Source organism: Mesoplodon mirus (genome assembly GCF_964341445.2).
Source record: "Mesoplodon mirus genome assembly, chromosome: 19".
Taxonomy (NCBI): Eukaryota; Metazoa; Chordata; class Mammalia; order Artiodactyla; family Ziphiidae; genus Mesoplodon; species Mesoplodon mirus.
In genome coordinates this window covers 290,089-350,614 of record NC_138995.1, presented here as the reverse complement: position 1 = coordinate 350,614, position 60,526 = coordinate 290,089, and the positions used below count along the sequence as shown (strand labels likewise).

Genomic DNA, 60,526 nt, shown 5'->3' with positions numbered 1-60,526 from the left:
AGAGCTCCATATATTAACCCAAGAGCCACTTTCTACTGGGATAAACCCCATGCTTACTTTTTGTGTGTGTGTGTGGCCCCGCCCACGGCATGCAGGATCTTAGTTCCCTGACCAGGGATTGAACCCATGCCCCCTGCATTGGGAGTGCAGAGTCTTAACCAGTGGACGGCCAGGGAAGTCCCCCTATTCCCATTTTAACCAGGCATCGTCTGCTCTCCCTCAGTGTGTGGAGCCCAGACAGCTGTCAATTTACCCACACCAGTTCCTTATGGTAGAGCCCTCAGTCTGATTTAAAATATTGACTAGGCTTTTTTTTTTTTTTTTTGCGGTACGCGGGCCTCTCACCGTTGTGGCCTCTCCCATTGCAGAGCACAGGCTCCGGACGCGCAGGCTCAGCGGCCATGGCTCACGGGCCCAGCCGCTCCACGGCATGGGGGATCTTCCCGGACCGGGGCATGAACCCGTGTCCCCTGCATCGGCAGGCAGACTCTCAACCACTGCGCCACCAGGGAAGCCCTGACTAGGCTTTATAAGGTATGGCTGTGCTTGGTACTCCACCCCAGGAAGGAAGTGATTACCTTGACTCTGACTTGTGACCAATGGGTGGAACTTGGCACTATAACCAGAGCTTCTAGCAATCAGATCAGAGCGTGCTGCATCTGGTCACTCGAGTCATGGGCCCCTTTGATCAGTTTTGGTTTGGTGAATTCACTTCCTTTCCCTTTACTGACTTAGATGCCACTCTCGGGCTCCCAACCTAAGAGCTTGAAACCCCTCTCACTGCCACCACCACCTGCAGGCTGCTACTTCTCACCTTATGTCCATTTCTAGATCTCATCTGGAACTTTTCTGGGAGATGTATGAATAAATGACCTGATAGGGAAAAACGATATGGTTTCTAGGAGCATCTAGAGAGCCGACTGATGCTTCTGCTTCATTATTTGCTTGTGGCTAGAGGGACAAACCTTCAGATACCAAGAGATACGGAAGTAGAAACTACCTAACTTAAAATTTTTTTTTTAGTAAAACCCCAGTGTTCTAAATCTTGCTGGCTGAAGTGCACAGGGATCCCTGAAAAAACAATTAATGCCAGATCTGAAAGGGTATCATACGTTACACAGGTGACCTCAGGGCCCCTGCATCAGGCAGGTGCGAGTCATCACTATGCCATCTACAAATTGGCACCTGCCATCTACCTCTCCGAGGATTAAATCATGAGGTGCTTCAGCTGCTAAACTTCAACATCCCTTGAAAGGAGTTCGGGGTGGAAATCAGGAAAGAGGCCCTCTGGGCACTGGGAAAAACTGGCACCACAGTCCTTCAGATAGCCAGATATTTTCAGAAGATTTTATGAGCCCAATTCTTGCATCTCCTCGTATCTAGAAAAGCACTAAAATCATTAATGGTGACATCTGCTCCTCGTGACCTGCAGCAAATCTCTGCAAAAACTGGGCTTGGGGCTTCCCTGGTGGCGCAGTGGTTGAGAGTCCGCCTGCCGATGCAGGGGACACGGGTTCGTGCCCCGGTCTGGGAGGATCCCACATGCCGCGGAGCGGCTGGGCCCGTGAGCCATGGCCACTGAGCCTGCGCGTCCGGAGCCTGTGCTCCGCAACGGGAGAGGCCACAACGGTGAGAGGCCAGCGTACCGCAAAAAAAAAAAAAGTAAAAATTCCAGATGGGGTTATCTGACAGTAAGGAATTCCCAGGGAACGTTCAAGTTCGAAGTTCCACCTCAGACCTGCAAATATCGCCAGCATGGAGAAATGTCCAGGAATCTGCACGACATCTGCTCCCCAGGGGGTCCAGGGTCGGACCCTTGCCTTCTTGCCTCTTATTTCCCAGGGCCGTTTGGCCGTGTTATTCTGACCTGGTACAACCAGGGCTGAATAGGCCTCGGCTGAGCCTGTGAGCCGGTGCCGCCTCCCACGCACGGGGGAGAGACCAGCCGGGGACGAAGCGCTGCTCCATCGCCGGTGAACTGCGCCTCTGCTCAGGTTCCACGAAGACACCGACACCGGGGCTCTTAACGCTGCCGCGTGTCCTCGCTGGAAAGGGACGCCTATTAAGTGCTTCTACTCAGGTCTTTCTGCCTCTCATCACCCTGAGCGGTGACTCTTGAGGTCACTCTGCCAGCCGGCTCTGCGGCACCGTCTGCTCCTCCTGCAGTCACGGGCCTCCCGGCTCTGCCGCAGCCCAGAGTCCAACGTGCCGGGGCCCCACTATTACCGCGGTGGGTCTTGGGCTGGATGCTGGCCTGGCACGCGTGTGAGAGCACGGCGTGGGTTCGCGGGCAGGGCGAGGAGAACCGCGCCTCCCTCCGAGCGTCCCTCTGCGGGTCCCGGCTCTGCACCCTCCTCCCCGGTCCCTTCCACCTTCCTCACCGCGCCCCCTCCCCCGGACCCACCCCCCAGCAACCGGATCCCGGCTTCTCCACCCCCTCCTCTGGCCCAGCTCCGCGCCCCCTCCCACCTGCCTCACCCCCTCCACGGGCCTCCCCCCGCCCCTCCCTCCCGCCCCTCCCCCTCCTCCTCCCCTTCCCTCCCCCTCCTCCTCCTCTCCCAGGCCTCACCTGCGGCCGCTCGCGCTGGGCGGGGCCCGACGATGACAAAGCAGCGGCTGGCGGCGTGGGATCCGCCCCCCGCGCTTCTCGGGCGCGTCGGCCCTGGCGCGGCTGTTATGGAAACGGGCTGGGCGCGCAGGCGGCGATGATGGGGCGGCCATGGCCCGGGCCGGCAGCTCCAGCGGCAACGCGGCCGCGGGCGAGCGGGCCGGGGGCGCTGGGCGGCCAGAACCGTGGGAGCTGTCCCTGGAGGAGGTGCTGAAGGCGTACGAGCAGCCCATCAACGAGGAGCAGGCGTGGGCCGTGTGCTTCCAGTGCTGCCGCGGGCTGCGGGGCGCGCCGGGCGGCCGGCGGCGCATACGGGACACAGCGGACATCCTCCTGCGCAGGGACGGCTCGGTTAGCGCGCAGCGGGAGCCCGGCGCGGCTGGTGAGGCCGGTGGCGGGGGTGCGGGGGTGCGGCAGGGCGGGGGGCGGTGTCCGCCCGGGGGGAGGGGCTGAGACCCTCCCTCCCTCTGCTGGACCAGGACCCGGACCCGGACCCGGACCCGGCGCCCCGCTTCCGGCGCCTTCCCTCTCTGGACCCGCCGACCTCTCCTATTTCCGCGCCCGCCCTCTGCCGCACTGGGGGCCCCTCCTCCGCCTTCTCTCTCTACGAGACTGGAAGGCCCTCCTCCCTCCTCTCCCCTTTCTGGATTGGGATCCCCCAGCAACTCCTCTGGGACGCGGACCTCCGTCCCTTGCCCCTGCTTTCCTCTCTCCCTCTGCTAGACATGAAAGTCACTCTCCCGACCTGGGACCCTCACCACCCCCCTTTCCTGGATTCCCCCCCACCTGAAACCCATCTTAACATCAGGGCCAGCTGCTGGCTGGAGAGGAGGGAGGGGGCTTTGGCTCCTTGCCTGAGGCCCTTCAGCAGGGAGACTGGCCTCTGCCCCTCCTACCGCGGTTCTCCCCACCTGGGCTGCTTCCTTTTTCCTCTGGGGGTCTGCAGCCCTCACACCTTCCCACCCAGTGACTGGTAGTGTGGATCCTTGTTGGACTGGTAGGTTCAGGACAGGCGCTTAGGCACGAAAGGAAACACATGGTTTCCTCGGGCTCGTTTTCCGTGGGTATGAGGATTTAACAGAGAATGTGTAAAATTTGGGGAACAACTTGCTTAGTGTTCTGCTCTGAACCATGAACGGGAACCAACAATGAAGCCCTTGAAAGATACTTGGAGTCTATGGTGAATGATGAGTTTAAGTGATTTGTAGCCTCTTTAAGAAAGAAGTTTTCTTCCTGGAGAAGCAGAGTGCTGGGACGGAGCATATGATGATGTTACCCCCAAAAGTGATACCCTTGGAGGAGCACACAGGCCAGCTGTGTGTGCTGGAGGGGGTGGGTTTGGGCAAACTCATGGAGGTCTGGGAAGGACCAGGGCAAAGCTAGCCAGAGGCGACGGCTCCTTCGGTAACGGGGAGGGGTCCGCTGAACCTCTCCCACCCCCTAGGACCATCACTATTTCTCCACAAGCTCCTTCTCATCTCTGAACCCTGCTCCCACCTCCCTTAACAGCTGTGTGACACTTGAGAGTTGCTCTGTTTTGCACAAAAACACTTACTTGACAGGAGAAAATAATAAGAGCTGGACTCAAACAGTACTGTTCCCATTTTACAGTCGGGTAAACTGAGGCTCGGGCTTACCCATAGTCACACAGGAAGCGGCAGGATTTGGATTCAGCCCTGATGCTCTCAATGCCTGTGTCCACCGCCTTCAAAGGCTGGGCTGAGAGCACGATCCAGGGTGGCCTCTCCGCATCGGTGGGGCCCTGGAGTCTGCATATTCACCAAGAGCTTTTCTCTTAAAGCTGTATGTCCTCCTTAAAAGACCTTCCCTGTGCCCCTCCTCATCCCTGAAGACAAACAGTGTAACCCAGGGGGTGGCTTCTGGTACTGCAGAGCAGTACAGGACTCTAACGGGCCTGCCTGGTCTGACCCTCTGATTTTAAACACGGGGAAGCTGAGGCACAGAGTGGTAAGTGGTTTGCCACCAGTCAGATGCAGAGTGGAGGGGTCCCTGCATCTCTGACTGTGGGGTCAGTACTCTCCACAGCGGACCACCAGGGCCACCCTCGGGGGCAGCAGTCATCTGGTTTTGTCCACCTCTCCAGCCCCGGGGGTGTGTCAGCCCCTTCTTCCTGGTCCCTGCAGGCCCAGCGGTACTTGTGCTGCCTTCATACTCACAGGTCGACTGGAAATCCAAGGCTGCGCTTCAAAGCTCACGTGTGGCCACTCTCCACTGACCTGTATGGGGACGTCCCAGCCCACGACACACAGGAGCCCAATTTCATTTTCCCTTAGACATGATCTTTGGTTTCTGTCCATAAACACGTCTTGTAAAGGTGGATGAGGTTTGTGACTTGCTGCCTCTTTAAAGATTAAGAAAAATAGATGACCCTGAACTTTCTCCTCTGTCCCTGTTGAGCTTTTGTGAATCAGCTGAAACTTTAGACCAGCTGTCTCCCTAAGGTAGCTAGCCCAGAGTTTCTCTGGGACTTGAGTGATTACTGGATTCACTGAAAGATGCGTGTTTATCTCGTACTGTAATCGCAGTTGAGAAGGAGGTTCCCATCCTCCCTCAGGAAGTTCTGGTAAATGTAGGCATTAAGTCAACGTTTAAAATAACCTTAAAGAAATCAACAACCAGGGACTTCCCTGGCGGTCCAGAGGTTGAGACTCCGTGCTTCCACTGCAGGGGGAGCAGGTTTGACCCCTGGCCAGGGAGGTAAGATCCCACATGCCGTGTGGCCAAAAAGAAGAAAAAAGAAAAGAAATCAACAACCAAACTAAACCTGACTTGCGGCGGGGGGCAGGGGGTGTGGAGGAGTACTGTTACTTTAGCATACTGCGGGGGGGGCAGGGGGTGTGGAGGAGTACTATTACTTTAGCGTACGAGTGGGACTACTTCCCACTTCCAGCTAAGCAGGGGAAGCTTACTCGAGTAAACTTCCTAGTCGGGAAGTCTGAAGACTTCTTCATAACTGCTTGGAAGCCCCCTTTTTCAAGTGGGAAAATAGAAAAACATGTTAACAGTGAAGTTATCTTTAAGAGGCCATTATTAAAACCTCCTGATGGGGAAGGGTGTTTTGTTTTGTTTTTAAATGGAGGCAAGAAAGTCCATCAGGCATCTCTGCAGTGCGTGTGCTGACCGTTCTCTGAGGCAAAGCCCATTCATGCAGCGTGGCCAGTGGTCAGTGGTCCTGGGACGCTTTCAGTGGCATTTGTCCGCCTGATGCCTCCGGGGCAGGCCCGCCAGGACACTGCCTGCTCCAAAGCAGCGCTCGGCTGTCACCTTGCCTGAGACCTCCCATCCTCCCAGCCGACATCTGCGGGGAAACATAACGTTCTTTTCTCCGGGCACCAGGCTCTCCACCATGAAAACCCCCTTGGGCAGGTGGAGGGTGGGTGCAGGGTGTTGATGGGGCTCCTTTCACCTCCGACCTTCTCCATTCTGCTTACACTAATTTACACACTGCCCTGCTTTTCTGGGTTTTTTTCTTGTCAGTTTTGATGCTGGAATTTTTCACAGGCCCCTCTCTTCACGCTTGGGTGCTCATGTGACCTGTCCGCCAGGTCACACCTGCCCCTGCACCCCTCCTCCCACTCTGTCCTTTTCTGCCTGTAGTTCTGAGGCCACTGGCCCTTCCAGGCCCACCCCCCCCACCAAGCACCGGGCCCTGTCTCCAGGGTCAAGCTTCCCCCTTGCAGCCCACCGCTGCCTAGAGGCAAGGCCTTCCCAGTTCACCTCGTTTGCAGCCCTGAGTTCCAAACACAGAGACCATTTAGTTTGTCCTGCGTTGGACCTTGGCATCCCTGTGTCATGAGCTTCACGGGGCCCAGTTCTCTATCTACCTCTTTACCTCCAGCCCAGTAGGTGGAGAAATAGCAGTGCTGGGGCCCCCCCTCCTCCTGCATAAACTGGGCTGAGAGTGGCACATGCCCAGGCAGTGGGGAGGACTCATGAGGGGACATCAGTGTGGAGCCACATCACCTTGGGCCCAGGGACCTGTGCACACAGACACAGAGACACACGTGCCGCTGTCACTGTGTGTGTACGTGGGGCCGTCTGTGCTCACTGGAGATGCCCCTTCCCATGTCTCCTGGCCCGGCACGTCCCTTCCCAGGAGCTGAAGTGGGACCCCTGGTGTTCCAGGCAAGCCTGCGTGTGCTGTGGGCTCTGGGCCCTCAAGGTGGACTTGCTGGGCCTCATTGGGAGATCGCCTCCTGAGTGACCAGGGACTGTCTCTGTAGCTTGCCTATATCTTTTTTAAAAATTGTATTTATTTTTGGCTGCGTTGGGTCTTCGTTGCTGCGCGCGGGCTTTCTCCGGTTGCGGCGAGCTGGGGCTATTCTTCGTTGCGGTGCGCGGACTTCTCACTGCGGTGGCTTCTCTTGTTGCGGAGCATGGGCTGTAGGCATGCAGGCTTCAGTAGTTGTGGCACATGGGCTCAGCAGTTGTGGCTCGTGGGCTCTAGAGCGCAGGCTCAGTAGTTGTGGCACACGGGCTTAGCTGCTCCGCAGCATGTGGGATCTTCCCGGACCAGGGCTCAAACCCATGTCCCCTGCATTGGCAGACAGGTTCTTAACCACGGCACCACCAGGGAAGTCCCACCTGTGTCTTTTTAAATGGCTCTCCACACAGATGGACATACAGGTGAGAGCTGAGTGTCCAGCAGTGAGAGGAGAGTAGGGGCTGGCTGGGAAGATGAAATCCTGCTTCCGAGGAGAGCATACTTCCCTGAATCTCCTCCTGGCAGCCAGAGTATTTCTGGTTGAAACATTTTCTTTGAACCAGGTCCTTCCCGTATGGCTTTTGTGTCCTGCTTCTTGACCCCCCACCAAAGCTACCATGCACCCTTGCTGTCACGCAGGGGTCCTCCCGGGCCCTTTGCTCCTGTGAGGTCACACAGTCAAGATATGGTCTGGGGATGCAGCGGCTCCACCTTGCCATCCTGGGAGATGGAGAGTGAGGGAAGCACTGCTGTGAGCCCATCCTACAGACGAGAAAACCGAGGTTCAGGAAGCAAAGCAGCCATGCAGTCACCCTCCGGGAGAGGTGGGGACAGCGCTGGCAAGGAGACTCAGCCTTAGCTCGCGCCCACCCCTGCCTGACCTTGGGAAGTTACGTAGGCCTCTGGGTGCCTCCGTTTCATTTTCTGTGCAGTGGGGGTTTGTTAGCAACTGCCCCAGAGGCCATGTGGTTGTTTGGGGAGCCTTGGGACATACCTGGCCCCGGAGGCACTGGCTTGTGGGCTGTGATCCTGGTCCCCTGTGCACCTCCCCAGACACAGCTGGGGAAGCAGCTCCCGCAGGTTCACGTGACGGGCCCAGAGCAGGACTGCGGGAGTCAGGGGCCTGGGCGCTGCTCCACTGCACAGTTCTTGATGGGAAACATCCTCCGCTGCAGAGAGCACCAAGCACCCCCTTCAGAAAATGGGGGCGAGGGCTGAAGGCACTGCATGGGGCAGGTGGGCGCGTGCATGCCGGAAGGGTGTGACTGTGTGAGCTGGTGTGCTTGTAGATAGCATTGAGATTTAGTCTCACCTCTGAGCAAGGATTGCCTCACAGGAAGGTAATCCCTCGACAAGCTGTGTTCCCTGCTGGGACACCTGTGAGATGCCTGTGCCTGGGGTCACACGATAAATGACCCCACGGTAAGCTCTGCCCACCCGGCCCTTTGCCAGTTCTGCCCCGTGCTTCTAGAAGAGGCTTCAGGTCTTTGGGGTCCCTGGGGGACCCGTGTGCCCTGGAGACTTGGCTCATGGGGATGCAGCCCAGCCTCTCTGCCACTGTAGGGCCCCACTCCTGCTACCCAGGTCTTCACACAGAAGGGGTCCTTGGTCCCCGGGACAGCATCAACGGTTCAGTGCCAGGGCCACGCTGTGGGGACCGAGGTATTTGCGTGGCTCCCACAAAGGGAGCACTGGGCACTGGTTGCTCTGGTCCCAGGACGTGGCCGTCTAAGCAGATACGCCAGTGAGTGTCAGATGCTAGGGTTTCGCTGTGATCCTGTTAGACTCCTGGGAGGGAGTTTGGCCTCCGGGTGCGGCCCACTCAAGGAGGAGGTGGCCTGGAGTTGGCACCCCTGTAACTGGGCAGATGAGCCTGTGCTGAGCCCAGGGCGCCTGAGCACAGGTTGCCCACCACTGTGTCAGCTCCACCTGGAAGCCCCAGCTCCACCATTTGTTAGCTGTGTGGTCTTGGTAAATCTCTGTATCTCTCTGAGCTTCAGTTTCCTCCTCTGTAAAGAGGGAGCCATGGCGCCAGCCTCCATGAGGAGTCTGTGCCAGCTGAAGCCACGGTAAGTCATTTGCTAGCTCTGCAGCAAAGCGCCGGGCACGGAACCACTGTGGGGCCCGCCAGTCCTTGCGACTTAAAATACAACTGGGTTGGTGAACACTCACCTTCCAGACCGTGCTGGGTTGTGATGGGCGCTGAGGGCTGGCTGCCCCCTGCCCCCTTGAAATCAGGGAAACTCGGGGCCTGGCACCTCCGGGAAGCACCTTTGTCAAGTGTGATCCCTTGCACCTTCCATGGCCCCCATTCACAGCTACAGGCTTTTACTGGCCATCGAACACCTGTATACGCCCAGCTGCTCACTGGGAGTTAATGCTCACTGTTGCATTAACTCCACTGATGCTGGGGTGCAGTGTCTTCCATTATTTAATGGATCAGCGCGACACAAACGCCCTTTATCTTTGGCAATCTTCCTGTCTCTTGATGGCATTTTGAAAATATTTGCAGAGTTAGCAGGTTCACTTAGCAGAGAATTTCACGGTTTGTGTGGTTTTTGTTTTTGTTTTTTTTTGCGGTATGCGGGCCTCTCACTGTTGTGGCCTCTCCCGTTGCGGAGCACAGGCTCCAGATGCGCAGGCTCAGCGGCCATGGCTCACGGGCCTAGCTGCTCCGCGGCATGTGGGATCTTCCCGGACCAGGGCACGAACCCGTGTCCCCTGCCTCGGCAGGCGGACTCTCAAGCACTGCGCCACCAGGGAAGCCCAACGATGTGTGTTTTTTTTCCACCTCAATTTAAGGCAGCTAAACTTCATACCCTAACACAGTCCTGCGTGCCTTATTCAAGGAAGGTGGTGGAAGGAGGTGGGTTTTCTGAGTCTCGTCCAGCCTGGCCTCTTGGGAGGCCCGGGGGTGGCTCAGGGAGTGACTGGAGCATAGATTCTGGGGTCCCCCAGCCTGGCCACAGCTGGCACCACCACTTACTAGCTGTGACACCTTGGGGCAAACGAGCTCACTCCCTTGGGCCTCTGTTTCCTCATCTGTGAAATGGGTACGAGAACCATCTACCTCCTGGGCTGTACACCAGTTACACGACTGAGTACTTGTAAACATGCCAGCTCAGTGCCATGTTTAATAATAAACATAATAAAATACCTAGAGCCCAGTTCAACACCGGGGACTCTGAGTCTCTGGCAGAGACAGTGTGGGGAGAAATCCCCAAATCCAGAGGTGGTGGCCAGACGCCAGCTGACCCAGCGCAGCTGTCGGGAATTCTGGAGCAAGACCTGCCCTTTCCACTGTGTCTGGGTTTCTCATCTAGCTCTGATTTGGGGGTGTGCGGCTTCCGACCGTGAGGGCTTTCCCTGGGCCTGGCTGACTCGAGCTGGCCCCTGGCTACTTCCTCTCTCCCCTTTCACTCGTGCCCCCAACCTTGCTTCCCGAGGGGCCGGGATGGACTCCGTGGCCCTGTTGGCTGCTCTGCTCTGAGTGGTCGCTGTGCAGGGTGAGCAGGGGCTGTCTTTGCCAGCCGACCCTCCGCCCCTGGGGCAGGGCTGCACGGCTCGCCTGGTGTCCAGCCCGGAGCTGGGCCTTGTCGGTGTCCATCCAGTGACTGATGACTCAGCTTTCTGGTTTCTGATGGAGACCTTGGGCGATGCACTGTGTGCTCCTGGTGGGGGGACAGTGGGGGGCGGGCGCCGGCCCCGTGTGTCGGGTCCCGGGGCCGCTGAAGCTGGTCCTGACTGCCTCTTCTCTCCCCTTGCAGAGTCCACGGCGATGGTGTCACCGGCCAGCTCGGAAGCCCAGGTACTTTAAAAGCAAACTTTACACGTTAAAAGTTAGGTGTCTTGTATAACGCACATAAAGTTATACAGTTGTTCCCGTGAGGCAGGATGCAGATAAATGCTCAGTGGCTTAGCGGAAGGGCCTGATGGGGAGATTGAAGCCAGAGGGCAGGCGGTGGTGGGGGAGCCCGCCAGGGTGGTGTGGACTCGGTGGGCCCCAAATTCAGGGGAAGTGATGCACCTCCCTCCCTCTCCCCTGCGACCCCCGGGCTCCTGGATGGGCGTCCCACTGACCCGAGGGAGGAGGGGGCAAAGGTGATGTGGTCTCCGGGGCTCCGTGGTCACAGAGTGTTGGACAGGAATCGGGTCTGGGGGACAAACAGGAAAAGCAGCCCACAACCAGTGTCCTGGAGCCCCCATCCAACCCGGAACGCAAACCTCACCTGGCAGGACCTCTTCCTGTGTCTCCCGTCCCATCCGCCCACCCCCAGGTAATTGAATTTGATGTTTATCATTCTCCTGCCTTACAAAAAACAGTTCTGTGCAAATACGTATTTATATATTAAACACAGTGTTAGAGCAAGGGTGTGGGCACAGGCCAAACAAACGAGGCTGTATGGTTTGCTGTGTAGAATTTAGAAACAATAATAAAACCATCCCCACGTTTTTGGACTTTTTCTCATTGCCACGGGCTGACAGTTCTTAATAATGTCAGTGATAAGATGCCCCCTCTGGCTGGGGTGGGTGCCCTGCTGTTTACACGACATGGATTTCCCGTAGGAGTGCTGTGCACTCTGTGCTATACAGGTTTCTGGAATTTGAGGGGGAAAAACCCAGCCACGTGTTTTCAAGAACCGATTTCACCGCTTACCGGCTCCTGCTGCCCACAGGCCTTGAGTAGACTTGTGTTCACGACCTCCCGCTCCAAAGGAGGCCTCTCGTTATCAGTTTTGAAAATATTTACAAGGAACTTTGTATGTAGGGGTCCAGTCTGCACCCTTCTGCCTGGAGCCTCATAAATCAACCTGAGAGCCCCACCCGGGGAGGTGGGGCAGGGCAGTCCCCTGTGCTGTTTGCCTAGATTCTCACACTGGCCCTTCAGTTACTCGGGCCGGTCCCTGGGGCTGGCGCACTGGGCCTGCGGGTGCCTGGTTCCCATGCTGCCCGGGCAGGCGGGGTTCAGGGTTCTGAGACTCTTGGCCGGCTGCCCAGATTTTTCCTTACAGGGAAGCTGGTGGCCTTTGCCTTTGGGAAGCTTTTAAGGAGCAGCTATAAGAGACTGCAGTGGAGTTAACCCTTTCACTGATGTGATGCCCACACGGGCCTGGGACCAGGAGCACCGGGGGAGGCTGGGCAGGCGGCAGGCTGTGCTGCGCTGGAGCAGGGGAGCTTTGCCGCCTGCCCCACCCCATGGGGCACAGTGGCCTCCTTCGGAGAGACTGGGTCAGGGCCACCCCTGTGGTTGGCAGGGGCTGTGAGGTCCCCCTGGGGGGGGCGGGAGTGGAGTTCACTCCCCCCCACCATCTCCTTCCTGGCCCCCACCTCTGAGCCAAGAAAGGACCGCTGGAAATTTGTGTTAAGCGAGGCCCTCGCCCACCCAGTGGTCCTGAGGGGCGTCCAGGCGCTTTCTGGAGATCCCACTGCTGCAGGGACTCCACCAGCCACGGCCTGGCCCTTCGGTCGCCTGTCAGACGTGACCGGCCTTCGGCCTTTGGGCCTCTGACTCATGGTTCTAGGGTGCGACTTGGAGCCAGGTCTGACCCTCGCCTCCTGAGGCAGAGATAAGACGTCTCCAGGCTGGGAGCGTTGTTGACTTTTGCTGGAACTTTACTCCCACTGGGGCTTGCTCTTCCCATGCATCCGGTGTCCCGAGCCAGGCTGACGCCCCTACGCCCTCTCCAGGCTCAGGGTGTCTTCTGAGGCGTCTCTGCAGGACAGGGGAGGCCTGTTCCCTGCACAGCACTGACACTCACACCTGTCCTTCAACTCTGCTCCAGCCCACTCCCTCGGGGCCCGGGGCGGTGGCATCGCAGGAGAGAAGAGGGGAAGCCAGAAGGGCCCCGGAGGCCAGGTGGCCCGCGTGTGCCTGGTGAGGGCGCAGCTCCGTCCGTGGCACGAGGTCGGGGCACAGGCTGCAGGCCAACCCGACCCCCGGGCCAGTGCGGCCATTCTGTGCCATTCTGTGTCTCTGCCCCACCTGAGAAGCCAGAGGTTACCTCAAGGCTCGTGGCAAAGAGCTGCTGTCAGTTTGTCGTGTGTGTATCTTGTGCATCGTCGTCCTCAAGGGAAACCACGAAAGCAGTTTCAAATACAAAAACAAAGTGCCGTCCACACTGGATGCAGCTTCCTTATTCTTTTTTTTTTTTTTCTTTTTTTAAAGATTTATTTATTTATTTTTGGCTGCATTGGGTCTTCGTTGCTGCGCGCGGGCTTTCTCTAGTTGTGGCGAGCGGGGGCTACTCTTCATTGCAGTGCGCGGGCTTCTCATTGCGGCGGCTTCTCGCTGTGGAGCACAGGCTCTAGGCACACGGACTTCAGTAGTTGTGGCATGCGGGCTCAGTAGTTGTGGCTCACGGGCTTAGTTGCTCCGCGGCATGTGGGATCTTCCCGGACCAGGGCTTGAACCCCTGTCCCCCTGCATTGGCAGGCGGATTCTTAACCACTGCGCCACCAGGGAAGTCCAGCTTCCTTATTCTTATTTCTTATGCTCAGTCGAGCCACTGGCTGGCATGGAACTGCTTTCCCCTTGGTTCCTCCGCCTCCCTGTCAAGCAGACCCGCGTCCCAGGGCCGCTGTGTGAGCAGGGACTGTCGGGTGCACACGGCACTGGGACAGATGACTGTCTTCCACAGAACCTGGATTCCTAGGTGCTAATGGCCGTCTGTGAAAACAGGGTTCCCCGCCAAGTAAAACTGAAAGCAGAGTGAAGAGGTCTCTCTACCGCAGGACTCATATTTCTAATGTGCTAATCCACTTTTTAAAAAACTTATTATGGGACTTCCCTGGTGGCACAGTGGTTAGGAATCCGCCTGCCAATGCAGGGGACACAGGTTCGTGCCCTGGTCTGGGAAGATACCACGTGCTGTGGAGCAACGGAGCCCATGCGCCACAACTACTGAGCCTGCGCTCTAGAACCCGTGAGCCACAACTACTGAGCCCACGTGCCACAACTACTGACGCCCGCGTGCCTAGAGCCCGTGCTCCGCAACTAGAGAAGCCGCCACAGTGAGAAGCCCGCACACCGTTACTAAGAGTAGCCCCCACTCGCCGCAACTAGAGAAAGCCCGCGCGCAGCAACGAGGACCCAATGCAGCCAAAAATAAGTTAATTAATAAATTAAAAAAAAACTTATTATGGAGAAAGAATTTCAAGCATATACAAAGCCAGCAGAATAGCATGGTGGGCCCCACAGCTAAGGACACACCTGCCCCCTGGTGACCCCGCCCTGCTCCCCATACTGAGGTACAATTATTTTTTAGGTTTTTCTTTTCCAGGTTAAATTTACATACATTGAAATTTACATGCAGCTTAAAATACTTAAGGGAGGGGATCTTGCTTTTTGTGAGTTCCAGTGTCAAACTTTATCGAATAAGCTAGTCTTTCTCTTCTGATTTAAAATATACTGTTATAGCATATGAAAAGCTAATGTTTCATTAGATGGCCTCTCTGTCTTGTTTTCAACAAAGTTGTTGGGGTAAGCTTTACATTTGGTGAGTTCTGACCAATGTATACCATGTAAGCAACACCGTACTCAAGAATACAGACCTTTTCCAACGTCCCCAAAGTTCCTGTGCTGCTCCAACCTCCACCCCCCATGCCGGCTGGGAGCCATGGGCCTGCCCTTGGTGACTGTAGATTCGATTTGTCTTGCTTAGAGCTCCGTGTACGCGGAGCCCAGCAGCCTGGAGTTCTGGCTCCGGGATGTGCACGGGGGTCAGGGCTCCACACGGCTGCCCAGCTCACGACTTGTGTGGGTACACGTTTTTCCTCTCTCTTGGTTCAATTCCCCAGAGAGGAGCTGCAGTCCCGTGGCAAAAGCGTGTTGGATTACAAGAACTTGCCACACAGTTTTCCACAGTGGCTGTGCTGCTCGGGGAGCACCCTGTTCCCTGTTTGGGTGACCCTGGGCGCATCCCCAGGGAGGACAGCTGCTGTTCCATTTCACCATTAGAAGCCGCGCGGTGGTGACCTTCTCCTGCGGCGGCTGGGACCCAGGCCCGCCGCCGGCCCCCTCCCGGCACCCCTCCCGTGCGTGTGTGCCCTCCCTAACTGTTTGTGACTGCGGGCCCCTGTCCCGCAGGTGGTTCAGTCGCTGGGCTTCGCCATCTACCGCGCGCTGGACTGGGGGCTGGCGGAGCACGTGGAGCGCGAGCTCAGCCCACAGCTGGAGCGGCTCATCGACCTCATGGCCAACAGCGACTGTGACGACGATGGCGGTGGCGGGGCAGCCGACGAGGGCTACGGGGCCCCCGAGGAGGAGGAGGAGGCCGAGGGCGGCCCCCGCGCCGTGCGCACCTTCACACAGGCCATGCGCCTGTGCGCCGCGCGCCTGACCGAGCCCCGGGGCGCTCAGACCCACTACCAGGCCGTGTGCCGCGCGCTCTTCGTGGAGACGCTGGAGCTGCGTGCCTTCCTCGCCAGGGTCCGAGAGGCCAAGGAGGTGAGTGGAGACTGGGGGACGCCCAGGCCGTAGGGACCAAGGACATGGGGGCGTCTGGGAGGGGCTTAGGGCGGGGCAGACGGAGCACGTGGGGGCGGGTGGAGCAAGGGGTGGGGCCATGAAGGCGCCTCCACCCGCAGAGGCGGGGCCAGGTGGGCGGGGCCAGGCTGTCCCTCCCCGTCCCTGCCTCCTTTCCTGTGTCCCTCTGTCGGTCCACAGGGGGTTGCACCCTGGCCCATTATGGGCATGTGTCTCTCGTTTCCTCTGACCAGGAAGCGTTCCTGCACAGCTTCCCTGGCCCTGAGCTTGAGCAGGCTCTCAGGGTTGTTTTGATCGGTGGGCCTGGGGCCCAGCGCAGGACAATTCAGATGCTGCTTGAGCCACCTGGCCCTCATCTGCAGCCCAATCCTAGCCCAGTGGGGGTGGCCCCTCTGCACAGCCTGTGCCTCCGAAGCCGCACCCGCCTTCTTCCCTCCCCACGCTTCCCCGGCATCTCAGAGATGTCCTTCCAGTGCTCTCACTGTGGATGGTCCTCCTGCTTTCCTGTCACCTGTCCTGTTGCTGAGGTCAATTCCTTACCCAGGCAATAAAAGCTCTTTGTTTTAGGAGCGAACAGCTCTAGACTTCACGCAGTTGACCCAAGAGAAGTCTGGGAAATTGGAGGAGGCGGTGAGAGGGAGGCTGTTGGTTGGCATTTGGGGCAGAAACAGCCTACTCAGGGGGCAGGTAGAGATACTCCAGGAACGACAGGAGACCCACCTTCATGCCCTTTGCGGAGACCGCCAGGTCACACGCAGGTCTGCTTTTAGAATCACACAGCTTGTTCTTCTCAGAGACTTGGCAGAGTTTTCTAGAGCGTCCCAAAGCAGTTTGGCAAGTGGCTTGGGGTGAAAGCCAGGGTAACCGGTTCTGTGTGATTTGGGGGATGGGGAGGCCGAGGCTGTGCGCTAAAGGCAGCTGCTCCTCCAGGGAGGAAGATTGGTGAGAGCAGAGACCCAGCTGCTGCCAAGATCCAGGGCAACGAACCTAGCAGCTTCTTCCCAAATTCTCAGCATAGAACAGCTACCTAACATTCCCCAACATCCGTCTTGGGCCCTCACCATGATGGCAGAATTTTTCCCAGTTCGTGAAATACATCCCTATGACTGTTGGCCTTGACCAGCTGAGTAACTCACCCTCTCGGCTGTCCACCCACCCATCCAACTACCCATTTATTGATTCATTTATTCATTCAACCAATGTTTAAGACCTAGCATGTGTCACACGGTGCTGGGAGCCAGAAACACTAAGATAAAAAAATAAAAGCAAAAACAGAAAACGTGGTTCTGGCCTCATGGAGCCAGCCATTCAGACAGCAATCAAAGCAGCAGATAAACGTACAACTGCAGATGGGATCGTGTGCAGAGAAGCGGCCGAGGGTGTCCCATGAGGGTGGGTGTGCGTGGGGCCCGGGGGCCCTGTGAGCTGAGGTCTCAAGCCCTCAGTGAGGGGGATCAGTGAGGGAAGGGGCCAGATTCTCCTGCAGCCAGGAGGTACCGTGTGGGTGCTCTGTGGAGGTTGTGCTTTCTCCCCTGCCCTTGCCTGGGAGATGCGGCCACAGATAGCCAGTGGGGCGCAAGTGTTCCCGTGGGGCTCCAAGGCTGATGACTTGGTTCCCGCAGATGTCTTTCTGAGCCCCAAAGCCTTGTCCAAAATGCCCACTTGTCCCTTTTTTAGCTGGTGGACTAGTAGCCCATGTGGTACACAAGCGTCCCCGGGGGGACAGACCAGCAGGGCCCACATCCCCACAGCTGCTGTTCTCCCATTTCTCCTGGACTTACAGATGCTGCAGAAGCTTCGGGAGGATGAGCCGCAGTCAGAGAAGCCCCTGATGGAGCTCGACAGCCTGGGGCGCACGGACTGGGTAAGACGTGGCCCCCGCTGGCCCGGGGCACAGCCCGGGAGCCCTGCCCGGGGCTAAGGGCCATTTTCATCTTCTCGGGGGCCCAGGCCCGACTCTGGGTCCAGCTCATGCGGGAGCTGCGCCATGGAGTGAAGCTGAAGAAGGTGCAGGAGCAGGAGTTCAACTCCCTGCCCACAGAGTTCCAGCTCACCCCCTTCGAGATGCTGATGCAGGACATCCGCGCCAGGAACTACAAGCTGCGCAAGGTCATGGTGCGCCCCTCAAGGTCACGGTGGGCCCCTCAAGGTCATGGTGGGCCTCTCTAGGTCATGGTGCGCCCCTCAAGGTCATGGTGGGCCCCTCAAGGTCACGGTGGGCCCCTCGAGGTCATGGTGCGCCCCTCAAGGTCATGGTGGGCCCCTCAAGGTCATGGTGGGCCTCTCTAGGTCATGGTGCGCCCCTCAAGGTCATGGTGGGCCTCTCTAGGTCATGGTGGGCCCCTCAAGGTCATGGTGCACCTCTCTAGGTCATGGTGGGCCTCTCTAGGTCATGGTGGGCCCCTCAAGGTCACGGTGGGCCCCTCGAGGTCATGGTGGGCCCGTCAAGGTCATGGTGGGCCTCTCTAGGTCATGGTGGGCCCCTCAAGGTCATGGTGGGCCTCTCTAGGTCATGGTGGGCCTCTCTAGGTCATGGTGGGCCCCTCAAGGTCATGGTGCGCCTCTCTAAGTCATGGTAAGCCGTGTTGAAGGGGGTCCACGTTCAGCCCCCCTCTGCTCGCTGGAGCCGCTGCTTGGTGTGCTGGCCACTGAACTGGGGCAGATGTGGCCTGGAGTCACATGGCGCACGGTCCTTTCAGGGACACAGTGTGACAAGGGCAGGGACAAGGGGACCAGGGGCAGCAGCTGAGGCTGCAGGATTGTCCCATTTAACGCTCACATAGCCCCTGCTGTGTGCCAGCATCGCTGAGAATCTTAGACGTGCGAGTTAATTTCATTGTTATGACAACCCTATGAGGTGGTGCCACTGACCCCCGTTTCCACATGAATAATCTGAGATGCAGGGAAAGCCTGTGGTCAGGCCTTGAAGGCCATGGCCGCACAGCCACTGCGAGGGAGGCTGGAGTGAGGCCCAGGCGCTGCCCATGGCTGCATGAGCCCCTGTCAAGGCCGCAGCCCTGGCAGATGGGCCCTTAGCCTTGCTGCCCTCACCCCACATACAGGTCAACGGGGACATCCCTCCCAGGGTGAAGAAGGATGCCCACGAACTTATCCTGGACTTCATCCGCTCCCGGCCTCCGCTGAAGCAGGTACCGGCTTCCTTGGGGCGTTTGGAAGGTTGGTTCTGGGGCAGTCACTGCCCCTGGAGCACGCAGGGCCCCCACATCCGCCCCTGTGATGCCGTGGGCTCCGGATTCCTCATGCAGGGTTCCTCCCCAGCTTGGGAGTCGGCCCCCACCTGGCACTGCCACACCCCCTGCAGGTCTCAGAGAGAAGGCTTCGCCCCTTACCCCAGAAACAGAGAACGCTGCATGAGAAGATCCTGGAGGAGATCAAGCAGGAGCGCAGGCTGCGCCCCGTGGAGGGCAGGCCCTGGGACGGGCGGGGTGAGCGGGGTGAGCACGGGACACCCCCTCCCCTGCCCCTTGCCTCCCCTCCGCCCCCCAACCCGTCCTGTCCTGTCCTGTCCTGCCTCACCTGCTGCCTGCCCCAGGGTTCGGCTCTCTGCCCTGCATCCTCAACGCCTGCTCTGGGGATGTCAAGTCCACTTCCTGCATCAACCTGTCCATCATGGATTCCGGGAGCACTGCCCAGCGCCCGCGGCCCCGGGTCCTGCTCAAGGCGCCCACATTGGCTGAGATGGAGGAGATGAACACATCTGAGGTCAGAGCCCACGGGTTCCTGAAGAGAGACTGAGGAGGAGGGGGGAGGGGGAGGGGGCAAGGACACAGCCAGCGTCCGTCCGGCGTCCAGCTCTGGGGCGCGCCCTGCTTTGAAGCTGGTGTCCTGCTGTGGGGCTGGGTCTGCCCTGGGGGCAAGCATGGCCGGGCTCAGGACCCTTTCCCATCTTGGTGGCCCAGAAGGGTCACTGGGACGGTGGCCTCGAGCCACTGTGGCCTCTGCACAAAAAGGTCTAAAGCAGAGCGCTCCGTCTTCCTGGGGCTGGGAAGCTGGGCAGCCCCCCTCGGAGGTGAAAAGCCAGCATGTCCCAGCGGGGCTCTGCAGCCTGGCTGCTGCCCTCTGAGCCCGGAGACCAGGCTGGTGGCCATGTCCACGGGCCCCACCTGCCCCAGACCTGCCCTCCCAGGACTTTCCAGGGGCCGCAGACCGGGGTGTGGTTTTCGAGGCACCCACCTCCCCCTGGCCTGGGCAGTGTGTAGCGGAGGCCCCTGTGCCCGACACCTCGGCCCAAGGACCAGCAGGAGGCACTGGCGTGCAGAGAGGTCAGGGAGGTGATGGCTGGCGTGTTCGCAGGAGGAAGAGTCGCCGTGTGGGGAGGTGACACTGAGGCGAGACCGCTCTTTCTCGGAGCATGACCTGGCCCAGCTCCGGAGCGAGGTGACCTCTGGCCTACAGCCCCCTGGAGGCCTGGAGCGGGCTCGGCCGCGTACGGGCAGCATGCAGTGCTGGATGCCCAGCGCCCAGGAGCCGGGTGGGTGCTGCCCTCCCTTCCCTGGGCACCCTCCTGCGGGCGCCCTTTGCCCCTGCCCGGTCCCAGCGGCTTCAGAGGGTACAGGGAGCTCACACCTGCAGGAAGGGTATTTATCACCCCAGGCAGCCATCCTCCACCTTTTAAAAGTTTATTGAATTAGTAATACATATTCATTGTAAAACTTAAAAAAAAAGTTCCCATGATTCTATTACCTAGGGATAATTGCCATTGACATATTGGTGTATAGAAAGAAAGCTGGATGGATGGACGATTGACAGATCCTTCTAGTCTTTCTGTCAATGGAGACGTGCCCACAGAGTAGCACACACCACTCTGGAGCCTGACCAGTGCCCTGGGTTTTGTCACGAGCCCCGCCCTTTCCCCGTCGGTCAGCACGCAGGACGGTACGGTTCTGCTGGCCACGCAGCGTTAGTTGGTCCCCTCCGTGGTGAAGGCTGGGCCCCACCAAGTGCCCCGGGTCACAGGGTTGCCACCCCGCCCTGTGCTTCCCACTAGGCGTGGCCAGGCCCCCTTCTCTCCCCTCAAGGTTACCTTGAGCCCCCGTGTTGCTTTCTGGCCCCTCTCGGGATGGTCTCATTTAGTGGCTATGACTCCTGGTGTGAAGAGGTCCAGGCCAGGCGTTCCGTACCTCACTGTCCCCCCATGGTGGAGCTGGACCCTCTCTTCCCCCTCCGACCCTCTCTGCCCCTCTGGGTCTCCAGGCAAAGTGTGGTGAGGGGCACTGACCAAGGCTGCCGCGGCCCCATCATGGGGCTCAGATGCAGGCCCCTCTGGCCTGCCGCACTGCACAGGCCCTCAATGTGGGTGACGTGTCCTCTTCTAGACCCCTCACCCCCAGGAAACCAACGCACCATCACCTCCTGCTGCCTGGAGGGTCATCTCCCCCTTCCCTGGGCACAGCTGTCCAACGCCAGGACACCTGCAGGTTGTCCTGACAGCCCCTGGCTCTTCTACCAGGTTCTGTCAGCGTCCAGTCCCGGCCTGACCCCCGCTCCCCGCCACGCAGTGACCTGGGCTCAGTCGAGGACGGGCCTGGGGCCTCCGAGGCCCCAGACACCAATCACCGGTGGCTGGTGAGTGTCGGAGGCGCTGTCGTCCAGGGTGGCTGTGATGGGCTGGTGTGCCGGCTGGGCTCAGGAGGGGTGAGGGCTCCCCTCAGTGGTGTGCAGGGTCCTGCCCATCTGGGCAGGTTGGGCTTTGCTGCCGCCCCCTGGACCTTCTGGGCACTGCGGCCCCCCGGGGCTGAGAAGGGCCTTGCTAAGGGGACGACAGCCCAGTTCCATCTCTGGGGGGTCAGGACAGGTGAGACGCCCAGCGCCCTGTGCCTGGAAGGCAGCGTGGTGACACCGGAGAGCACTCTCAGGTCTCGACTCTGTGCCGTTCCCTCTCTGCGCCTCAGTTTCATTGGCTGTGAATTTTGTCTGACTTTTCATCGTGAAGAGCTAACAGTTGCTGATGTTTTGAGGTCCCCACTTGGACCTGAACCGTGGTGCATGATTTTATCAAATGGGATGAGAACACTGAAGTGCCTGGGGGGCCACAGGGCACCTTGCTGGCGTGGGGAGGAACGTCCAGAGTGTGGTTGTCCTAATCGCTTCCTTGAAGTTTTACCAAGAGCCTCAAGTGAGAACAGATGTTCAAAGGCTTTGAAAAGTTAAGGTCGTGTTACTGTTAATACTCCCCAACTGAAGGGCATGCTTTCACCTCCGAGTCCTGTATTAGGTATCTGTTGCCGTGTAAAAAATCACCCCAAACTTAGCAGCTACAACAACACGTTTATTATCTCACAGTTTCTGTGGGTCCCGAACCCAGAAGTGGCTCGGCCCGGTGGCCCTGGCTCCGACTCGAGTGAGGCTGCAGCTGGAGTGTCGGCAGGGCTCCCGTTTCACCTGGAGGCTCCACCCGCCTCCAAGGAGGCCCCTCCCCCGGCTGTGGGCAGGAGGCCTCAGCTCCTCCCGTGCGGCCTCTCCCCGGGGCTCCCCCTGGGGTGAGCGATCCGAGAGCCAGGAGGAAGCCGGTGTCTTTATGACCCAGTCTCGGAGGGGACACGCTGTCACTTCCGCCTTATCCGTTCAGTACGAATGAGTTACCGAGTCTTACTCAGGGGGCCACTTCTGGACCAAAGGGATGTCAAGGATTTGGGGGACGTGTTTGAATAGCACGTCCCAGGAGTGTTTCTCTTCTGAGCGGCTTGGCTCTCGAAGCCGGGAACTTGCGTGGCCTTGCCTCTGCCCTGAGTGTGTGCACTGCCCAGCCTGCCGAGCACCCAGCTTGAGATCCCTTGGCAGGGTGTGCAGTTAGTGTGACACCTGTAAGGCTTAGAGGGGAAGTGTTCAAACATACACAGCACCACCAGGCTACTAGAAACAGAAACCAGAATCCAGAGGACCTGGGCGCTTCGGGCCAGAGAAGAACACGGGGCCCCAGACTCACCCGATGCCGCACAGTAGCAGCTGACCAACAAGCCTGAATAGGACGATCCTGAAAGTCTGACCCATAAACACTGTCCAACTCCCACCAGCCTCCAGTGCCTCCCATGCCGCCTCGTCTTGGTAGCTAGCGTTTCGATTCCAGGCGCCAGGCACTGCGTCCTCTCAGTGGAGCTGAAATGCCCCGCTTGTAGAAGAGGAACTGATGCTTTGAGAGATGGAGTTCTGCGCTAAGAACACAGGACTGTTCCCCCGGGGGCTAGGACAGGGTGTACTCGCCATGGTGGCCCAAAGGGCCGGGCGGTTATGACGAGGTGGACAGGTGCAACCACCTGACTGGCAGACCCGGAGTCGCAGTGGATGGTTGGCGCTGGGAGGGAGGTGGCAGTGGGGGAGGGTTCCAGGAGGAGGGACAGTAGGCCTGGGGACTCTGGCTGCCTTTGACTGGCCTGGTGTTGGCAGGTGGGGAGCAAGGCTGGAGGCAGATGCTTCAGGTCTGGGAGCACTGCGAACGAAGGTGGGACGGGCTGAAGGGTTACATGTGCAGCGAGGCCGTCGATGGGCTGGGGGCTGGCCGGTGGGGTGGGCGGGGCCAGGTCAAAGAAGCCTTGCCTGTAGCCATGCACAGAGAAGTCCCAGGGAGCAGTAGGGCTCCCTGGCGTGGCCGAGCCGAGGAGCGGGGCGTTTTATGGGGCTGCTGGGCTTGGTGGACCAAGGCCAGGGAGGTGCCAGGGTCCTCAGGGAAGAGGGGAACTTATGGAGACGCCCTGAGAGCCTGAGACTGGCCCCTCGGGCCTCCTGCCACAGGAGTTCAGCCACCCCGTGGAGAGCCTGGCTCTGACGGTGGAGGAGGTGATGGACGTGCGCCGTGTGCTGGTGAAGGCCGAGATGGAGAAGTTCCTGCAGAATAAGGAGCTCTTCAGCAGTCTGAAGAGGGGGAAGGTGAGGGGCCCGGGGTTGGGGCAGGTGAGGGCAGGACTGGGCCTGGCGAGTTCTGGACAAAACTGGGCTCTAACCAGGCCTTTCCGTACAGATTTGCTGCTGCTGCCGGACCAAGTTCCCACTGTTCTCCTGGCCGCCCACCTGTCTCTTTTGCAAGAGGTGAGTGAGCCTTTTCAATGCACCTTGGCTGTGAATTAACATGAGAAGGAGGGGTAAGAAGCCTCTAGGCTTCTGTCCAGTAGAGCTTCCTGCGATTCTGAGGATGATCTATCAGGCACTGTGAGTCGTGCAAGGAAGGGATAGAATTTTTAATTTAATCGTAACAGCTGAGCAGCCCCCACTTTCAGCCAAGGTGGGGTAACAGGAAGCAGGACAGCCAAAAAGAAAGAAAGAAAAAAAACCCTCCAAGAGATGAAACACTGGTTCTCAAGACATCAGGTATCAAGCAACCAACGGGAAGCAGACAGGGTGAGCTCTATCCTAGGACTGCCTCAGCTCTGGACTCGGAGCCTGTTCAGCTCCTGGAGTGGAGGAGCTAAAGCTGAGAACCAGGGGACCTGGGCAGCTAGAGTCCTCCCCTCTGGAGAGAGTCCTCCAGGAAGCAGGTCTCCAGAGACCTGCAGAAGGTCCCCCTTGAGTGTTCAGAGTTCTGATCAGCACATACATGCAAGGAAATTACTGAGGGTTTGGAAGGAATCATCTTGAAGCACAGATTGGCAAACTCCAGCCCATGGGCCAAATCTGGCCCACTGCCTATTTCATAAATAAAGTTTTATTGGAACACAGCCACACCCATCTGTTTAGTATTCATTTAGCCACACCTAAAATGTTGACTATCTGAGCTTTTACAGGAAAAGTTGACTGACCCTGTCCTAAGGGTTTAAAGGAACAGTACCAGGAATAGTGTCTATTCCCACCAGCCATGGTGGAAAGTTGTGATTCATGGCCGCTGAGTGGAATACACAGGAAGGTCTTGCCTCACTAGCGGGAATAAGTGCCCCTAGACTGAGTACTGCTCCAGAACTAACAAATCACAAAAGCAAGGCCAGAAAGGACCAAACTATTCCCAAGTATCTTGACTGTTACCCAGAGCAAAGCTCAAGAATAGGAATAAAAAAATATCCAGCACCCAGCAAGATAAAACGCCTGACATCCAATCAAATATTATCAGGCATGTCAAGAAGCAGGAAAACATGACCCATGATGAGAAAAATCAATCACATCACCCAGAACTGACACAGATTTTAGGATTAGCAGATAAGGACATTAAAAGGTTTTTTTTGTTTTTTGTTTTTGTTTTTTTGTTTTTTGGCCACACCGCACAGCATGCGGGATCTGAGTTCCCCAACCAGAGATTGAACCCCACGCCCCCTGCAGTGGAAGTGCGGAGTCTTAACCACTGGACCACCAGGGAAGTCCCGTGGACATTAAAAGTTTTGAACTGCATTTCATATGCTGCCAAAGTTAACGACATGGAAAAGGTAAAGAAGAGACCGATGGAACCTCTAGACGTGAAAACTGGAATGTTTGGGATGAAAATTACACTGGATGATTTATAGCAGATTAGACATTCAGAGGAATGTGCAGAAGAAAAGATTAGTTAACTTGAAGACCGAGCAATAGAAACATTATCCAAAACAAACACACTGAGAGAAAAGAATAATTTAAAAATGAAAAAAGGTGTTGGCAAGCTGTGGGATAACGTTAAGAAGCCTAATATAGGTGTAATTAAAGTTCCCAAAGATGTGGGGGCAGGAAAAGTATTTGAAGAAATAACAGCTAAAAAGGTTTTCCAAATTTGATGAAAAATATAAACCTACAAGAAACTCAGTGAACCCCAAGCACAAGAAATATGAATAAAATCACACCAAGACACATAATAATTAAATTGGTCAAAACCGGTGATAAAGAGAAATTCCTAAAGTCAGTCAGCAAATAAAGACATGTTATGTACAGAGAAAGAGAAAGATGACTGCAGATTTCTCATCAAAACATTGCAGGCAAGATGTCAGTGGAACAACATCTTTAAGGTACCGAAAGAAGAAAAAAAAAATGGTCAATCTAGAATTCTGTACCCAGCAAGAGGCAAAAGTAAAGACATTTCCAGAAATACAGAAGCCAAAAAAAACGTTCTTCACCAGCAGACCCACACTGGAACAAATGTTAAACGAGGTCTTCCACGTAGATGGAAAATGACACCAGATGGAGATCTGAATGTACACAAAGGAATAAGAGCACTAGGAACAGCAACTCCTAACATATAAGATTATCTTCTTAAACCTCTTTAAAGGGTAAACCAATACCCAGCAACCAACAAGGTAAAATTCAGTGTCCATCATCCAATCAAAGATTACCAGGCATGCAAAAAATTAATAAAAATGTATTTGGGGGGTTATCACATATCTGTAAGTAAAAAATATAACAATAGCATTAAGACCAGAGGTGGAGGACTGTAAGTATGCTGTTATAAGTTTTCATATGAGATGGTAAAATATTACTTGAAGGAAGACTGTGATAAGTTAAAGACTATACTATGAGCCCCAAAGCAACCACTGGAATGGCTTTTATGTCAACAAAGAAGATAAAATGGAATCATAAAAAATACTCAATACAGAAAGCATAAACAGGAAAAGGGAACAAAGAACAAATAGGACAAAAAGAGAACAAATCACAAGATGATAGACTTAAACCCAATTATATCAACAATTACATTAAACATAAATGGTGTAAACAATCCAATTAAAAGGCAGAGTTTCTCAGATGGAATAAAGAAAGCGAGACAATCTGCTGTCTACAAGACATGTAATTTATTTTTAATTTAATTTTATTTTTTGGCTACGCTGCACGGCTTGCAGGATCGTAGTTTGCCGACCAGGGATCAAACCCAAGCCCCCTGCAAACCCAAGCATGGAGTCCTAACCACTGGACCGCCATGGAATTCCCAAGACATGTACATTAAATAAAAGACACAAACTGGTTGGAGGGAGGTGGGTGGAGAAAGATACACCACACCAACGGTAGTCTAAAGAAAGCTTGAGTTGTTATATTAATATGATACAAAGTAGACTATGGAGTAAAGAGTATTATCAGAGTTAAAGGAGTTCATTTCCTAATGATAAAAGGAGGAAATTATCCTGAACATTTTCCACACCTAGCAAGAGATTGAATATACATGGAATAAAACATTGACAGACTGCAAGGAAAAATAGCTAAATCCATGGTTATAGTTAGAGATATGAAACCCTAAGGGCATAGGAGATTTGAATGACACTGTCACCAGCTTGATCTAAGTGACATTTAGAGAAACTAGACCGAACAGTGAGATGTATGTTCTTATCAAGTGCACACGGAACGTTCACCAAAATTGACTATTCTGGGTCAAATAACAAGTCTCAAAAATGCAGAAGGATTCCTATCATACAAAGTATGTTTCCTGACTACAGTAAAATGAAGTCAAACTAATACAGGGGTTTGTTGATGGCGAATTAATTCTAGAACATCCATGCAAGAGTGCATGGTCCCTTGTTTTAAAAAATGAATTTGGACAATTTGTACTGATGTGGAGAAGAGCCCTGGTGTATCTTTATAGGATAGTACGCATGATACCCCATTTCATTTTCTGTATTTTTATTTTAAATGTATGTTTCTGTTAATTTATGCTTAGATGTGGAGAATGGAAACTGCTGATAGCAGGGGTCATCTCTAGGATGGGCTTTACAGGAGAGGACTCGTGTCTAAATTAAAATTCTCGCTAGTGTTTGAATTTTTACAACAAGAAGGCATTTACTTTTGAAACCATGTATGGGAAATAAAAACTGTTAACCACTGCTTAAAGCTGGGCATCTCACTTGAGGGCCCTCTGGCTCTGACAGTGTTGTGGAGAGAGGGCTCAGGTACCCTCCACTCCAGACCAGACGCTCCCCAGAAAGTGCGAGGAGGGGCAGAAGTATTTTGGGTGTAGAGATGAGTAAACAGAAAAGCAAGATTTGGGAGTAAAATGAAAGTAAAGCACTGACGTGGCCAGGGGTCAAGCAGGAGGCGAGGACAGCCTGGCCCCGCCTGTGTGCTGGGCGGGTGCTGGACCCCTCACAGCTGGCACTGCTAACCCTCTTCTTTTCTCTCCAGAGCTGTCTGCAGTTCCTGCAGCATAAAGGTGAGGACCACCTGGGGTCAGAGCGAGGGCCCACATCTCAGGCGTCCTGCGGCCTGACTGGGCCTGTCTGGGGGTGGGCGGAGGCTCTGCTGTCTCCTGTCGGATGATCCCTGCTCACTGCTCACCTCCTTCAGCTCCTTCCTCCAGAGCGATCCAGTCCTACACTTCCCGAAACTGCAGTTTTTGAAGACCCTTGTAAATGGTCCCTTTTTTAAAAAATTAAATATTCTGTGTTAGTAGGCCAGTGCCAGGAGACCCGTCTCTTTCTCTAAAAGCCTTCCTTCTGACACCCCAAATTCCTTGGGTGTTTTTGGAAAGCCTCATTTTATAGCAGCTTGGGGTGTCTGCGTACACGCAGCTGTGCACAGAGGTAAAGGAGAACATTTCGAAGGGTGTCACCCCTTTACACCTCGTCCCAGAAACAATCTTCTGTTGGAGGGATTTTTACCACCACTCTCTTCAAACCGTTACTTTTTATGCTGCCACTTGGCCCTAGAGAGAGCACCTCATCAATGTTAAGTACTGATTACATACAGGCCGCAATGCTCCATCTTGTGTGTTGGCGGCTGTCCCGGGGGACCAGGGGGCCTGGAGTGTCTCTCTGTGTTGCAGATGAAGATGCCGTCTAAGAAGTTTGCACACATCCCCGTGTACACGCTGGGCTTCGAGAGTCCTCGGAGGGTGTCAACCGCCAAAGTCACGCCGGCACAGAGAAGAGACGCCTTCCAGTGCGTGCCTGCCCTTGGTGACGTCCCTGTGGTGGGCAGGCATCACAGTCACCTGCAAGCTGGGCGGGGGCCTGTGTGCTGGGGTGGGGTGGGGCTGAGAGGTCAGAGCCCAGGACCCAAATCCCTCCCAAGGGAGAGCTGCTGCGGGATGGACTTTGCTCTGCCTGACGTGGGCGCGGGGGGACGTGGAGACTCGGGGGCACCCCTGACGGCCCCGTCCTGCCCCAGACCCCTGCAGGGGCCCCACTGGCGGAGCGTGGAGGAGGAGTTCCCGCACATCTACAGCCACGGCTGCATCCTGAAGGACGTCTGCAGCGACTGCACCGGCTTCGTGGCGGACGTGGTGCGCTCCAGCCGCAGGAGCGTGGACGCCCTCAACACCACGCCCCGCCGCGCCCGCCAGACCCAGTCCCTCTACGTCCCGAACACCTGGACGCTCGACCTCAAGTGAGGGCCGTGGCCCCCTGGCTGCCTGGTCAGAGGCTTTTCGAGGTGCCCGGGTGGCCATGCTTCTGGGGAGGAGCCAGGCTAGTCCGGGACCAGGCGGAGAAGCCCCCGTCCTGGGGCACGGCGGCCCCCGGCCCTCGTGATGTGCATGTACATATATACATATGCAGATACGTTTATATAATATATACACACAGCATATATATTTATATTCATGCTTCCTGGCCCCAGAGTTCATTTGGGGTCAGGCTCACTCCAGGACCCTCCCTGGGGGAGGCTGTTTCCTCTCAGGATTCCTTGAGTAGAGCGTGGTGGGGGTGGAGCGGATGGGAACAGGTCTTCTCACTCAGACGCAGAGGGGGCACGTGGGCATACAGCAGAGGGGCTCTGGGGAAGAAGGTCCTGCCCGCACGTTTTCTTTTCCGGCAGCTTCCCCTCCCTGGGTGGACGTCCAGGCTGGGACAGGGGTCCTTGGTCCCCAGGGGGCCTGGAGCACCCCCCTCGCACCTGTGCTCTCCTAGCAGGGCCGTGGGCTGCGGAGGCACCTGGGAAACCTCTGAGTGGGCTAGGATTCCCCTGTTGGGCATCCCAGCCCTCCATGTGGAAGGTCTAAGGCCAGGCTCACTCCCGGCCCCCACCTGGCATCCGTACCCCGGCCATCCGCCACGCAGCCAGTGTCGCTGGCCTCACACACTCAGAGGTGCGGGGATGGTGCTGGCCCAGGGGCCCTGGCGATGCTGGCGGTCCTTGTACGGGAAGGAGCTCTGTAAATTGTACACAAGGCCACTCCTGGCCGAATAAAGGTGGTCTCACAGTCGCCTGGCCGGGGTGTGCACTGAGAGCTCTCCAGTTGCAGGGGGGGTCCTGTGCTCCAAGGGCGGACACTGGGCTCTGAGGGGCCACCTGCCCACTGGTGCCGTCATGGCATGAGCGTGCTCAGGCCCACTCCATGATCTGGCCATCTTGGTCCTACAGCCGACAAGGGCTGTGTGTGTGACAGCCGCTCAGCCTGCTGCCTGTCACCTCCCAGCCTGGGGACACTTTGGCCTCATCCGCCAGATCTCTACTCCTGTTCTCCAGGCAAAGGGTTCCCTCAGGGTCGGCAGGTTTGGGGGAAACCTGTGGGTGATCACCTGGGTGCTCTGCCTGCCCACAAGGAGGGGGGCTTCTGTTGTCACCCCCATCTTACAGATGAGGAAACTGAGGCTCAAAGAGGTGAGGGAATTTGGCCACAGATGCACAGCTTGCCCAGGATCTTCAGCCAGGCCTATCGGATGCCAGGCTCTAAGGCCTGGCACACGGATATGGGCCCAGAGGAGGCCCCAAGGGACAGAACTTGTAACAGACGGGCCTACGGGTGAGATGCTTTCTTCAGCTAGGGTCCAGGACCCTCAATGACAATTAGAGCAGCCAGGAGAAACAGCCCATTCCCAGCACTTGTTTGAGCACTTCATGGGCAGGCAGTATTGTTATCCCCATTTTAAAATGAGAAAACTGGTACAGAGAGGGTAAAGAATTGCCCCCGGTCACACGACCAGCAAGGAGAAAGCACTTCCAAGGGCAGATAATCCTGCAGGTGCGGAAACAGGGCAGGTGACACGAGCAGGGCCATGCTCCCAATAGGGGGAGACCCAGGTTCTAATCCTCACAGGAACACCTTGAAGTGAAAGCCCATCGGAATAAACCCCATCCTGGGACAGCTGGGCTAAGCCAGGAGGGCCCACACGGCTCCAGGGTGAGGTCAGGAGGGAGGGTCCTGCTGTCCTGGCTGCTGGGGCTCACCTCCCGCCGACCCCAGGCGCAGAAAGCTGTAGTGCTGGCCCAGGGAGCCCAGCCCTGCCTCTGCTCACCTAATTTAGATCCTGACAGATGGAGGTTGCTCACTCTAGAACTGTTTACAACCAAGCTTCTCGCTGAGGACCAGGCCTTCGGGAGCACAGGGAGAGGCTCATGTTCAGAGCTGCCTGTTCAAGGAAGGCACCCCTCACAGCCCCCCGGCTGCCAACTTAACAGACGGCAGGGCAGGAAGCAGCTCCTGGTGACACTCCCCTCGTTTCCATCCACAGGTGAGGCGATAAGCCTGCCTAAGCTGGTCACACCTTGGAACAGCAGTGACACAGAATCTGTTTAACAACTAGCCTGATCCCTGAACAATCAGAATGTTTAGGAGGCTGGTGCCCTGGAGGTCCTGGATGTGCTGAGCGTGACTCTTACCGGCTGGATGGGTGTGTGTTGTGTGTGTGTGTGTGTGAAGCAGCAGCCACATGCCAGCTAGCGTGAAGCAGGTCAGGATCCCAGTGACCAGTATGGCTGCCAGGCCAGCGGGACGAGCACGGGCACACACACCTGCTTCCCTTCTGGGGCTGTGCCAGCAGCCTTCCTCCTCTCAGCTCTGGAACCACAGACACGAAGGCAGAGCCACATTTTACCTGGGCCAGTTCCTTACTCTCTGAGTCCCAGTTTCTTTACCTATAAAGGGGAGGACAGGGGCTTCCCTGGTGGCGCAGTGGTTGAGAGTCCGCCTGCCGATGCAGGGGACACGGGTTCGTGCCCCGGTCCGGGAAGATCCCACATGCCGCAGAGCGGCTCGGCCCGTGAGCCATGGCCGCTGGGCCTGCACGTCCGGAGCCTGTGCTCCGCAACGGGAGAGGCCACGACAGTGAGAGCCCCGCGTACCACAAAAAAAAAAAAAAAAAAAAGGGGAGGACATCTACCTTCCAGGGCCAGGTAAGAACTCAGGACAGGGCTTGGCGCCACAGTGAGGGTCGTCCGCGACCCTCCTCCGTCAGGGTGGGAGGGCCCCTTCCCCACACCAGACCATCCTGCCCTAGCAGGGGTTCTCAGTCTGCCTGTACACTCTAATTCTCTGAAGACCTTTTTAAAAATGTCAATGCCAGACCCCACATTGGAATTTCTAGGGATGAGTCCTCGACCTTCACTGTAAAACTCCCCCCAGGAGATGATGACACACGGTAAGGGTGGCGAGCCTCCACTTTAGAACACGGATTCCCACACTAGACGTACAGGAAAATCACCTGGGACGCACTAATGACAAAAAGCAAACGCCCAGGGCGTACCCTAAGGGTCGGTTTCCGCCTGCCGTGGGAGGGCGGCCGAGATCCGCAGCTTTGGGAAGCTCCTCGGCTTGGACGCGCCTAGTTTTAATGAGGACAGAACTGCCTCGCCGGCAGCCACTGGAGGCGGCCTGCAGCAGCTGGGCGCACCCCCCCCCCCGCCGCGGCTCGCCCCCAGCTGCCGCCTAGCCCCGCCCCGCCGGCCCGCACTCGCTACTGGGGGCTCTGAGCCCCGCACAGTCTAAATGTTTCTCGCTGGCGCGCCTCCAGAAAATCCGGAGACACCCGCCCGCGGAAGCGCCCAAATCGCGCGAGAACTCTCCCGGAAGTGCCTGCGCCTCCTTTGATGCCACCGCAGACAGAGAGGAAGTTCCGGAAGGCCGCAGCGCGCAGACGCGACACGCCAGACTCGCGCCACCGCGCCTTAAGCGCGCAGGCGCGGCGTCCGCTCTCTTTTCCGCTCTTCCTTCTGCCAGTTTCTAGACGTCAGCAGTTGTTGGGTCCTATGTCGCGCCGGGCCCTCCGGAGGCTGAGGGGGGAACAGCGCGGCCAGGAGCCCCTCGGGCCCGGCGCCCTGCAGTTTGTCCTCCACGATGACGATGATGTGGAAGAAGAAGGCCCAAAGCGGGGGCCAGGTGGCCGGCGCCCCCGGGGCGCAGGGAAGGAGGGCGTCCGAGTCAACAACCGGTTCGAGTTGGTGAGGCGTGGGGCTGCCTGCGGTGGGGGCCCGGGGTGGGGGGCGGCATGCGAGGAGGGTCCGTGACGTCATGGGCCGGGTTGACTGGGGTCTGGGCTGCAGTGGGGGGCGGGGCGAAAGGAGTAGGCGGTGGCCTGAGGCCGGGGGCGTGGCCACGTTGGCTTTGGGCTACGGTGAGGGGCGGGGCCATACGTCCGGGGGCGGGGTAAGTGGGGTCCTGGCTGCAGCGGGGGTGGGCGGGGCCTGCCGTCGGTGGGCGGGGCCGCAGCGCAGTAGGCGAGGCTTAGCTCCTAGGGTCTGGGGTCGCCAACCCTGATTTCAGGGTTAAGTGTCTCCCTCGCGGTGCCGAGGCAGGGCCTTCGCAAACGATCTCGGTTGCTCCTCACAACCCAGGACTCGGTGCGTCGCTCTTGCCCATCGCTGCGTCCCCATAGCAGGTGTCTGGCACAGAGAAATCAACGCCACCCCTCCACTCCCCCGACTCCCTAGCGCTGGCCTCAGTCTGTAATTTTGCACGTGCTCGTTCTCGCTCCCTTGACCGCCCCGAGCGTCAGGTAGCGTGTCTGCTTTGCTCACCGTGTGTCCCCAGCACCGTGCGCCCGGCGCACACTAGGGCGCGACCGCGGTTGCCGAGTGATTGGAGGAGCACCAGTAGGTGTGAAGATCGTGGAGACACCAGCTGCCCGGCTGCCGTCTGTAAGGCCTGTTAGTCTGGCAACCGCTCCCAACTTCACAGGAAGTTGGCAGGTTAGGGGCCCATCCTAAGACTGGGGAGTGTGGGCTCCAGTCTGGGAGTTTGGTTTAGAGATTGTCCACGTTCCTGCAAGGTAAGAGGCAGCCTCACCCTGTAGTTTCTGCTGGAGGCGGGACCAAGTCCGTCTTCAAATTCTGCAGACTCTCCCGCCACCTCTTCTGAGCCTCCCTGCTCCCTTGTTTCTTGCCATTTCTTTGTTTTTAATTTTTTATTATGGAAAATGTCAAACACATGCAAAAATAGAGCCGTACAAGTAACCTTCACGGGCCCCCACCCAGCTTCCACGGTTCTCCACACACGGCCGGTTTTTCCCCAGTGCTCCCATCACGTCATTTATCCCTAGGTTTTCCAGTCAGTTTTTGACTTCTCTCAAAACCCTCAAGGCTTCTTTCTATCCCACTTGTTAACAGGCTGAAATGGGTTTGTGCTGAAGTCGGCTGTTTTCCCTGACTGTCTGTCAAGTGTACTTTCTCCTTATTGTGACATCCTCCAGGTTTAGTGTTCTTTTTTTTTTTTCAGTCTTAAACAACAGTAACTCATTTGGAAAACGTTCACATGTTCCAGGCCCTGCTGCGATGTGGTGTGTCTTACGGTCTGGGAAGGTCATGTTGTCCCCGTTGTACAAATGAGGTAGTAAGTGACACCCACAGTGAAATTCAGGCTCTGGACTCTTTTTTTTTTTTTAATAAATTTATTTACGTATTTATTTTTGACTGCGTTGGGTCTTTGTAGCTGTGCGCGGGCTTTCTCTAGTTGTAGCGAGCGGGGGCTACTCTTCATTGCAGTGCATGGGCTTCTCATCGTGGTGGCTTGTCTCGTTGCGGAGCTTGGGCTCTAGGCACGTGGGCTTCAGTAGTTGTGGCACACAGGCTCAGTAGTTGTGGCTCAGGGGCTCTAGAGCGCAGGCTCAGTAGTTGTGGTGCACGGGCTTAGTTGCTCTGCGGCACGTGGGATCTTCCCAGACCAGGGCTCGAACCTGTGTCCCCTGCATTGGCAGGCGGGTTCCTAACCACTGCACCACTGAGGAAGTCCCTAAAATTGTACTCTTAACCGTGCCCTCGTGTTTGTCTCTGAAGCGAAGTTAGTGTTCCTTCTGAAGAAGAAAGGAGGGTAGATGGACAGTGGGCCAGGGTGTGGGGATAGATGAAAAAAACAAAAGGCAGGTGCTTGTGTGTGTGAAGAGAGGGAAGAGGTGCTTCTCTGGACTCCCCGTGTATCAGTCAGGCCAGAGGGACCCAGCAGCTGCCCCTGCTGAGTGCTGTGCTGTGCGTATCCTCTGCTGCTCTCCGGCAGGACCCTGATGTTGCGCAGGCCTCCGTCGTAGTCTCTGGATTCAGACGCCATCTTTACATCATCTCCTTTAGATGTGTCGCGGACGTCTCAGGCTCAGTGTGTCCAGACTTTAATTGCCCCCTCTGCCTCCCCCAGCCTTCCCTGTCTGTTGAGGGCAGCGCCACTCTTCCTGTTGCCAAGGCCAGCAGCCTGGAATACACCCCTGACCTTTTCCTCTCACACACCACATGCAAACCCTGGTGAAGTCCCGGGCGGCTGCAGGTGTAGCACCCGCGGTGTGGCCGTCGCCTCTGCCTGGATACTTCTGACCCGGTCCCGCTTGTCCTCTTGGCCTCTGCAGCCTGTCTGGGTGCAGCAGCCACAAGGATCCTGTTAGGCCCACGTCTGCTCTCAGCCCTCCTTTCTCACAGCCCCCCAGGGCCCGGATCGCCCGCCTCATCTCTCCCTGATCTCGCCCACTCTGCTCCAGCCACAGGCCTGGAACGCAGGTCTCCCCGCTGTCCCCTCTACCCGGAACACCCCATATTCCTGTGTCGCTTCCCCCGCTCAGGCTTCGCTCAGATGTCACCTTCTGAGTCTTGCTTACCCTTCCCACCGATTTAAAGTTACAGCCCCTCCCCCCCGTTCTTCTGATCTTTCTCCTTTTTCCCTGGAAGTTATCACAGAACAAACGCTACAAGTTACCCACGTGTTCTTTTTATCTCGTGCTGTTGGCCCCCACTGCCAGAGAGTATCAGCCGTTGGAGAACAGAGACTTCGTTGTTCCCTTGCGTGTCCCCGCCCCCGGAACAGTGTCTGTTCTCGAAGGTGTGCGGAGAGGTTGCGGCATGAGTCAGTGTTTCCTCTGAGGACAGAGTGTGAGTGTCTGCACACGGGCTTTGCATCCCGGCTCCGCCTCTTCTTACGTGTGAGAACTTGGACAGGGTTCCTAACATACGCCTCGGCTCCCCTGTTTCCTGGGGCTGATGTTACTTACCTCATGGGGTTGTCACAAAGGGTCAGTGAACTAACGTGTACAGCCCTTAGCCCATGCCAGGCGCACAGTACTCAGCATATGTTGATATTAAATCATGTTGACAGCCAAGAACTTCAATAGAAACGTGACCCTAAGTGGTTTAGAGACGTTTCTAGGGGCTGGTACCCCCCTCTCCCCCTGGGGAGTGGGAAGACACCCTTCTGTGACCTAATGGCTGGGACTGTCCTCTTTGCTGGCTCTTGGGTGGGTTTCCTTGGCCTTAGATTAGAAATCATCTTTCTTACCTCATTCAGAGTGGTTTTTGAAAATCGGTTTTATTGAAATATAATTTATATGTAATAAATGCACCTGTTTTAAGGGTATAGTTTGAGTTTTGCAACATAACGTACTGTGCAACTGTTAAAAATGGTGTTGTAAAATAGAATTTATTAGTGTTTTGGGGTCAGGGACCACTTTGACAATCTGATAAAAAACCACATAAGCTTTTAAAAACTATCAGGATTTATTCTATATCATTGAAAAGTTTTAGTGAGGAAGATTATTCTTTTCTGAAGAATTACATGTTTATATCTCTCTGTTTTCATGTACAATATAGTGGCCAGTCTCTGAAATAAATCTAGTTCGGAAGAAATCTAAATTGTGTAATTAAATAAAAGCAAACTTGTTCCAAAGTAAGCGTCATTGATGAGGTTGCTCTTGTTTGACTGGAATAAGAACTGGAGGTTGTTCGGTGACCGTCAACTCGCAGACATGGGTCATCTTCATGTCTGATGCCCAGTTCTGCTGGCAGCAGGAGCCAGACCCTGGATTCACATTCACAAACGCATTTGGTAACAGGTGGTATTGGAACCCCTGTAGATTTTTTCACTGCTCAAGGGCACATTTGGTCGTGGATTACAATAATTTTCTAAGATTCTTCAGGTTAGCTTCATGTCACATCACTTCTTTTGTCCTCAAGCCTGTGAGAAAACCTTTAGCAGAGGTGGCCTCATCCATGCCGGTTTCTACCTACTGAAAGATGGTAGAAAGATGAGGCTTTGTCATCCCCAACTGCATGCCAGAGAATAACTTCCTCAGTAATGTAAAGTTTTAATGTTTTCCCTCTTTTAATAGGAAAAATAACTTTTTTTTTTCCAGTAGCACTCTTAGGGGCCCTAAAACGAAAGGCGTTTTTTGTTGTGTTTTGTCTTTTTCGGCCTCACCGTGCGACTTGTGGGATCTTAGTTCCCCGACCAGGGATCAAACTGGGCCCCAGCAGTGAAAGTGCCGAGTCCTAACCACTGGACTGCCAGGGAAGTCCCTGAAAGGCTTGTTTTTATAGAGCCAAAAACAATCTCTCAGTAAACCAAGCAGTGGATGAATGGAAACAAAAGTAAGATTTCAGCTTCTAGCCATGGCAGAATAACTGGTACTAGAGCCACCTTCTTGCCCTGAATAACTATAAAACTAGCAAAATGCATGAGTGAACTGTTTTCAGACATTAGACAGCAAGCATTGCAGGTCTGAGGTCCCCTAGCCCCCTGTGCCGGCTTTCTGACTGGAGACACTCTCCAGAGATGAGCACAGGGAGGCTGTCCCAGCAGATCGTGGTGCTCATGCTGAGCCAGGGGACAGATCAGATGTGGGGTCTGTAGAAGTGGCTGGAGTTAAGGGGGAGGGTGCTGGAGAGAAGGAGTTCTGGAAACCTGCTCGGAGTCTTGGGCTCAATACTAAGCTGTATTGGGCATAGAATAGCCAATAGGGGAAGGGCAACACGAGACACTCACCACCGCTCAAGCTCCCAGGGTTGGGAAAACATTCAGCTCTGACCGACCAGAACACAGAGGCTTAACCGAGAAGCCTGGTGACCAGTGGAGGCTTCAGAAAGGCCCTTCCATAGCAGTAGGGCTAACATCACCCTCCAGTGAAGAGTATTCTATGCCCGTCTTAAGATAGCTAAAAATAAAGTTTGGAGGTATTGTGCTAATCTGCAAGTAAATTAACTGCCTGCCTGAACAAATGTCAACACTTTATTAAGTAAAAGGACAAAATCTTGTCACTCAGTAGTGTAGCATCATGATAGCTAGCACACACTAAAAAATTACCAGACACATGAAGAAGCAGGAAAATGTGATTCATAACCAGGAGACAAAGCATTCAGTAGAAACAAACCCGGTAAAATCATACACAGACCTAAGACAAGATATAAATATATTCAAGGATTTAAAGGAAAGCATGAATGTAATGAGGGAAAATATAGGGAATCTCAGTAGAGAAGTATAAACTATAAAAGAGAAAATTCCAGATGTGAAAAATATATATTATCTGAAATGCATAACTAACTTGATGGTCTGAATTGCAGATTAGATACTTGAGAAGAAAAGATGAGGTGATCTTGAAGTTATGGCAAAGACACTATCCAGACTGTCCAGAAAGGAGAAAAGTAGCCTCAGTCCTTTGTAGGACAATATCGAGGAGTCTAATGTCTGTAATTGTGGGAGCGGAGCAGAGGCAGGAAGTTGGGCAGAAAAAATACTTGATGATATAGTGGCAGAAAAAGTCCCAAATTTGACACAAAAGAAAACCCCATAGATCCAAGAAGTTCAACAAACCCTAAGCAGGATATGATTTAGCAGCAGTTTGAATCATAACTGCTGTAAACCCATGGTGACGAAAAGTCGTAAATGAAGCTGGAGGTTAGAGATACATTACCTACAGGGAAGCAATCACTGACTTATCTATTGTTAGATCAGAGCAGGCCTGCAGACAGTGGGTCACCATCTCTAAAGTGCCGAAAGAGAAGTGGACCTGGCATAGTATATCCAGTGAAATGCTTCTCAAAAATGAATGTGAAATAAAGATGTTTTCATAAACCCAAAAGCTGAGAAAATTCATTGTCAAAAGGCCTACACTAAAAGAAATGTTAAAGGAAACTTCATCTTGAAGGTAAATAATACCAGATGGGAATGTGGATGTATGTGAAGGAGTGCTGGAAACGGTGAATATTGGGGTAAAATACATAATCTTTTCTAGTTTTAAAATTTCTTTTAAACATCGTTTGCTGTGTAAAGCAAAAGTAATAGTGTATTGTTGGGTTTATAACATGTGAAAGTAAAATACGTGGCCAGACTAGTACTGGGAGGAAGAGCAGAGTGGGCTGGGCCGTTGGGTGGTCTCGTGTTTTCTGTGACATGATAGAATATCTCACGAAGGATGGTCTCGGCAAACCCCAGAGCAGCCACTGGAAGTATAAGGCAGACACAGTGTGCTGCTGGCATAAATGCAGATACACAGGCAAGCACCGCAGAGTCAGAGCTTCAGAAGTGAACTCACACATAGTCCGCTGGGCTTTTCCAGAGCAATTCAGTGGGGAAGGTAGCATCCCTGTAAGACATGGTGTTGGAACAACTGGCTGGCGGTGTGGGGAGAGATGAACTTCAACCATACCCGCTCCTCCACACACACAGTCACAGCTCCACACACTAAAACTATCACACTTTTAATAGAAGTCGTAGGAGGATAGCTTTGATGTTCCTGGGCTGGGTCTAGGAAGCACTAACTAATTATAAGAAAAGGTTGATACAATGGACTTCATCAAAATTTAAAACTTTTCTGCTCATCAAAAGATGTAGTTAGGAAAATGAACAGGCCTGCCACAGACTGAGAAGGAGCTCACACGAGTCATGACAGAGGCTTCGCCTCAGAGGATGTGGCCCCTCAGTAACAAGTCAGCCCAATTTTAGTGAACAGACACTTCCCAAAGGAGTGGGGAAGTACTCAACACTATTAGGCTAAAGGTAAATGTGAATTAAAATTGTAATACAGGGCCTCCCTGGTGGCGCAGTGGTTAAGAATCCGCCTGCCAATGCAGGGGACACGGGTTTGAGCCCTGGTCCGGGAAGATCCCACATGCTGCGGAGTAACTAAGCCCGTGCGCCACAACTACTGAGCCCGCGTGACACAGCTACTGAAGCCCGCATTTCTAGAGCCCGTGCTCCGCAACAAGAGAAGCCACCGCAATGAGAAGCCCTCACACTGCAACGAAGAGTAGCCCCTGCTCGCCACAACTAGAGAAAGCCCGCGTGCAGCAACGAGGACCCGACGCAGCCAAAAATAAATTAATTAATTAAATAAATTTATTTTAAAAAAATTGTAATACAATACCCCTGTGCACCCACCAGAATGGCCAAAATGAGAGCATGTGGGGCCAGCAGCCTTGGCGGGGGATGAAATTGTCCGACCGTTGGAAACAGGCCTGGCAATTCAGCATAAACCTGACGCCTCACACCCCAGCAACCACTTGTGAACACTTATCCAGAAGACCTCAGAAATCTTCATAGCAGCTTAATCCACAGTAACCCCAAAACGGCAACAAAAGACTCCCAATGGATAAACTAATGTGATATAATCCATGCAAAGAAATACTAGTCGCCAGGAACCAGAAGCTAACGACTAATACAAGAACGGGACAAACCTCAGAAGCCGTACACTCCAGAAGACAGTGACCGTGCGGGCATGGCGTCCTGGGACAGGCAAAGTCACAGTGGTGAAAACCCTAGGCTTCTCCAGCATTGGCAGGAGGGTTAGCTAGGGGTGGGATGAGGCCTGTATTTCTGGCGTCACAGGAGGGTTTTGTCTCTTGATAAGAGTGTAGGTTACACAGCTCTGCCAGGACTTGCCCTGTACATTCATTTCAAGAGATGTAAATTGTACCCCGGTTTTGTTTTGTTTTTTAAAGAAAAAGCTTCCTACCCCCCAGCAGAGATCCAGCCCCTCCCCCGTCCTCACTGAAGTATTCATGGTGCCTTGTCCTAGCGATTCCAGAGAGCACACAGGCAGCAGACAAGACCCTCTGGAAATAGGGACCCGTTTGGGACCTTGAAACTGATGACCATGGCAGCTCCTGGATTGCAAGTCAGATCGACGTCAGGACGCTGGACAGCGTGGGTAGCAGCGTGGGTGGCAGCGAATCGTGCTCCTTCCCAGAGCTCTTCCCAAAGCTCCGCAGGGTGCTGCGTGCAAGAGTCAGAGCTTTGCTTTCCGTTGAAGTTGACCTTGGCATGGAGCTTCTTATAAACTGGAATTTCTGGAAACACCTCAAGCTTCCACAGGGGGCTCAAAAATGAGAATTTTTTTTTAAGGATGTGAGCATGACAATAAAAGTAAAGCAGTCCCGGGCTTCCCTGGGAGGCGTCACCAGTGCTGAATGCGGGACAAAGCGTGGGGCTGTTCCTCCGGGACCCCTGCTGTGGAGAAGAACCGTCCGCGGGGCCCTCACTGCAGCTGCTCCCTTCGCACCGAGGTCCACGGCGGGGCCTGGCCTCACGGTGCTGTCCCCACCGCGGTCTGCGTGGTGCTATCGTTACAGAAAAAGGTGTGTGAATTTGCTAGACAGGCAGGCAGCACACAGCCCTGAGCTTCATCCTTGCTGCGTGGGAACCTCCGCTGGTGAAGATGCGAAACCAGGGAGCACAGACGCACATGTGTCGCTTCCCTTGAGACTAAAGTCAGAGCCCCGGGCCCCGTGGGGACAGGCAGTGGCCAGTCGCTGAGGACTCCGCCCCAGTTTTTTTTGTGTGTGTGTGTGTGTGTGTGTGTGGTATGCGGGCCTCTCACCATTGTGGCCTCTCCCGTTGCGGAGCACAGGCTCCGGACGCGCAGGCTCAGCGGCCATGGTTCACGGGCCCAGCCGCTCCGTGGCATGTGGGATCTTCCCGGACCGGGGCACGAACCCGTGTCCCCTGCATCGGCAGGCGGACTCCCAATCACTGCGCCACCAGGGAAGCCCCCCAGTTTTGTTTTGAAATCATCTCAGGGTTCTGGGGGTTAGAGTGGATTTTATTTTTATTTTTTTAGCTTTATATTTTTCGGATGTTCTGAATCTTTTATGTAGTTTTTAAAATTTATTTTTGGACCTCGGTGAACCAGGTTGTGTCCCTCTGATCTGGCTCGTGAAGCGTGGTGTTGGTGCTGTGTGTCGCCTCTTTTGTTTGCTGATTCATTTACTAGCAGAAGGGCCAGAACTTGTCCCGTGACTTGTCGCTGCCCCGTCTCCTCCAGAGCGAGGGTGTGAGTCTTCCGGGACCTTCCTTTCAGCATCGTGTTCCTGAGGTCTGCGTGTGCACACGAGCGTGGTTCGTCCCTGTTCACCGCTGTCTCAGGCTCCCCTGACGGATGTGTTTCCGTTCTTATTACTGAGTATCTCCTGGGCCTTGTCTTCCCCCAGGCACTGGTCCTGTCTGCTGGTGTGGAGCAGCTGGCCGGAGCCCAGGTGGGAGGAGGGAAGGGTGAGGCGTTAGCCGGGCGTGTGTGTTTACTCTGGGGTGGTGCTCGGTAGGGGGAGAAGTTGTCGACACCGTGTGGGATTCCTCAACATGTCACCCCTGAGGACAGATCCCGTAGCCACATGGCGCCCCAGTGTTCTCTGGGACCGTGACTGAAGTGGTCCTGGCCCTGCGCTGCTGAGAGGGGAGCGCCGTGGCCGCTGCGCTAGCGGACATCTGTGGTCCTCCCTCTGCAACCTCAGCGACCTGGAAGGTGCCCGCCCACCTCTCCCCGCAACCCGTGTGCATCTGAGAGTCACCTTTTAATTTGTGACTAGGATGCACCCGTAACGCCCTTGCTCCCCCGTCTGTGTTTCCAGATAAACATCGAGGACCTTGAGGAGGCGCCCGGGGTGAACGGGGACAGGACCGACTGTCTGCTCATCGACGCCGCAGCATCGGGGAACAAAAGGAGGGCCCAGAGTGGACACTCAGAGTCCAGGAAGGATGGCGACGTGGCGGGCGCGGCGGTTCCCCCAGAGCAGGTGCAGCTCCCCCTACACACCCCGCTGGCGTTCCCTGAGGGCCATTTTGTGAATTGCCCGGCTGCCCCCAGACTTCCTTGGGAGCCCTTATCAGATGGGCTTGGAGTCCTCAAGACGGGTGGCGGCTGGCGAGGGGCCCCAGTCTGGGTCCCCTAGACACGTCTCCCCGGCACGGGGCCTGCCCCCTCTGTTTTGGGAGAGTGCCCTTCTGCCCAGGTGGGGTGTGTTCTTTGCGACTGTGTGTCTGCAGCTCGGGCCGGGTGGACCAGGGCCCTTGGTGGATGCACTTGAAGAGACACGTAGGCCAGGTTAGGGGTGGGAGTGGCGGCTGAGCAGCACGGTGAGGAAGTGGGTCCCTGTAGGAGGCTCCTCGTCGCTCACCCAGCAGGTGCTCACTGCAAGCCAGTCTGTGCCCTCCAGGCACCTCTGGTGCAGCTGGGTGCTCGACTGGTCTTGGGGTGCCGGGGGGCTTCCTCGAGGACTTTCACACTGACAGTAGGTGGTGGCCGGGGGAAGGCACGAGAGGTCTTGAGGTGGGGGGGCTGCAGGTGTGGCGGCCTGCGGTGCGGAGCCCTGGGCTCCAGGCCGGCTGAGTGTGGCAGGGAGTAGTTGACATGGTGACGGGTGAGAGCAGAGGGCAGGTGGGCGGAGGGTCCAGGCCCCGTGAGTGGTCAGGGAGACCTCAGAAAGGTGGGGGCCAGCCCGAGTCAGGGAGACCAGTGGGAGGTGTCAGTTGCTGGAGAGAAGTGGGTGCGTTCGTAGGACGTTCAGAAGGTGGCCGGCCGGCCGGTGGGCCTGCTGCTCCGCCCCCCTTCAGCTGGCGGCTCTGGTTCTCGGATCTAAGATGTCATCGTGTCTTTCCATTGACCGAAATGAGCTGCTTTTGTCAGTCTAATACAGGTGGCAAACTCCGCAAGAAGAAAAGGAAACAGAAAAATAAGAAAAACGCAGCAGGAGAAAGCTCGGTATGTGTGGCTGGTGGATTTGCTCTCTGTTCTTTTCTGAATGTTTCTCGAGGTGGTGTTGAAAACATTTTGTTTTTTCTTGCTATTTTATTTGACTGATTCAGAGGTCAGGGGAGATTACCAAACTTGTTCACTTCGATCCTTGAGGGTTAGAGCCCCCCTCTCCCTGCTTTCCATTTTCTAGCAAATATCCGAAACGGTGCTCTTCCGATGGCAGAGTTCCTTCCTGGTCTGTGATTCTGACTGTTCCTCTTACGAAGCATCTCTCCTTTTTTCTAAATGTACGTGCGGTACAGGGTGTTCAGATCGTACTGCCTTTCGGGAAGGAAACACAATATAATACTTGTTCTTTGTAAGAGTAAATCTTGCTGTTGATGGTTACTCATAGAGTCAGCAAGTCAGTGTGGTAGTGAACATGTCATTTGGGGACTTGCAGGAGAACGGGCTGGAGGACATCGACCGCATCCTGGAGAGGATTGAGGATGCCAGCGGCTCCAGCCGCCCAGGCCCGCCCCCACTGAGTGCCAAGAAGCATGTCCTGTATGTGGAGCACAGGTGTGGCCTCGCTGAGTGAGGAGAGCTCGTCTGTGGGGACAGAGGGGAGGGGACGGGGCAGCCCTGACCTTCCAGGACCTTCCTCTAGCTCTGCGTGTCTGGGAACGTTCTTTCTTGAGCTGCATTAAAGCTGCCATTCGGGGGTGAATTTTCCATCCCCTGTTCCTGTAGGTGCTTAATGAAACCCTGTCCCTACCGCAGACTGTTGCCAGCATTAAAAATCAGCCACCTTCCTTCCTAAGGCAGCGAAGACCCCTCGATCTTGTGTCCCGGCTCACGCTGCTCTGACTTGGCCTGGCGAGTGGCGGCCGGTCTCGGCCACGGGCCGTGTGGTTGCAGAGAAATCAGGCCTGCTGGAGAGCCGTTCTCTATGCTGGGTCCTTATGTGACTTTCTCACATTCCCAGGATCGTTTTTAACATACTCAATTTCATTTTTCTCTGTAAAATTTTCAATTCTCTAGACACTTGAATCCAGACACGGAACTGAAAAGGTATTTTGGTGCCCGAGCCGTCCTGGGGGAGCAGAGGTAAGACCGACACTGCTGTGTTCTCAGCTGAGGGAAGGGAAGGGAGGGTGTTTACAGCCACAGTGAAACAGGAAGCCCATGGGACCCGAAGGGGAGTCGAGGAGAAGTCGCGTGGCCTTGTCTGTGGCTACTGGGCTCCATCACTCACCGCCTGCTCTCCCCCGCGGGTCCTGGTTTTACAAAGATCCTGAAGTTTGAGCTTCTGGCCTTGAAATCTTAGCCAGATTCATTTTTGCTTTTCGGTCGAGAGCAATACCCATGTGGGGTTTGGGTTCTGAGATAAGTTGGACCTTCGTGAACGTGAGTTCTGGTGGCTGGTGCTGTGCAGTCAGCGCCGCGGGAGCGCCCAGAGCGTGGGGATCCCGGACCTCCTGTGGGAAAGGGGCTCTTCTGTCTGGGCTGCTCCCTCGCAGGGTCCAGCCCCGACTGTGGGAGCTTTCCCTCGACAGAGGCTCATCAATGCTGCTTATAAAAAAGAGCTGCTTATTCAAGCAGTTCCGAGCCGTCACCCTTGCCCCCCACAGATAACCCTTCGAGGCTGTTTGCTGCGCATCCTGGGCCCCGTGCACGTGTCTTGTTTCCTGGGGCCGTAGGGTTTTTCTATCTCTCACATGCCTGGTTTGCACGGCTGGGTCCTGAGCACCACTTAGCCTGCGCTACTGTGCCAGCAGCATGGGGGGAGCAGGCGCCCAGGGCACAGGTGTCGGGGTGCGTTTGGCTGCAGCGCCTGCTGGCACTTGGCGTGAGGGTGCCCGGGAGGGGTGTCACCTGCTGCCCCCCGAGAGTTGAATCCCTACGCCCCCCGTCTGCGTGCTGCTTCCCTTCGGATCCATGGCAGGTGTAGGAGGCTTTAAAGTCTGTCATACTGTGAAGACGAAAGATAGTCTCCATGTGTTTGTTTTTCTGGTCTTTTTTTAATTGGGGTATAGTTGTTTTACAGTGTCGTATAGTCTCTATGTTTTTGACTTCTGCTTTTTGTTTTGTTTTGGCCGTGCTGCGTGGCATGAGGGATCTTGGTTCCCCAGCCAGGGGTTGAACCCGTGCCCCCTGCAGTGGAAGTGCAGTGTCTTAACCACTGGACCGCCAGGGAGGTCCCTGACGTTTATCTTGTTTGATGATGACTGAGGTTGAGGATTTTTTTCATGTCATTTGCTCACGCTTTCCTTGTGTTTCTCATCGCATTTGCTTTATAATTTGCTTTTATTTTTGGTGTAAAGTTATTCAGGACATAAGGGTCTCTGACTTTGTCTTCTTTTTTAGAATATTAATGAAAAACATTTAAACTCAGGATGTTCCCCTCTTTTACCTGGATTGCCCTGGGCTGGACCTTCCACCCCAACCCGCCCGCGCTTCCTTTGCATCTGCCTGGTCTGTCTGTACATGTTCGCCTGGTCTTAGTTCTGGGCAGGTTATACTTACTACTACTAGTTAGTTAATAGTGATTTGCCCTTATTGTTTTTCACAGTGTCACTGTAGTTCTTATTTATTACGTTTCCTCCTTTAAATGGTGAAGTCCTGTGCACGGGCTCCCTTGAGAAGCCATGGCCCCTCCTCGTCCCCTCGCCCCACTTGTGTCCGGTCCCCTCGGAATCTCCAGGTGCCGTGTGTGCTGCTCTCTCCCGGGTCCCCCCATCTGGGCCTCCTCTGCTGCTGGTGTCTGCCCCCCCGTTGGCGCCCCACCTCCCAGTGGCAGCCTCTTCTGCGTGGACAGCTCACTGCAGGGCTGGACCATCCCTGGGATTCCATAGACAGGACAGTTCTGAGCATCCAGTTAATTCTCCTTTTTTTCACAATTACCGATTACCCAGAATCATCCCACATTTTAGTTTCCTTCAGATTTTGACCATGGTTTTCTTGAAGAGTTGTTTTCTCTCCTGCAGTTTTTTACTTTTATTTCCTCCCATTCCTAACACAATCCAGATTTTTACTCATTTTTTTTCTTAATGAAATAGTTCATATTATCAAAAAAGTATACAGAGTAATATACACGGGTCCACTTGGCCACTACTCAGCTCAAGAAATTAAGCATCAGTGATAGAGCAGAAAGCCCTTGGTGTGACCACGGCTGTGAGGAGGGGCTGGCACCTGCAGCAGAGACCCCCGGATGAGAGAGCCGCAGCGCTGGGCCTGGGGGAAGGAGCTGGGTCGCCCCGCTGCCCTCTCGTTCTCCTGTGTCTGGCTGGCTTTCTTCCAGAAGTGTGTGGGTGTTTGCTGCTGACGCCCCATCTCCGTTGCTTGTCGGGGTGGGGTCTCCCGAGAGGGCAGGTGAGAAGGGCCCTCTGCCCTGTGCAGCCGCGTCGTCCATGGGAAGGCAGCTCATTTGTGTCCGTGGGTCACTGCCGGCTCGCTCTCGCCTGTCGTCTTCACGTTAGGTTCTCACCTTCTGTTTCTTTCCTCCCTTTCCCAACGTTTTGCTGGACTGCGGGTTTCCTATTTTTCTTCCCTCTCCCGTGGTGGTTTGGTGGCTCGGGTCGCGGGCTGCCGTCTCGTCCGGCAGGGCGACAGCCATTGTCAAGGCCGTTTGCGCTCTGTCCTTGGCCTGCCCTTGCCTGCAAAGGTCCGGCAGCGGAGGTAAAGCCGTACCCTGTGTGTTTCTCCGCAGGCCGCGGCAGAGACAGCGCGTGTACCCCAAGTGTACGTGGCTGACCACCCCTAAGAGCGCCTGGCCCCGGTACACCAAACCAGGTGAGGGCACGGGGCTGCAGGGCCACGCCTCTGCGTGTGCAGAGCCAGCGTGCGTGTGTGGGGCGGGGGGGGGAGCCCCCCGTCTGGCCACAGACCCCCACCCGCCGTGTGTTTTCTCGACCACGTGCTACAGCGTTTCTCCACCTTCTTCCCTTGTGCTGTGGATCCTACGCCATAGGAAGGCGTCAAGTTCATTTTTAAACGGTGGTATTTTATATTTTGTTGCAAACGAGAGTACTTTAATAATTAATAATTTAAAGAAAATTAACATTGATTTAATAATTTAAGTTAGTAATTTAAAGAAACACAGCAGCAGTGCAGAAAGGTCTGGGCGCAGGGTCGTGCCCTTCCGGGGGGGCTTGGCTGTGTGGCATCAGGATCATGGGGCCCTGGGGCCTGGGATGCCCTGCGAGAGCCCCTGTGCTCAGCGAGGACACGGGAAGCCACGGCCCTAGTGGGCGTCTCGCCCCCCTTCTCCTTCACTCCCATATTCCCAGCAGTGGCCCCTGAGCACAGCCAGAGAGAGGGGCTCGTTGCCACGGGGTCCTGTAGGGCTGCCCTCGATGGGGCCGTCAGGAGGGTGTCACCAGGGGCGTCGCGGGACCCTGACCGGTCTCCTGAAGGTGACGAAGGGAGATGAAGTTGTCAGGCTCGTGAGAAGTCCCTGGATCCCGTCCACCCAGAGTCAGTGCAAGGAGCAGAGAGAGGACGTCGTGGCTTAGCAGTCCCTGTCGCCTTGGAGGCCTGGCAGTGGCCCCTGTGCCCTGTCCCACGCCTGCCTGGATCATGGCTCTAAGCAGACAGTGTCTGGGGCTGACCAGATGGGGTGGGGGAGGCGGGCTGTGCGTGTCCCCTCCCTGTTGTCCTGGGATGTCGCTGCTCCGTCCACGCTCCTGGGGGGAGGAACGTCTTCACAGGAAAGGTGTAGAGGCGCGTGTCACTGGTGTGGCCCGAGCTGTGGGCAGTCTGCCCTGGACATCCTGATGCGGGCACCCCCTACCACCCCAGGTCTGTCGATGCGGCTGCTAGAGTCCAGGAAAGGCCGCTCAGCCTTCGCCTTTGAGCACAGTGAGGAGTACCAGCAGACGCAGCACAAGTTCCTGGCCGCCGTGGAGTCCATGGAGCCCAACAACATCGTGGTGCGCGGGCACCCTGGCGGGGTCGTGGAGGCGCGAGGCGAGCCAGGTGCCGGAGGTGGGCCCGGGGCCTTCCTGGGCCTCGTCCCATCAGCTTCCTCCTGCCTCGTAGGTCCTGCTGCAGACCAGCCCCTATCACGTGGACTCGCTCCTGCAGCTCAGCGACGCCTGCCGCTTCCAGGAGGACCAGGAGATGGCGCGGGACCTTGTGGGTAAGGCCTAGCAGGCAGCCCCACCTCAGTTGTTGGGGACATGGTGGGTTTGCCAGGACGTTCTTTAAGTAACAGCTTTATTGAGATAAAATTCATCTACCATGAAATTCACCCCTGTAAAGCATACAGTTCCTTGGTTTTTAGTATATGCAGACTTGTACAGCCTCATCCCTGTTGATTCTGGGTCACTTCCACCATGTGTGAAAGAAACCCGCCTCCCCTAGCCCCTGGCAACCGCCGGTCCACCCTCTGTCTCCGGACTTTCCTGTAAATGGAATCACGACACACGTCTCCATCTGGCTCCTGTCATTTACCGTGACGTCCTCAGTGTTCACCTGTGTGAGCCGTGTGTCAGGACGTCATTCCTTTCGTGATGATGGATGGTCCACGTTTCGTGGCCTGTTTCCACCCTCGGCTCCTGAGAATCAGCCCCTGGGGGTGCGTGGGCTTCGTGAGAGGCGTGCGGTTCCTCCGGCCGGAGTGGGCGTGGCCAGGTCGCACCTCTGTGGTTGACATGATCCCCGTGGGCACGTCCTCGCTCATCACTTTACAACTCCTGGTCTCGTGGCCACCTCCCTTCTGGAGCTTTCCTCAGGAGCCACAGAGGACGGGTTTGCAGCCGCCGCGCCGAGGCTGACAGCCGCCCCGTGTCTGTTGCCTGCAGAGCGCGCGCTGTACAGCATGGAGTGTGCCTTCCACCCCCTGTTCAGCCTCACCAGTGGGACCTGCCGGCTGGACTACCGCAGGCCCGAGAACAGGTGGGTGAGCCGGCCAACCAGGCGTTCATAGGTGCATACCATCTTCTCTCGCGAGTGTGTTGTAGGCGTCACAGGTGATGTGGGTGCTAGGGTGGGCGCAGGGGGAACAGGTGCCACGGGACTGCCCACGAGGGGTCCCTCTGGGGTCCCGGGGCTTCGCGCTGTGTTTAAAGCTTGAATGCAGGAGGGCTGGACCTGAGGGTGGACGGATCAGGCTGGCCTGGGGTTTAAACTTGTCCGCGTTAGGAGGGAGCCTTGCCGGCCACCTCACCGCGATGGGACCTGTAGTCGTGTTTCCTTGTGTGCTTGGACTCAGTCCGCAGCCCATGTGTTTGGGATCCTCGGGAACACCTTGCGGGCAGCAGCTCGAACGCAGCCCCATCGTGTTCCTGTCACGCATGCCCGTGGGACCCTCTTCCTGCAGACGCTCCTCCCCCGAAGCCCCCGCTCTCAGCAGCGCAGGCCTGAGCGGACACCGCGGCCTCCCTGCTGACCTCAGCCTCTAGCCTCTCACGCTCCGCCTGCTCTTCAGGGCCCTGCAGGCGTGGGCACGCTCTCCGCTCCGGGCGCCCCCCCCAACCCTCCCCACCCACCCCCTGTTGTCTCCGGCCGTCCTGGGTCGTGTCCCTTGTAGGATGTGTTCTCCGGCCTGGGGGTTGTCGTGGGCCCCAGGGCACAGTGACCCCCACTGCACAGATTGTCTGCAGGGTGTGTGGGGTCTGAGTTTTCTCTCTTGTTTCTAGTTGTGTGAGCTTTGTTTCTCCAATGAAATTCTTAGTTCTTTACGATGCTATAGAATACTAACGTTCCCAGGCATTAACAGGGCAGGGAGCTGTTGATCAAAACAACAGTCCACCAGGATAAATCTAGATGGTAATTGCAGTAGCAGATGTTAACTCTCTTCCCTTAAATGATAGTTTTTTAAAAAAATGCCCAAGAAGATGCAGATGTCCACTAACAAATCGGCTTGGTTTTCTGTCCGTGCACACACACGTGACTGCAAACAACAAGCAGAGTCACCTTCTCTGCAGACAGGACCCTGGCGAACGTTCGCGCTGATTAGGCCACACGGGAAATGCCAGCGAAGCCCGCGGGCAGAGGGTGGACGCAGTGCCGGACGAGGCGCCAGGCGACGTGCTCTGCTGCCTGCCGTGCGCTCACTCACGAGGAACTGTCTTGGGTCTAGGAGCTTCTACCTGGCCCTCTACAAGCAGATGAGCTTCCTGGAGAAGCGGGGCTGCCCACGCACGGCGCTGGAGTACTGCAAACTCATCCTCAGGTAGGGCTGCTGCCCGCTCCCCCCCCCGACCGGGCCACGGCCCGTGGACGTCCGCGCCGGCCCACTGTGGGTTTTGTCTCCCTCTGCTCGCCATGCTGCCTCCGGAAGCCTTGAGCCGGACGAGGACCCCCTGTGCATGCTGCTGCTGCTCGACCACCTGGCCTTAAGGGCACGGAGCTATGAGTACTTGATCCGCCTCTTCCAGGAGTGGGAGGTGGGTGTGAGCACACACCAGGCCGGGCAGGGACGCCAGGGGTTAGAGTCCGGGGCTCCAGGCGGGGCAGGGACGCCGGGGAGGGTCCTGGGCAGGCCCCAGGGGGCCTGCCTTGCCGCCTGCTTACACACGAGCGCAAGCGTGCCGAGGGAGCCGTGAGGTGGGGGAGGCCACCGTGGCTCGACCCCTGGACGCATTGGTGCACATGGGGTCTGAGACGGGCAGGAGGCAGGCCATCAACTGTCTCATTCATAACCTGCATTTCGTACCCTGGTGGTGCTGTTTTAGGTACACTGGGTTACAGATAACGTAGTAACGTAAATTTCACCTGTTTTCCTTTTGATCTGGCTGCTGTAAGGTGTAGGCTGGCGCTGTGCTCCTGTTGGGCGGCGCCGTCTCGGGGACACCTCTAGCCGGGAGCGGGGGGGGGGGCAAGGAGGTGACAGCCTTTTATTTATCCTGTGCTTGAATTTCTTCACAGCACGGTTTGGTGTATAGTTGAAAGACAGCTATGTAAATTGTTTTGAACTCTGGATCATGTGGCCTGGTTGGGCGAGGATTCCCCAGTGCGCGGTCTAGTTCACACAGGTTCCTGGAGTTCACGGAAATGAAGCTGCTGGGCACCGCCCATGGTGGGGCTGCACCAGGACATCTGGGGGGCGGAGTGGGGGGAGGTTACAGAAGTCTCCAGAGACCGAGCGGTCACGTGACAGAAGGCGTCGTGTGCATCTGCGACGTAGGCGTGGTGGGGGGAGGCGAGAGCCGGCCGGGTCAGCAGACGTGGAGGTGGGGCGGCCCCACCCCCCAGAGGACCCCGGCCCCTGCCTGACGCTGAGCCGTGGGAGGTGGGCGTCCACTCTTCCTGCCCACCTGGCCTGGGTCTGACCGCACACCCCCGGGTCCTTTTATTTGCCTTTTCTGCACGGAGAAGGGGGACAGCTCGCCCAGGGACATCCAGGCGCCCGTGAGCTCTGCCTTTTTTGTCTGCACCACCGTGAAACGCCCAAACCCCTCGTAGGCTCATCGGAACCTGTCCCAGCTCCCGAATTTTGCCTTCTCTGTGCCGCTGGCGTATTTCCTGCTGAGTCAGCAGGCAGACCTCCCCGACCAGGAGCTGAGCTCTGCGAGGGAGAAGGCCTCTCTCTTGATCCAGCAGGCGCTTATCATGTTCCCTGGAGGTGGGTGTGTCCCCGCAGCCCCCCGCGGGCTCGGAGGGGTCCCAGCACTTGCCCCAATCTCTCGGGAAGATGCATTTTCCAGCGGGGCCTTCAGGCGCCGGGGCTGTAGTTTGAAAGCTAACTTTGCTGTCAGAGCACCTGGAGGTTTTAGGGTGTCCTTAGACATTAACACTTCAAGCAAAATTTACCACCTGTAGTAGACGCATTTTCTCTGGCGCTGGGCTGGGTGTGAGAGAAAACGGGGCAGGAGGGGCCAAGTCAGCAAGCTGGGTGTCCTTGTCCTCAAGCCCCGGTCCTCACTGGGGTGAGGGGCTCAGAGTTAGCTTCGTCCTGGGTCCTCTTGGATGACCTGCTGGTTTCCGTGGGCCCCTAAAGTTGTGGGTGTGTGGACGGGAAGAGGGCCCCCGGCCCCTCTCCTGGGCGACATTCTCAAAGGGTCTGTGACCTGAGAGAGGAGCCTACTGCCCTCTCAGGCCCTGGTGGGGCTGGGGTCCAGCACCGCGTGCAGCTCCGCAGGGGCTGGGCTGTGCAGCTCTGGCCCTCGCGCTCCCTCCCTGGCGGTGAGCCTCCCTGTGGGTGGCTGGGGTGACGCCTGGTTGCTCGGGGCTCCCGGCAGACAGCATCCTCAGCCAGCCACTCCCGCTCCTCTCAGCTGGGCTCCATCCACACGGGCTGCCTGGCTGGCTCTGAGCCACGCTGGCCCTTCCCGATGAGGCCCCTGACGGGGTGTTAAGGCCCTGCATGGGGGGCTGTGGCCGCCTGCAGGGCCTGCTTGCCAACCCAGAGTCTCCCTCCTTCATCCAGGAAGCTCCCTGTCAGGCGCGTGGCTGTAGTGGAGCCCGTCCCTGGGAGGGCGCTGGGGCAGGGGTTCCCTGTGATGAGGGCGTCCAGTGCACGCGCTCAGGGCTCCTGCGTGAGTCCCCTCGGGTGCAGATGGGGCTGCGGGGCAACGGGACGGACAGCCCTCCGTGGCGGCAGGGGCTCCTGGGCTGGTGTGGCAGAGCGGCTTCCCCTGCCCCTCAGCCCTGGCCTTGCGGGCGTGACGGCCCTGCTCCCCCCCGCAGTGCTCATGCCGCTGCTCGAGTACTGCAGCGTGCGCCCCGACGCCGCCATGGCCGCGCACAGCTTCTTCGGACCCAACGCCGAGATAAGGTACAGACTGGTGGGCGCCCTGGGCAGGGGGCGGGCCTGGTGGCGGGACTGCCCTCCCTGCAGGGCTCTGGGGCCCTGGCCACGTGGGCATCAGCCTGGCCTGTTGGACACAACGGGGGCCCTGGGGCGGTAACGTCCTTGCAGCCGTGAGTGTGGTTCAGACGCCTATATTGGCACCCGCTGCCTTTTAAAATTTCTTATGAAACGTGAAGAAAAATGTGGGACTTGGGAGCCAGCCACCTCAAGCCCGGTCAGGAAACCGGGGCGGGCTCTCCGGTGTCTGTGCGCACAGGGGTTTGCGTTCTCCTTGTATTTAGATTCTGATCGAGGAACTTGTTCTTAGTGAGGACGCTGCACAGAAGCAAATGCCTGTGTGCCCTGCCCCGGGGTCCCTTTCCCTCGTCAGCAGCCCCCTCTGGGCAGCCGCTTTCCCATCCAGGTCGCCAGCACGCCCTGGATGCCCACAGGCACCGGCGGGCGCGTGGAGCCGGGGCCTGTGGGGGTCTCACAGGCCCCACTGCCCACAGCCAGCCCCCCGCCCTGAGCCAGCTGGTAAGCCTGTACCTCGGGAGGTCCCACTTCCTCTGGAAGGAGCCGGCCACCATGAGCTGGCTGGAGGAGAGCGCGCGCAAGGTTCTGCAGGCGGTGGACGCCGGGGACCCCGCTGTGGAGGCGTGTGAGAGCAGGTGAGCCCGGGGCCGGGCTGTGGGCGGTGCTCTCGGGGCCAGGCCCGGCTCGCGGGCGGCGCAGGGCCGCGGCCGCCTCCACCACTGCCCTTCGTCTCCCCGGGCCCTAGGCGCAAGGTGCTGTACCAGCGCGCACCCAGAAACATCCACCGCCACGTGGTCCTGTCGGAGATCAAGGAAGCCGTTGCTGCCCTACCTCCGGTAAGGGAGCGGGCTGGGCTCGGGCTTCTTCCTGCCAGCAGCTCTGCCCCCGGGTCGGGCTCACGGACGGAGGCCCCTCCCCTCAAAGACGCTCGCGTCCTGAGAGGCACAGCCGAGCCTGCAGCTTTCCGTGACCTTGTGGGGCTCAGAGCCGTGACCTGGTGGCTCGAAGCCCCGAGGCCAGTAGCTGGCAGCCTGGGAGGGAGGCCCTGACATTTCGCAGGGCAGTCACAGCATGTGTGAGCGGAGGTCCTGTGGTTCCCACGCCCGCGCCGGTCCCTGGGCTCATCCCCGTCCTCTGCGCGGGCCCGATGAGCGTCCTGCGGGAGGAAGGGCCCTTCTGCCCCCTCGCCCAGGGTTTCAGTACGGGGAGCACAGGCTCGCAAACGAGGGCCACTCCGTCACGCTGTTCCCACTCCCAGCGGAAGGGCCTGGTGCAGAGTGCAACCGGCTGAAAGTCGCCCGTCTGCTCTGTGCCTTTCTGAAGGACGTGAGCGCGCAGTCTGTGCTGGGCTATGACCCTCTGCCACCCTTGGACACCGTCTACTCTTATGTCAGACCCGAGAGGTACTTCCTGCCCTGCTCCTTTGCCCACACGGCTCCGAGGTCAGTGCTGGGGCTCGGGGGGGGGGGGGTCTGGCTGCCTCACACTCAAGCCCTCAGAGAACATGGTGATCTGGGGTCACGGATCAGCTGTTGCAGGCCGTGTGTTTTCACTTATTTGTCCATCTAAGGTCGTTTCTCTGTCAGGTTCTGGAGCAAGTGGTGGAGATGGGGTAGGAAGCAGTTGTAGAATCCGGGAATAAATGTAAAATCAGAACTGCAGTAAGAACCTGTGAGGAGACAGCGGGTGAGCCTGACACGTGAAAGGCTGCTGGTTTCCAGCAGGAGCCTCAGCCTGTGCGGAGGCCCCGCCAGGGACGAGTGTCTGGCAGAGCCAGGCCGGGACGCAGAAGGCCCCGAGGCCCAGCCAGGAGAGCAGGGCGGGCACCGCGGTGCCCGAGTCTGCAGGCTGCCTTCAGAGTTGGCTCATACAAAGGCTTTTTTCCCCCTTTCCTTTCGGTCTTTAAAGCTTTACTTCAAGTAATTGCTTTACTTCACGTAGAGCCCGTAGTCACAGAGTCACCGACCTGGGAGAGTCACAGACTGTCTCGTTTCCAGGCTTCAGGCAGACATACTTTGTAGAAAGAAGTCCTTTTTGTTCTCTGCTGAATTATAAAAGTTAAGAGTGTGCATTCACAGGGAAATATCGTCCCCAGTTAAATTCTCAACAGGTTAAGATGAAAATTATTCATGATCGGTGTTTGTGGCTTCAACACCAAGCTGACGTGCTGGGCGTGGTCACACTGAGGATGGCTGGGTGCTGTGCTGGCTCCAGGCGCCTGGAAAGTCCAGGAGGGCCCCCCCACCCCCCATGACGCATGCCCCAGAATCTTCACTCCTCAACTCTGAGCGAAGGACACTTTGAAACACAGCTTTTCTCAGGAGCGAGTGGGGCTTGGCTGCAGCGGCCCCACTCTCCACTCCACTCAACTGGCCACGTTCCGAAGGCCAGCCCCACGCTGGACCCCGTGCACCTCGGGCCTGAGCCATCCCCCTGCCGCTCCCGCCCCCTCTCTCCCCAGCCGCCGCGGGGGCTGCCCTCCTGGCCCCGCCAGGGCCTTTCTGACCATCCTGACTCCCCTTCCAGGCTCAGCCCCGTCAGTCACGGAAACACCATCGCCCTCTTCTTCCGCTCCTTGTTGCCAAACTACACCGTGGAGGTACGTGGAGCCCAGCACGTGGGGGCCGCCAGCCTCAGAGACCGGGTGTCGGGTCCCGGGGCGGGGGGCGGTGGGCTGGGCGGGGGCACGTCCCGGAAGGCACAGCTCAGACGAGTCTCATTGCCGCAGGGGGAGCGGCCGGAGGACGGAGGGGCCGGGGGTCCACACCTTGACCAGGGCTTGAACAGGCTGATGCTGGCCCTGCGGGACATGATGGCCAACTTCCAGTTCCACGACCTGGAGGTGCCGCGTGAGGACCACCCCGAGGGCGACGGGGAGTGGGACTGAGGCACGGGCGGGGCCCCAGCGCTGTGCAGTTACGTTCCTGATTCTGTGCTGGTCGGAGCGGCCAGGTCCCCGACCTAGAGGTGCTGCCGTGTTGTCCGTCTGCCTCTGCTGTTCTATAAACGTGAACGGGTTGCGCTCTGCCCGGCGTGAGCTCTTCCTTCCCGGCGCTGCGGTCGGCGCCCCCAGATCCGCACACCCCCCAAGGCTCCCCGAGAGCATGCCCCGCGGCCACACACGGCAGAGCCCCAACCCTGGGCAGGACCTCCTCGCTGCTGCCCTGCCGGCCTGGGGCATCGCAGAGCCAGAATCCACGCTCGCTTCAGGGAGCGCCGTCGGTGGGGAGGCTGAGAGGTGTGTTTTGGAAAGGACGCTCGTCTTGGCAGCTCTGGGGGGTGTACGTGGCAGAGACTGGGGGGCACTTGATCCAGGGGTGAACGGACCGCAGGCTGGGGAGGGTGAAGGGGTGGGACCTGGTGCTCGAGTGACAGCTCAGAACCACACGGGCTGCCTGTGACTAAGGATCCTGTTTGGTTCTGGAACGATCCAGGCCACCAAGGTTGTGAACCCCACGTGCTACCCTGTACACTGGGCACCCTCCCAGCCCTGACCTCCACCCCCAGAGGCTGCCCGTGTGCTCCAGGGTGCGATTGGGGCCCCAGGCCGGTCAGTGTGGCAGGAAGTGTGACCCAGCCCTCTCCAGCATGCACCCAAGTCCTGGTCCGTCGGCCCATCTTCCAGGAAGTCTGTGGCATTCTGATCGTGATGTGGGGTCACCTACTGCAGAGGCCTGTGAGGTCATCCTTCCAGCTGTTCCCGAGTCGGGGGCGCCTCTGTGCCTTGAACACCCGCAGCAAGGACAGGGCCCTGCAGACGTGGTTACCCCTCCCACCATCCACAGCCAGCTCGGAGACTGAGCCTGCCCTAGAACCACATGGTCCCCACCAGGGTGGCCTGTGATGAACTTCAGCAAGTAAGACAGTCTGCTGGGGGTCTTCTGGGAAGGGGATTGATCTCTGAAAATGACAGGCAAGCAAGGAGAGCTTGGCACCCTACCTCTTCCAACCTTAAATACTTTTAGGTGAGGATGTGATGTGTGGAGCTACAGCAGCCATCTTGCAACCAGGAATCAAACTTTAAAATGAAGAGCCAGTGTCCTGGGGATAGGGGAGCAGAGGCTGGGCCCAGGAGGTGATGAAACCACTCACCCCCCCGGCCTGCTGCCCACCCGGTGCTCTGTCATGCTGCTCCGTCTAATGGGGGTGAGAAGGCAGCCACGGCCCTCACGTCTAGACACCTGCTGTAAAGGCTCAGCTGACCATTCAGGCCTTGTGCTGCCTGTGGATTGCTGATGGGTTGTGCTCTCTCCCATCAAGTCACACCCCACCTCAGGTCTTCAGCATGGGCACCAAAGGGTGGGCACAAAAGCGCCTCCTTTCCCCGAGTTAAAGGAAACTAGACAACCCTGGAAGCCAGACCCCGTGACCCAGCTCTGGGCCCGGTCTTCCTGAGATCTCTCCGTGGTGAGAGGAGGGGGCAGGGGCGCTGGCTGCACTCCCCGTGGCTGCCATTGGGGGACCCCCGTGAAGGCAGGCCTCCCTGGCATGGCCGTGGCTAGACGGGCGCCCCTTGGCTCTGCAGGCAGGAGCTCTGCAGGCTCCAGCTCCCACGAGCTCCCTCACGTGTGCTGCGGGCCTGCTGCGTGCCTGACCCTGTTCTGGTGCTGGGGACCCAGCACTGAGACAGTTCCTGATCTCACAGCCTCATGAGTGGTCGGCACGTGGTCTCATGTGGTATGTCCTCTGGGGGTGGCCGCCCCCCCCCCACCTGTCTCTGGCCAGTCCTCACTTGCTTTCTTCCGGGGGCACTGGAGGTCAAGCGGGGAGGACTGGCCGCAGGGTTAGCTGTGGTTTCACGGGGCCGTTTCCCACGACTGTGATCAATCGCAGCTCAGCTGTACCTGCTATCCCCCTCCCTCGGGGTGAGAACCAGACAGGGAGTCTCGAGGCCTCCCCAGGAAGGGGGCTGTGGTCTCATGGCAAAGGCCGCCCAGTTCTCCTGGCCTTTGAAGTCTCAGGCTGGGGGCGCTGGGTCTGGGGAGGCACGGCAATCTCAAAGGCCTCATTTATGGAGCCATGATGACACGTAAGCTAGAGACAGGACACTGCTAGCCCGGCGGCCAGGGAGTCCTGGGACTCACGTGGCAGAGACACCAGGGTCCAGGGCAGCGGTGCCAGCACTGCCCCCGCCGTGGCTCCGTCTCGTGGTCCTGCCCTGGGACCCTTTGCTCCCTTTGGGGTTCTCCACCAGGAGGTGGGGCGCCCTGGTTCCTGTGGAGCCCAGACGAGGCCCTTCTACCCCCCTCTACGTGGTGGGTGGGGGACCCGTGCACGGCCAGAAACAGGCAAACAGGTCCACCAGGGTGTAAAACGGTTTGGCGGAATCTACCAAAGCTGAAGGTGTGCCGCTGACCATGCGGTCCCACCCATGTGTCACCCAGCAGCAGTGTCTGTGACAGGGGCCACCCAAACGCCCACGTGACCTGTGCGTTAACAACCGCTGCGTGCGTCCACAAGGGTTCTCAGTGCTGAGTGAGGCAGGGTCCAGAGTCCACGCGTATCAGGTTCCAAGACAGGCAAAGTTAACCGACGGGGCTGGGAGGACACCCCGGAGGGTCTGGTGCAGTCAGTGTTTGACTGACTGACTGGGTGCTGCGTTCCCGGCTGTATTTGGATGAGGTGCGCACCAACCCGCATGTTTATGATTCGTGTACTCACGTACGACGCGCTTCAATAAATAGCACCAGCAGAAGCAAAGGGCGAGAGGGCTGTGTGAGTCGTCAAGGGCAGGGAAGGGGCCGACGCTGGTGAGCAGGCGCGCCCTCCCCCGTCCGCTGGGGGGCGCAGGATGGACCCAAACAGGGACGTCACAGCCCAGCGCCTTCAAAGCACCGACCCTCGGCCGGCCTCTGGCTTCCCCCACCCGTGAGGGGCCGGCCCTGCGGTCCACGCCCACCCCGCCCTTAGAGGCGGCTTTGTCATCAGCACCGGGCACTCTTTAGTGACAGAGTGCTGGCTCGGCTGCGGTGACCTTTTGCAGAGGCAGTGGGGGCCGTCGGGGGAGGTCTGGCAGCTCTGTCCCCGCCCCTGCCCCGGGAGGAGCCGGAGCGCAGGAAGCGGCTGGGGGTCCTTGGGGCAGGGCCGCCTTCAGTCAGCCTTTAAGGTGGGGCAGGCGGGTGTGTGTGCGTGCGTGTGTGTGTTCCTGAGGCAGGATCCGACGGCTTCAGGGAGGAGGTGGTCTTGCATCGGGCCTGGAAGAGGGCTGGAAGTCTCAGAGGCAGGTCCGGAGTGGGACCCCCGTGCCCGCGACACCTGGAGGGGGAGGTGGGCTGAGCACGGGCGCGGCTGGCCAGACTGCAGTGGTCTGAGCGCCAAGCTGCCGGGACAGCCCGGGTGCCAGCTGCGCCATCTGGCGGCAGCCCTCACACTGAAGCCCGGGCACACGCCCATCACGGTGCCGCCCTCAGGAGGAGGGGCTCTGCGGATGAGTTTAAAGATGCTGAGGAAGGCAGGAGGTCTCGTAGGACCGGAGGTAGCAAGAGGCCTAGAAATGTCCGGATCTGGGCGACCGCGCCTCCAGGGAAGAGAGGAGGTGGACTGAGGACCAGGAGAGAGACACTGAGCCCACAGGGCTGGCAACTGGGGGCTTGGGGTCCTGGCTGGGAAGTGACAACTCCGGTGGAGAGGCCCGGGGCCGTGCCTGGGCTGACATTTGTCCAGCCCAGGAGGGCGGAGTGTGAGGGGCCTCCCGGTGGAGCCATGAGTTGAGCGGGACCCTGAGAGCAAGGACCCCTGCCTGCTCCCTGGCAGGACGATGCCAGTGCTCAGCCCCCAGAGGCCCCTGCTGAGTCCCCTCAACTCCACGTCCCCAGCCACCCCCCGCCTCGGGCTGGCCACCAACCAGACGGGGCCCCAGTGCCTGGAGGTGTCCGTTCCCGAAGGGCTGTTCCTCAGCTTGGGGCTGGTGAGTCTCGTGGAGAACGTGCTGGTGGTGGCCGCCATCATCAAGAACCGCAACCTGCACTCGCCCATGTACTACTTCGTCTGCTGCCTGGCCATGTCCGACCTGCTTGTGAGCGTCAGCAACGTGCTGGAGACGACCGTCATGCTGCTGCTGGAGGCCGGCGCCCTGGCCCCTCGGGCTGCCGTGGTGCAGCAGCTGGACGACGTCATTGATGTGCTCATCTGCAGCTCCATGGTGTCCAGCCTCTGCTTCCTGGGCGCCATCGCCGTGGACCGCTACATCTCCATCTTCTACGCCCTGCGGTACCACAGCCTCGTGACACTGCCCAGGGCGTGGCGGGCCATCGCGGCCGTCTGGGTGGCCAGCATCCTCGCCAGCACCCTCTTCATCGCCTACTACAACCACGCGGCCGTCCTCCTCTGTCTCGTAAGCTTCTTCGTAGCCATGCTGGCGCTCATGGCCGTGCTGTACGTCCACATGCTGGCCCGGGCGTGCCAGCACGCCCGGGGCATTGCCCGGCTCCACAAGAGGCGGCGCTCCACCCAGCAGGGCTTCGGCCTCAAGGGCGCGGCCACCCTCACCATCCTGCTGGGCACCTTCCTCCTCTGCTGGGGCCCGTTCTTCCTCCACCTCTCGCTCATCGTCCTCTGCCCTCAGCACCCCACCTGTGGCTGCGTCTTCCAGAACTTCCATCTCTTCCTCACCCTCATCGTCTGCAACGCCGTCGTGGACCCTCTCATCTATGCCTTCCGCAGCCAGGAGCTCCGGAAGACGCTCCAAGAGGTGCTGCAGGGC

At 57.2% G+C, this 60,526-nt stretch overlaps 3 protein-coding genes across 9 annotated transcripts in view; all 3 read left to right on the top strand.

Annotated features, from left to right (window-relative positions):
- Positions 1 to 2,683: 2,683 nt before the first annotated feature.
- On the top strand, positions 2,684 to 28,645 carry SPIRE2 (spire type actin nucleation factor 2). 5 transcript variants are annotated; one of them, XM_082607876.1, is made up of 15 exons: positions 2,684 to 2,990; positions 10,601 to 10,641; positions 14,920 to 15,279; positions 17,102 to 17,182; positions 17,269 to 17,433; positions 18,381 to 18,467; positions 18,641 to 18,743; positions 18,872 to 19,041; positions 19,633 to 19,810; positions 20,789 to 20,904; positions 23,068 to 23,202; positions 23,294 to 23,361; positions 27,328 to 27,355; positions 27,968 to 28,083; positions 28,312 to 28,645. In XM_082607876.1, the coding sequence occupies exons 1-15, from the start codon at positions 2,720 to 2,722 to the stop codon at positions 28,532 to 28,534; spliced, it is 2,142 nt and encodes a 713-aa protein (XP_082464002.1). In that variant the 5' UTR covers positions 2,684 to 2,719; the 3' UTR covers positions 28,535 to 28,645. The 5 variants fall into 5 exon arrangements, with proteins under 5 accessions (XP_082464002.1, XP_082464001.1, XP_082464000.1 ...); XM_082607875.1 differs by having other exon boundaries at positions 18,641 to 18,764; XM_082607874.1 differs by having other exon boundaries at positions 18,641 to 18,773.
- A 3,351-nt stretch (positions 28,646 to 31,996) lies between these two features.
- On the top strand, positions 31,997 to 55,851 carry TCF25 (TCF25 ribosome quality control complex subunit). Of its 3 annotated transcripts, none has more exons than XM_082607866.1 (18): positions 31,998 to 32,301; positions 41,947 to 42,111; positions 43,002 to 43,076; positions 43,513 to 43,631; positions 44,094 to 44,159; positions 46,762 to 46,844; positions 47,853 to 47,983; positions 48,093 to 48,192; positions 48,857 to 48,950; positions 50,137 to 50,229; positions 50,338 to 50,443; positions 51,462 to 51,621; positions 52,686 to 52,773; positions 53,301 to 53,459; positions 53,570 to 53,660; positions 54,148 to 54,266; positions 55,351 to 55,423; positions 55,553 to 55,851. In XM_082607866.1, exons 1-18 carry the CDS (start codon positions 32,110 to 32,112, stop codon positions 55,709 to 55,711), a joined length of 2,073 nt encoding a protein of 690 aa, XP_082463992.1. In that variant the 5' UTR covers positions 31,998 to 32,109; the 3' UTR covers positions 55,712 to 55,851. The 3 variants fall into 3 exon arrangements, with proteins under 3 accessions (XP_082463991.1, XP_082463992.1, XP_082463993.1); XM_082607867.1 differs by having other exon boundaries at positions 31,999 to 32,301; positions 54,148 to 54,227; XM_082607865.1 differs by having other exon boundaries at positions 31,997 to 32,301; positions 54,148 to 54,227; positions 55,351 to 55,851.
- Positions 55,852 to 59,472: 3,621 nt separating this feature from the next.
- Positions 59,473 to 60,526, top strand: part of MC1R (melanocortin 1 receptor) — a 1,640-nt gene continuing 586 nt past the window's right edge. The window contains exon 1 of the mRNA XM_082607900.1: positions 59,473 to 60,526. This exon is cut by the window's right edge and continues 586 nt beyond it. Coding sequence (XP_082464026.1) covers positions 59,582 to 60,526 — 945 coding nt within the window. The 5' untranslated portion in view covers positions 59,473 to 59,581.

Coding starts and splice junctions, on each gene's coding strand:
- TCF25 (XM_082607865.1), top strand. CDS start 32,110: ATGTCGCGCCGGGCCCTCCGGAGGCTGAGGGGGGAACAGCGCGGCCAG. Junction 50,444..51,461: donor GCCTCTTCCAGGAGTGGGAG/GTGGGTGTGAGC, acceptor AACCCCTCGTAG/GCTCATCGGAACCTGTCCCA. Junction 52,774..53,300: donor GGACCCAACGCCGAGATAAG/GTACAGACTGGT, acceptor CACTGCCCACAG/CCAGCCCCCCGCCCTGAGCC.
- SPIRE2 (XM_082607874.1), top strand. CDS start 2,720: ATGGCCCGGGCCGGCAGCTCCAGCGGCAACGCGGCCGCGGGCGAGCGG. Junction 23,203..23,293: donor GCAGTCTGAAGAGGGGGAAG/GTGAGGGGCCCG, acceptor CTTTCCGTACAG/ATTTGCTGCTGCTGCCGGAC. Junction 23,362..27,327: donor ACCTGTCTCTTTTGCAAGAG/GTGAGTGAGCCT, acceptor TTTTCTCTCCAG/AGCTGTCTGCAGTTCCTGCA.